This window comes from Urocitellus parryii, chromosome 11 (genome assembly GCF_045843805.1).
Source record: "Urocitellus parryii isolate mUroPar1 chromosome 11, mUroPar1.hap1, whole genome shotgun sequence".
NCBI classification, from domain to species: domain Eukaryota; kingdom Metazoa; phylum Chordata; class Mammalia; order Rodentia; family Sciuridae; genus Urocitellus; species Urocitellus parryii.
This window is the reverse complement of record NC_135541.1, coordinates 15,389,556-15,460,561: the sequence shown is the minus strand read 5'-3', so window position 1 is coordinate 15,460,561 and position 71,006 is coordinate 15,389,556. Positions and strand designations below refer to the sequence as shown.

The 71,006-nt window shown below is 47.2% G+C and overlaps 1 protein-coding gene and 1 non-coding gene across 4 annotated transcripts; one reads left to right on the top strand and one right to left on the bottom strand.

Annotated features, from left to right (window-relative positions):
• Positions 1-30,576: 30,576 nt before the first annotated feature.
• On the top strand, positions 30,577-30,707 carry LOC113184888 (small nucleolar RNA SNORA63). Its single transcript, XR_003301060.1, has one exon. It is a non-coding gene; the product is annotated as a small nucleolar RNA SNORA63 (small nucleolar RNA).
• Positions 30,708-39,353: 8,646 nt separating this feature from the next.
• Positions 39,354-69,273, bottom strand: Rps6ka1 (ribosomal protein S6 kinase A1). Of its 3 annotated transcripts, none has more exons than XM_026391622.2 (21): positions 69,254-69,273; positions 64,628-64,744; positions 64,319-64,400; positions 62,386-62,466; positions 62,134-62,213; positions 60,573-60,679; positions 59,718-59,755; positions 59,254-59,396; positions 58,333-58,403; positions 57,932-58,020; positions 56,875-56,939; positions 56,593-56,695; positions 55,068-55,198; positions 52,833-52,958; positions 52,561-52,650; positions 52,026-52,184; positions 42,138-42,299; positions 41,867-41,943; positions 41,551-41,668; positions 40,638-40,775; positions 39,354-40,274 (listed from the first exon to the last, which is right to left on the bottom strand). In XM_026391622.2, the coding sequence occupies exons 3-21, from the start codon at positions 64,347-64,349 to the stop codon at positions 40,152-40,154; spliced, it is 1,932 nt and encodes a 643-aa protein (XP_026247407.1). In that variant the 5' UTR covers positions 64,350-64,400; positions 64,628-64,744; positions 69,254-69,273; the 3' UTR covers positions 39,354-40,151. The 3 variants fall into 3 exon arrangements, with proteins under 3 accessions (XP_026247407.1, XP_026247406.1, XP_026247404.1); XM_026391621.2 differs by lacking the exon at positions 69,254-69,273 and adding an exon at positions 67,361-67,439; XM_026391619.2 differs by lacking the exon at positions 69,254-69,273 and adding an exon at positions 65,480-65,645.
• Between the last annotated feature and the right edge of the window lie 1,733 nt (positions 69,274-71,006).

Here is a 71,006-nt window from a genome sequence, read left to right as displayed (position 1 = left end):
AAATAAAATAGTAAAAGTTTGTGATAAGTGTTTATTAACACATTAAAATACAATCCAGAAATGATGTGTGCAGAATATATCAATGTGTCTGCAACCAACTGCTATATGAAATTATCTGTAATGGTGACAATCATTAAGTATTAGACTGCTAATACTACTGTGGTTTTATTGCCTACATTCATAATGAAAGGAAATACTAGATGTCAATTACAAATTAGTGAAAATAAATCTGTAATTTTTTTCCCCATCCATATTCATGGACCAAATGAAATTTTTTCCTGGAGGCCAGGTTAAGAGCCAATGATATGGTCTAGGGATATAGCTCAGTTGGTAGAGTGCTTGCCTCACATGCACAAGGCCCTGGGTTTAATTCCTAGCAACCATACACACACACACACACACTCACACAGAGAGAACCAATGATATAGTCTTTTTATGCCTTTATCTCTCTAAAGCCCTTACTGAAAAAAAAACAAGAGTCTTAACAGCACTAAGGAAAAGAAAACATACCTCTGTCCCAGAAACCTTCAAATAGTAAGATCAACCAAAAGGATCTGGTTGTGGGTCCAGCAAGACAAGGGAAATTGAGGGGCAAATGAGAGAAATGACTTATCCTGGATCCTACAAAGAATGGAGTCAGAGGCAATGGCCAGAAGCCTTTAGAAGGATTGGTGATAAAAAGGCTTAATTAATGAGCATCTACTAAAACCGAAGCTTCTGAAAATGACTGGAAATTGAAGCCTTAGGAATTTCAGTTTTGCCAGGTTTGGTGGTACATGCCTATAAACCCAGAGGCTTGGGAGACTGAGGCAGGAAGATCACAAGTTCAAAGCCAGCCTCAGCAATTTAGTGAGGCGCTTTCATAAATTTTTTTTTTAAAGTAAAAAAAGGGCTGGGGATGTAGCTCAGTGGTAGAGCACCCCCTAGGTTCAATTCCCTAGTTACCTACCCCCCAAATTTCAATTTAGGGATGTAGCTCAGTGGTAGAGCTATATCTGGCCTAAGTTCAAGTCCTAGCACCACAAACAAACACAAAATTCCAGGTTGGATGCAAGATCAACTCAAAGGATCTTGGGGATATTGCTCGGTGGTTAAGCACCCCTGGTTCAACTTCTGGTACAAAAAATAAAATTCCAAACTGAAAGAATCTCCTGTATGACTATAAGATACAGGCTGATGATAAAGGAAAGGTCTGGATTCCATTACGATAAAGCTGATGATGTATGTCACTTTTTCTATAGGTTTTTAGTCTGCAATGTGATTTTCCTTCAAGAAATCAGATAGTGTTACTGTTCTCCCAGTTAGTGATAAACCACAGCAGTTTGACTCTAATGTCTCTGGGACATTGTTGTAGGTTATATCAATATAGTAATACATAAGAATTCAGAAAAGTATCCCTAGATTTAATAAGAAGTCATATATTTTCTCTCTTCTTCCCTAGAGAGCAAACCAGGGCCTCCCACATGCTAGGCAGGTACTCTACCACTGAGCTGCACCCTCAGACCCCAAAGTAATACAGTTTCATATGCAATTTTTTCATTTTACTTAAGAAAAACAATGTTCTTGGGGTTCTTCCAATTTAATTTATGGATTTAAATGTTAGACATAAAATAAGATTGAGCTAAAATCCTAGTTACATTATCTTACAGTACCAACCCCAAGAGAAGTATCAGTTTGAAGACCAGGATATACCAGCCAGTTTGAAGTTCAGTAAACCCTGGAGGCAGAGGGTGGAGCCCAGTAGGAACATTGACAGGAACTTAATGAAGCTGAAGCTAAAATGGTCTCATTAGAAGGGAAAATGTGAATAATATTGTTCACACATAATGCTTTCTAAATTGGTTAAAAAATATTTAAATTTAAGTTTAAAAAGTTACATGTATAATTTCTAAACTTTAAAGTAATTTGCATTGTGGGTTGCCTGGATAAGATCTTTGGATCTGAGCCAGGTGCTCACTGGTTATCCCAGCAACTCTGGAGGCTGAGGCAGGAGGATCAGAAGATCCACAACAGACCAGGCAATTTATCAAGCTCATTGTAAGGTTCTGGATCTTTGAATTTAAATCAAAGGGTTCTTCCTATTTCCTACTTCAGGAAGTTTGAATTCCATTGCAAATTAGATTTTATTTCTCTATCATTTTTCTTCCTTTAAATTATTCACTATATCCAAGTACGTAGGCAAAAGCTTAAACACAAATCTGTTCATCCTTCCTAAATAAAAGCAATGTTTATGACTAAACAGAACAGAATTCCGAAGGCTCTACCATTTTTCTTCAGTATTGGAGACCTGGCCATCTTTTACCCTTAAATTTCTCTTTCCTGACATTCCTAGAATCTTATCTTTCAATATCGGACTGTGTCATTACTCTCCATATGCCTATGAAATCCAGTCCCACTCTTACTTCCATGTAAACTTTTTAGCTATCCACTGTTCCCAACTCCAGATCCACATGCTTAGAACCTGTGAACTACACATAAACAACAGAGGGAAACATTCTGGAAAACTTCAGTTACTATAGTATATAACGTAAGTAATATAATAATGAAATTATCCAAAAATAACAACATATTTTTACTGATTTGAGCCTGTGGTAAAGTCTTATCTGTTAGATTGCTTAAAAATAGCCTCATCTTATTCAACTTGACATCCCACAAAATACCTAACATAGCACTGTGCACATAGAAAACATTCATTTACTGAATAAATGTTCAGAAGATGTTAGTATGCAACAACTCAATCTAATCAACAAAAAATTGTCTTGTAACAAATCTAGACTGATTCTTCCACCATCCTTATGCTTAAAAGACATCAGCCCAATAAATAACTAAGAAATATTTACGATAAAGGAAAAAATCATGATAGAGCTGTCATCTAAAACTAACAAAATGGAACCAAAAGATTCATATTTACAATGTTTGAAATGAGACCCTCAAAACATTTAAACATTAAATAATGAATTTCTATACATAAAATGACACAAGCCTCCTGTTTGCTTGAATTCCTGGTTATAGCTTTTAAGTTTGTGGTGCACAAATGGTTTACAGAAGTGAGATTGTCTATGGCATCCATCACTTCTCTTCAAGCTTCTCATGGAGTTGAGATCCAACAACTGAAGCCCAGGTTAGAACTGACAATGGGAATTGGGGGAGGGGGATCTGGATTATAATACCAATTGTATTCACGAAAAAGAAAAGTTGCCCAGGTGATGCACACCTGAAATCCCTGCAATCTGGGAGGCTGAGGCAAGAGGATCGCAAGTTCCAGGCCAGCCTCAACAATTTAGCAAGGTCCTGTCCCCGAATTAAAAATAGAAAGGGCTCAGGATGTGGCTCAGTGGTAGAGCGGCCCTGGGTTCAGTCTCCAGTATCAAAATTTAAAAAATAAGAGTACAGTCAGGGCTGGGGTTGTTGCTCGGCGGTCCAGCGCTTGCCTAGAATTCATGAAACCTGAGGTTCCATCCCCGAACGGGAAAAAATAAGACTTTACGTTCAACAAATAACCTGCCTCGCTTCTAAAAGCCTTTGTGCCGCCTAAAATCTCTAATTGGCCGGTCGCTACAGTGGATTTGGCATCCACTGTTCCCGCGGCTCTGCTGAGGGCTGGTGTGGTACGTCCAGGAGACCGAGGACCCCGACAGGGAAATGGTGCGGCCGGCTTTCTAAGCGGCGTAAACCGTAGAAAGTCGTGACTTCATCCTTCCCGTACCCGCCATCCTGACTCGGTTTTAAGGACAACTCTTAGAGTCTTTATGGGCAGCCCGTCGGGGCTCTGGACCTTAATCGCTCCATCTGTGAAATGGAACCGGCCGCCGCTGCTGCGAAGGAGCAGGCACAGCAGGTTCCCAGCCCGCGGCGACCCAGCGCACAACGGCAGCGGAGCGCACAACAGGGCAGTTTGCAGGAAGTGCTTTAGGGTTGGGAGGGGAGGTTGAGGGCGGAGGCGGGAATGTGAAAGCCGAACCCGAGCAGCGGAGTTTGGACCTAGGCTCAGGAGAGGCGGGGCGAAACTGGGGTGAAGGGGTTAGTCAGTGGACGGGCAAAGCCGGGCCACCTCCCCCGAAGAGGGAGCTGGGTGCGGGGGAGGCTCTGAGGTGGCGGCAGAGGAACGTGGGGGGAGGGGAGAAGCGAACACGCTCAGGAAAGGGGCGGGAAGCGCGCTCCCACTGCACGCATGCGCGCGCCCTGCTCTAGAGGCCCGCAGGCTCGGCTTGCTGACCGCGCGCCGGGCACCGACGGTGCGGACGTTAGAACAGCAGGAGCCGCAGGCCTCTTCCTGCCCCATCGGGACCCGAGAGGCCTGCAGAACCTCTTGAGATGGAGGGCGGACACCTGTTTCTGAAGTGGGAATTTAGGGAACTGGGGAAGGGAACACGTTTCTCTCCTTTGCTCTCTTCGATCCCCTCCCCCACGAAAATCGGGGCGGGAGGTCCTGGGCGTGTCGGAGAGAGTCCGCTCCGGGTTTTCCCGCCCACTTTAACTCTGTGAGCGCTTCGACCGCGCGGCGCTTCACTCCACCGGGCGCGCCCGAGCCCTCCGCCGGAACTCGTTCCGCCTCCCCCACACAGCCTTCTCCTGGAATGGAAAGTCAGTTCTCAGGCCTCTTTCCCTGAGCTCTCACTGGCCGGACCGCCACTCCCTATCTCTTCAGGGTTCCAACTCAGGCCGCCCCTGGCAGCTACAGTTCTCTTCTAATAAGGTCGCTCGGAGGGACTACTTGATGTCTCCGTGCGCCCGGTGGTGCGGCCGCGCTCGGAGCTCTTCCTGGAAACTCCCGCCTCGGGGAGCCAGGAGAGCCGGGCCGGGGGGAGGGGTGTGGAGGGGACGCGCACGCCCCCTGTCCCAGGGGAGGGCTGCGCCCCCGCCCTTCTCCCCGCGGAGGCGAGGGAAGGCGGGGGAGGGGAGGGAGGAGCGGGGCGCGGAAACCGAGGGGGGGCGGCTTCCCGCCCCACCCCCTGCCTCCAGAACAGCGGGTTCCCGCTGCTGCCCCCTGCCGCCCGCTGCGCCCCGCGCCCCTGCCCGCTCTAGGGAGGCGCGTCGGGGGCGCCGCTGCCGCTCCGGCCGTGGGAACCGGAGCCGGGACCTACGAGGACTGACCGGTTTCCTGTTAGAAAACTTCCAGTTACTTTAGAGAAGCCCGAAGGGCCAACTTGGTCGTAGCCAGCCGAAGTTGGCCACATTTCACACGCCTAGTGACCTCCCTTGTACTTCAAAACGACGGGGAATAATCTCGGGGGAAGCAGTCGGTCGGTGTAAGGAAAAGCAACACCACGTTGCAACGCTGTGACTCAAAGGAAATCAAACAAAATACTGATTGTGGGGAATTTTTAAAAGGACTTCCAACCGAAAGAACTCGGGGTTTTCAAGTGATAGCTCCCTCCCCCCCTTGTGTACACAAAGATGTAAGTCATGAGAGTTGATTACAGCAGTGCATTTGCTTGTAAGCTTACTTGAGTTTGTGGTTTAAAAAACCTCGTGAACTTTTTTCAAAAGAGAGGCGTTTGTTTCTGAATCCAACAGGAAGAAAACCAATTCGAAAGAGCCTGAAAAAAAGTTCAATTAGAATAGCAGCCACATTTCAACATTTCCCAGATTTTGCAATATTAAACGGGGAGCGTTTGTGCCAAATTTTAAGACAAGAATTCTTCCTGCCAAATTACAAATTTCTCAAAATGAGGGGTGTTCAACCAAATTGCTGCCAGACCCCATAAACAGGCACTAACAGCGCTGCTATAATTACACCTTATTATCTCCCTCACAGCCTTATTTGAGTCACTGCCGGATAAAATCCTCGTCCCGGGTGTCACTAGCTGGCCTGTTTCTGAGGCTGAACAATCACATACCTCCCCTGCCTCAGTTAGTCCAACGAACTGTATAAACCGCTGCCTTCCATTCCATTCTTTAGTTGAGCTCTTTCTGTAAAGCAACCCAATCAGATAGGTTATTTTCACCCCCAGCTTCCCTAGGGACTGAAAAATGAAGATGAAAACAAACTTATCAGAATTGCAAGGAAATTTTCTTCTTTGAAGAAAAAGATTTAGGCAGAGAAACCAAATTTGTTGTTTAACGGGAGCCCCTTAAGGGGATTTAGCATAGTGGGCTTGAATGCAGTTAAACCAGCTTAATCACTTTCTTTGTTCTGGCTCTTTGCATTTATTTAATGTATTTTAAGGAGATTTGGCACAAACTAAACTAATTTCTTCTATGTTAGTGTAGTCTATATGTGATCCATAATATACGAACCAATGTGAACCAAATAAATTTCTGTGGAACCCTTGACACTTTGAAGAATTCTTTGCTAAACTGTTATATGTCCAAGAATTTAAAAGTGGGAGTTTGGGGGCAATTGGGTAGGGAAGGACAGGAGGTCATATTTTCATAGAGATTTTAAAAACATAAAAGTTTGGCCATCTTTTGGTAAGATCTGCTGGGACCTATGTTTACTCATTTTTGTCTAAAAGGTTTCTTGTTGTTTTCTGATAGGGAGAAAAAAAAATTCTGGATCGAATCTCCAGATAGATTCTAATTCTTCTAGCCTTTACTCTCTTTCTTAAATAACAATTCTACCAGGCCCTTCAACAGCCCCAGATGGAGGGGCATTCATTCACAAGTGACTCCTGAGCTTCCTTCTGAATGTCTGCTTCCTTATAAAGCCAAAACCTCCATCTTAACGCTTAATGAATCAAGGCTTGTAAAGATGCAAGCAGAAAACCCAAGTGCCTGGGAGAAGTAATCTCACTTCTATCCTACCTTTAAGTTTACTCACAACATGCAGGAATAACAATAATAGGTGTTCTTTACTACATGTGAGCCAGAAACTGTTTTGTCATTTACATGAATTAACTCCTCACAACAGGCCTAAGAAGTGGGTACAATTGTTGCCACTGTATAAGGCAATTGGCACACAGATAATTTAGTAACTGACCTGAGATCATTCAGCCTGGAAGCAACAAAGCTAGGATTTGAACCCAGGCTGTTTCTGGATGCTTCTCATCACCCAAGCTGGCTATCGGTTTTAAATGTCTTTAGAGTAAAGAGTTACCATTAATCCACCACCTTTTGCACTCAGGATATCACCTATGTGACCAAGTCCTGGGTCGGGTTTTTTCCCCTGGAATTTCAGTAAGGTGAAATTTGTTGAGATCTGTTTAGGGAAAGCATTCCCAAATCAGATTACTTTCTTGGAAGCCAGCCTTGGACTGTCAGCATATGCGTTATAAGTACTAACCAGGACAGACACATCCAATCTCACTGGATAATAATGTTTTAGAACGTGCCTACTTTATAAAGAAGCAAGATGGTTAGCAATCAGATGAATTCTGTGATGTTGGACAAGTTAGAAACCAGGAGGGGAAAGTGAGAAGAGAGAAGACAATAGAAGCTGAGAGAAAATAAATGTAACATATATGTACATGGAGAGATGAGTACCACACTACAAAAAATGAGGGTCAATGTCATACAAAAGAGAATCATGTGGCATGTTATGACAGAACCAGAAAAGGAGCATAAACTGAGTACTGGTACATAGCAGGGGGAGGGAGTCAGGGTGGTTTTATTTTCCAGATGGAACTGGAACAAGTGCAATTTTAGGCTGGATTAGTAGAAATACAGCATCTGGAACAAGGAAAAAATTTGATTTTATTCTGTGTTAGAACACACAGAAGTGACATGGTCTCCTTTAGAGAAGTACAATAAAGAGGACAACCAACCAAAGAGGTGAGGGGTCTTGAAACCCTGGTTTATAAAGACTTGAATTCACAAATCATCAGAGAGTCATCTTAAAATACCTGATCGGCTATTGTGTGAAAAAGGATCCAGAACCTGAGTGTGGTGGCGCTTTTAAGATGTCAAATTTGAGGTCAATCTCAGCAATTTAGCAAGACCCTGTCAAAAAAAAGTGGGAGAAGGGGGCTGGGTCTGGGAATGTAACCCCATGGTAAAGCACCTCTGGGTCCCAGTATCAAATTTTTTTAAAAATACAAAGGAATTAGATTTGTCCTAGGAGGCTCCAAGTTTCTAGAACTGATATTTAGGAATTTAAGAAATATATATTTTAGCTCAGAATATGAAGAAGTCATGTAAATATGAAATAGGCTACCTTAGAATATAATAAGCTCCACATCATTGGTTTTATTCAAAGTGCACATTGTTACTGGCCTATATGATATTTAAGGTGCCTTTCATCCTTAATTTGTTATCCTTGGACACAGCTGGGTGTGGTGGTACACACCTATAGTCCCCAGCCACTCAGTAGCCTGAGGCAAGGAGGGTCCCAAATTGGAGGCCAGTGTTCAATCCCCAGTACCAAAAAAGAAGCAGGAAAAGGATATAACCTACCTCATTAGGTTGTTGGAAAGCACTTAGCACCATGATAACATTCTCTAAAACTCAGCTGAAAATAACCTTTCTAGGGTAGAGTGTATATCTCAGGGTAGAGCACTTCCCTAGCATGCACAAGGCCATGGGTTCCATTTGAGCACTGAGAAGACAAAACAACAAATCCCTGAAATTCAGTATTTGTAAATTTATCAGTGGGAAATTATTTAGTCTGTGTATATATGTATACATATATAGCAGCTGGTTACCTGCTCACCCTGGGAAATGAGTTAAGACTGCTTTTCATGGAGAATAAGAACGACCTCATACAAAATTGTACTTGTTCAGGTTCCATCTGGAGAATAAAACCACCCTGACTCCCTCCTCCCTCCCCCTGCTATGTACCAGTACTCAGTTTATGCTCCTTTTCTGGTTCTGTCATAACATGCCATATGATTCTCTTTTGTATGACATTGACCCTCATTTTTTGTAGTATGGTACTCATCTCTCCATGTACAGATATGTTACATTTATTTTCTCTCAGCTTCTATTGTCTTCTCTCTTCTCACTTTCCTCTCCTGATTTCTACCTTGTCCAACATTGAGAAATTGAGAGGAAGCAATATATATATATATATATTGGATAAAAGCAAAGAAGTTTGTTTGGGGCTCAAGAATTGCAATTCAGGAAAAAAAGATTGAGATAGTTCTGAGTATCTCTAGATCACTTTTGACATTAGCAATATTATTTGGTGACTTTGGTATCACTTGGCATCCTTAGGATCTCCCTATGTACCTAAAATTCATTTAGCAGCATCCAGGGAACTGTGTTGTGATTTTTATACCACCAGGATTTTTTAAAATTATTTTTCGGATTTTTAAAAAACATTTTTTAGTTGTAGTTGGACACAATACCTTTATTTATTTATTTTTACATGGTGCTGAGGATCAAACCCAGGGCCCTGCACAAGCTAGACAAGCGCTTTATCGCTGAGCCACAACTCCAGCTCTATACCAACGGGATTTTAAAAATTGAACCGTAGGGGCTTGGGTGTAGTTCAGTGATAAAGCACGTCTAGCATGTACAAGGCCCTGGATTTGATCTCCAGCACATATGTGGGTGCACCCCTCCACCCACACACACACATTTTAGCACCCTGCTGCAATTCAAGAGGAAGAGAGGAGGAAATAATAAAATCTGAAAGAGTGAAGGAGAACTCAAGCAATGTAGCTTTGTGTTGACAGTTGAAAAGCAATAGCAACTGAGATCAGCCTTATATTTTGCATTCAAGAATCAGAAGAGATGGCTCATTTGGGGTGAAAAATGTCATAAAGCCCATTAAGTCAACTGGGAAAACTGGGTACTAGGAGATGAAGATGAGCCTCCCAGTTAGCTGGTTACCTGATCACTTTGGGAAAAAATAAGACTGCTTTTTGGAGCTGGAGTTGTGGCTCTAGTGATAGAGTGCTCACTTAGCACCTGTGAGGCACTTGGTTCAATCCTTAGCACCACATAAAAATAAAAAAATAAAGATATTGTATCCACCTAAAACTAAAAAATAAATATAAAAAAAAGACTGCTTTTCATGGAGAATAGAGGCGACCTCAGCAGCATCTTCAAGCAAATAAAAACCATGCATGACTATTAAAAGGGATGATGAAGTTGTCGCAGCCATCAGATTTATTTAAATTCGTGGTTCCTCCAACCCACAAGGGGAAATTGAGAGGAAGCAGTATAGTTCTGCATCAGACAAACCTGGGACTAGACTCCCAGCTCTCCCTCTGCTGGCTGAGTGAGTAGAGCAAGTGATTTTATCTTTCTCAGCCTCAGTTTTCTCATCCATAAACAGGAATAACAACGTTAATTATAGTGAAGATTACTTGATATATTAAATGTAGAGTTCACTCAGCAAAGTACCTGACACATAGAGTTTTATATGTTAACAGAATAAAGTTTTAAGGGAAAAGGGGCAAGAAAATGTGGCCATATTAATGTTTGGAATACAGATTCTATGGTGTATAGTGACATTATATAAAGGTAATGGAGAGCCATGACCACCACCACACAACTCTCCCATCTGGGCTGGTTACTAAAGGATCTAAAGCTTATAACTTCTACAACTTATCCGAGCAAGCCAGCTGGAATGGAATTGCAAGTGTCCTTGCTCCAAATGCAAGGTAAATTATTTCTCTTCTCTCTCCCTTGGTTCTGTTTTTCTCTTCATGCTTTAATCATTTTGACACCAGGCTGTAGAAAAGTAATTTAAAATTAACATGTCTGACACTTGGTAGCTAGCAGAACCTGATTCTGAACCCTGCCCCCTCTCCAGGGCAGCCAAAAGTCATCTTTCATTGGCTACTGGTCTTGCAGCAGCTGATGAAGGACTCAGGAAAATACACCCAACAATTAATTTGCTAATTCAGTTTTCTGTTTAATTTGAAACCAGAAAATCCTTAATCACCCAGAAGCATAACTTTCCTTTTCTTTTTCTTTGGTACTGGGGATCGAACCCAGGGGCACTTTACCACTGAGCTACATCCCCAGCCCCAGCCCTTTTTATTTTTTTTTATTTTGAGACAGGGTCTTGCTAAGTTGCTGAGGCTGAACTTGAACTTGTGATCCTTCTGCTTCAGATTCCTGAGTCACTAGGATTAAGGCATACACCACTGCCCCCAGCTAGGATCTTGGCTTTCTGGCTCACGCATTGGCTGCTGAAATTTCTTGTTCAGTATTGAGCAAAGAAACAGAAGAGAAAGTGAAAACAATTACCTGGTTAAGTACATACCATACCGCCATTTTCTTTTGTTTTCAAAATGGTTTTCTAACTTGGTGTGTTCGTGTATGTTTGTAATCCCAGTGTCTCAAAGGCTAAGGCAGGAGGATCACAAGTTGGAGGCCAGCCTGGGCAAGTTAGCAAGAGCCTGTATCAAAAAATAAAAAGGTCTGGGGATGTAGCTCAGTGGTGGAGCACCCCTGGGATGGCCCCTGGATGGTGGATCCTCAGTTTAGGTCCTTTATAGTTTATTTGGAAGTTACAATTGAGATATGAAATGACCAAGCATGATTTTCATCAGGATGGTCAAAAATTGGGGACATTTTATACATGCTACCCATTTGAAGGCAGAGTCACAGTTCACATTATAGGGTCACATTTTACTAGGAGAATTAGGAGCAGTACCTTCACAAAATACTCAATGTAAACACACTGCTTCCTGAACCAACATGTGTTCAGGATTTAGGAAACTACCTTAGGATATAGACAGACCCAGGTTGGTTTCTGATGTTGGAAGTAAGCATTGCTATAAATTGCAAAGCAGCTTTCAGCTTCCCTGGGAACTTCTCTGCTGATTTCAATAGGAAGAGGCAAGGGGAATTTATATGAAATTGAAGATATTTGCATACGAGTTGGAAGAGAAGCTAGACACAGGTGTCCTTCCATAAATCCCTCTGATGGCTTTTCCTGGCTGGAGAGATTCTTAGGTATTGGGAGGAGGGGGAGGTGAATTCTTTTGTGCCCTTTTTGCCATTCAGTGTCTTTTGTTTCACTGATGGTTTGATTTTACTTCCTCTTTTTCCACCTCACAAAGACAAACTCTTCTGCCCAACTTATGATCTGTCAATCCTACTCATCAATATGTTTTGTTTTTACGCCTTGTACTAGTGATCAAAGCTAGAGGGTCTCTACCACCAAGATATACCCCCAGCCCCTTAATTACTATTTGGATGCTTATCAAATGTTGATTTATTTCCTTCCTTCCTTCCTTCCTTCCTTCCTTCCTTCCTTCCTTCCTTCCTTCTTCCTTCCTTCCTTCCTTCCTTTCCTTCCTTGCAGTACTGGGGATTAAGCCCAGGGTTCTCTGCCAGAAAGCCTTTTTAAAAAATTTTTTTTTTAAAGAGAGAAAGAATTTTAACATTTTTTTTTTTTTTTTTTAGTTTTCGGCGGACAACATCTTTGTTTGTATGTGGTGCTGAGGATTGAACCTGGGCCGCACGCATGCCAGGCAAGCACGCCACTGCTTGAGCCACATCCCCAGCCCAGCCTTTTTAAAATTTTGAGACAGGGTTTCACTAAGTTGCTAAAGCTGGCCTTGAAATTTTGATCCTCATGCCTCAGCTTCCTGAGTAACTGGGATTTCAGGCATATGCCACCATGTTTGGCCATCAATCCCTATTTCTAACTCCTCATCAGAGTGTATATTCTAATTTGGTCAGGCTCAATGTTCTGAGAACATGCCATTATGATCCTGTGTCCAAACCTTTGTTCATTTTCCTACTTAATTTTCTCCACATGTTCTTATCTCCTTTATGCAAATTTCTTCTAAACCTAAAAGCCCACCAAGGTTTTATTTCTTCCATTCAATCTTCCCCACCACTGATTTCCCCTTCTGCCTTCAAATGGGTAGCATTTATGCAGTATACCATATTGTTGACCATTTTGATGAAAATCATGTTTGGTTTATTTGTAACTTTCCAAATAAATTATGAAGGACCTATACTCAAGGTCCATGATATTCTTCCTTGGAATCACTCACAGGGGTTCCCCAACCTGGTCATTGATGATAATCACCAAGTGCTTGTTAAAAAAACCAATTAGCAGTTTGTATGCTCCCTGAGATTCTATTCTGTTAGTTTTAAAATGGGGCCCAGTCAAGTGTGGAGACACACAACTATAATCCCTGTGACTCAGGAAGCTGAGGCAGGAGGATCACAGCTAGTTGGAAGCTAGCCTCAGCAATTTAGGTCCTAAGCAATTTAGCAAGACCCTACATCAAAATAAAAAATGAAAAGTGCTAGGGATCTAGCTCAGTGGTAAAGCATTCCTGGGTTCAATCTCCAGTACCAAAAAAAAATTAAAATGGGGCCCAGGTTGGGTGCAGTGGCACATACTTATAATCCCAACTTGGGAGGCTAAGGCAGGAGGATCACAAATTTTAGGCTAGTCTTAGCAATGTAGCCAGATCCTGTCTCCAAAAAAAAGGTGTGTGTGTGGGGGTGCTGGGGTTGTGGCTCAGTGGGAGAACACTTGCCTAGCATGTGTGAGGCACTGGGTTTGATCCTTAGCACCACATAAAAATAAATAAAGTTTTTGTGTCATCTACAAAAACTTTTTTTTTAATATAAAGGGGCTGAGGATAGAGCTCAGTGGTAAAACACTCCTGGGTTCAATCTCCAGTAACACTTAAAAAAAAAAAAGGAGGAGGAGGAGGAGCAGCAGCAGCCCAGGTATCTGCATATACTCCCAAAACAGCCAGTCCTTTGATAGAAGCTAGGGAAATCACTGCTCATGGACATGGCATAGGAGACACTTGATTTAAGTTTAAACATTTGGGCTGGGTTTGTGGCTCATTTGGTAGAGTGCTTGTCTAGGGTGTGTGAGGCACTGGGTTTGATTCTCAGCACCACATATAAGTAAATAAATAAAGGTCAATCAACAACTAAAAAAAATAATAAAGTTTAAATATTTGAGTTTAAACTATATATACATCCAAACTCATTTATATCACAAGGGCTGGGCGTGTTGTTCAACGGTAGGACACATGTTTAACACACAAGGCCGTGGGTTCTATCCTCAGAATTTTCCCACCCCATAAAAAAAAGAAGCAGCAGCTTATTTATATCACATGGTGACATCATGGATAGGCACTCCACAATCAAATCTATACCTTACAGCAAAAATTGGTAGGCAGATAATCTGGTTTACCCTCTGTGGCACCAATTTGGTATATTTGGAAACAGAATCTCCTCTCAGCCTTCTGATCTCTTGGAAATTACAATTGCAGAGGAGATCAGGTTGATAGAATTGTAGCTAGAACAGAATGGTTTCCCATCCTCCTCCAAAAGCTGCAATCTCTAGAGTTTGTGGAGTGATATTTAGGGAGGGGACTTTGGCACATGAAAAAGCTGGTAAGATGTTGCCCCAGGCACAAAATTAAAAATGAGTCCTCCTGCCTATTACTCACCCCATGTCCTAAATCCAGCTCAAGTGTTAAATGATGAAGGATTAGGCTGTGATCCCTTCCTGGGGTACTTGTGTTTCAGAGGGAATCCTCTGGAAGTGAGAGGAGAGGATTACCTTAATGATCCCAACCTTACTTGATAGGCAGACTGCCCAAAACCCAAGATCTGGGACAGCATTTTCTTGGATGACTTTTTGGACACTGCTCTGCATCTTCCTCTACTTTCCCACCTCCAGTAAACAATGACCAAAAGGCTACCTCTCTTTTCAGAGCTGAAAAAAGTGGGACCCTTTCAGTTTAAATGAGATATGATGGTCTACTACGATTGTTAGAAGCAGCCCCTGGGTCAGAGTCCCATCACTGTTTTGCTGAAATGCCATATTCTGGATTTTCCATATTCTTACACTATTAAATTCAAAGAGAAAATTCATGAGTGTTCTTTAATTCATTCAACAAAGAGTAATTGAATGCCTACTATGTCTAAAGTACTGTCCTGGATGCCAGAGATCTACAAACGAACAAAGGAAATTCATGGAAGTTATGGGAAGATTAAAGGGACAAGATGTCCCTTTAAGTAAAGGAGCAAGATATACCTTGGGTTCAATACTCAGAACTGCAAAAAAAAAAAAAAAAAAAAAAAAAAAAGATTAAAATAAATAAATAATAATACACACAAAATAATTATATAGTATGTTACATGATAAGTGTGTGGAGGAAATATAAGCAGAGAATAGAAATGAAGCATTTGAAGGGAAGATTTCAATTTTAAACTGACTGGACAGAAAATACCAGTGAGAAAGTGATTCTAGAATAAATTTCTGAAGGAGGTGAGGAAACAAGCATGCCATGTACACACTTGGGGAAAAGGAATTCTTGATTAACTCTGACATTATAAATTAAGATCTAGGATCTGTAAATTCTAACCTAACTCTAGAATTGTTGCAAAATACACGATAATTTCCCTTTGACAGTTATTCAGTTCTTGAAACTATACTTCTTCTAAGCTGTAGTTGAAAATTTCACATCAAGGGCTGGGGATGTGGCTCAGCGGTGGCGCGCTCGCCTGGCATGCGTGCGGCCCGGGTTCGATCCTCAGCACCACATACCAACGAGGATGTTGTGTCCGCCGAGAACTAAAAAATAAATATTAAAAATTCTCTCTCTCTCTCTCTCTCTCTCTCTCTCTCTCCTCTCTCACTCTCTAAAAAAAAAAAGAAAATTTCACATCAAAAATAAATCTTGCAGGCTGGGGCTATAGCTCAGTGGTAGAGTACTTGCCTCACAGGTGTGAAACCCTGGGTTCGATCCTCAGCACCACATAAAAATAAATAAATATTTTTTTAAATTTTATTATTTATTTTATTAAACAAAGATATTGTGTCCATCTACAATTAAAATCAATCAATCAATCAATCAATCTTGCTGGGCACAGTGGCACACACCTGTAATCCCAGCAGCTTGGGAAGTTGAGGCAGGAGGATCATGAGTTCAAAGCCAACCTTAGCAACAGGGAGGTGCTAAGCAACTCAGTGAGACCCTGTCTCTAAATAAAGTGTAAAAAGGGCTGGAGATGTGGCTCAGTGGTTAAGTGCCCCTGAGTTCAATCTCAGGTACCAAAAAAAAAAAAAAAAAAAGAATAAATAAATAAATTTTGAGGGCTAGGAATGTAGCTCAGTGGTGGAGCACTTGCCAAGCATACACAAGGCTGTGGTACTACAAAATAAATAAATAAACAAATAAGCCCTGACTGGGTGTGGCAGCACACAGCTGTAATTTCAGCTATGGAAAAATGATCCCCCAAAACAAGTTTAGGCAATTTAGAGAGACCCTGTCTCAAAATAAAACATTAAAAGTACTGGGGATGTAGCTCAGTGATAGAGCGCTCCTGGGTTCAATCTCTAGTACCAAAATAAATAAACAAATAAATAATGATAAATACATAAATATTGGGCAGCAGGATAGCACAGTGGTAAAGTGCTTGCTTAGCAAGTGTGAGGCTCTGGATTCAACTCTCAGCACTGGGGAAAAAAATTTAAAAAGTAAATTTTATTTTATTTTCCTGAAAGCTCAATAGTACTGCCATACTTACATAGAGGTATAGAAGTCTGCCCAAAAACAAACCTTCCAAATTCATTGCAATTTTCAATGAAAGATTTTCATTTATGCTAATTAATTGCTTTAAAAACAGTCACAGGAATAATGAGGCATTGAATTTTAAATGAGCTATTTGTTTTTAAGAAATTAAAAAGTTTCTCTCATTTGGTTCTCAGCACAACATTGTGAAATATGCTAGACTGATATTTATGTTCAATTTACACATGAAGATGCTAAATCTCAGAGAGATTAAGTGTCTTGCCTAAGGTCACACAGCTAAAAAGTAGTTGAGCCAAACTTTAAAACTCAGGTTTTTTTTTTGACTCCAAATCCTCTGTTTCTTCTTTCTATCATAGTTGCCTTTTCAGTTCCCAAATTAGGAAAACAGCTACACCACAGTATTTACTTACAGAAAGCAACCTCTAGATGCCCTGTGAAACCACATCTACCATATAAAAAAGAGAAATATCAACAGTGTATTGGGAAAGCTGGTTGTGAAGTTGAACTTAAAACCAAAAATACAGACAGCTGGCACCAGTTCCTAGGCATAGGTCTTAAAGTCTGGAAGGCTAAATCACAGCAGAAATATTATCCCTTTTCTGCACTGGGCTCTGGTACAAGGAATGCTTTCCACCTGGGGCAGAGTAGATGCTGAGAAGCAGTACATTGTTCCATTAAGTGCTAAAATTTATCAATACCCTAATTCAAGCAAAAGGAGATATAAAGAAGTGGTTATGTTTCTTGAATTTGATTCCCGCCCCCCACCCTTATTCCCCACATTTCTGTAAAAATCTACTGTCTGGCTCTCCCACCTCTGTTTCTCCCTTTTTCCTGACCTCTTTCCCAAACTCTTACTATACGTGCTCCAGATGAACCTCTAATGACTCCAAAGTATAGTTCATTTCAAGAAAATAAGATTCACTCCTGGGCAGAAGAATTCCAAATGATTTAGTGGCTACTCTGCCCTCTAGGAGGGGGAAATATTTCCCCTCAGTCCTAAGAGAAGGCCTGTATATAGTAGCTTTCTTCCAAAGAGGTGGAAGGGGACAAGAGGGGGAAGAAATGTCATAATGGAGGAAACGGACACACAAACATTACCTGAGTTAAATGAGTAAATATCAGCAAATATCAGCAGTCATAAATCACGATGATAGTATGCACCCTTGATATCATGAGATAAAAATGACACTTTAGGGCTGGGGATTTGGCTCAAGTGGTAGCGCGCTCGCCTAGTATGCATGAGGCACTGGGTTCGATTTTCAGCATCACATAAAGATACTGTGTCCACCTAAAACTAAAAAATAAATATTTAAAAAAAAATGGCACTTTACCTCTGCAGTTGTCCTCCCACTACCCATAACCCCAGTCTTATCAGGAGAAAACATAAGTCAAATTCAGATAGAACATCCTACATAACAAAATCAGTACTTCTCAGAAGTATCAAGGTCATCAAAACAAGGAAAGTCTGAGAAAATGCCACAACCAGGAGGATCCTGAAAAGATATGACAAGGAAATGTGTTGATAGAATCCTGGATGAGATCTGAAAATAGATGATCTGAAATAACTTTTGGTTTTTTTCTGTGTTGCTAGAGATCCTACCCAGAGCCTTGCTCTTGTTAGGCAAGCACTCTAACCTGAGCTAGTCCTGAGATCCTAAACTAGAAAAAAAGGACATTAGATAAATACTAAATAAGTCGAAGAAACCAAAAATTTTAACTAATAACAATATACCATCTGGGTATGGTTGCTCACACCTGTAATCCAGTGACTGAGGAGGCTGAGGCAGGAGGATCCCAAGTTCAAAGCCAGCCTCAGCAATTTAGCTAGGCCCTAAGCCACTCAGAGAGATCCTGTCTCTCAAAATAAGAAATAAAAAGGGCCATGGATGTGGCTCAGTGTTTAAGTGCCCTTGGGTTTAATCCCTGGTACCAATAAATAAATAAATAAATAGGGCTGAACATGTAGCTCAGTGGTAAAGTGCCCCTGGGTCAATACCCATTACAAATAACAAGAACAATAATATATCAATACTGGTTCACTAATTATGTCAAATGTATCATACTAATGTAAGATGCTAACAATAGGAGAAACTGAATGTGGGGTGTATGGGAACTCTCAGTACCAGTAGTCTAAAAAATAAGGTCTATTTTTAAAAAAGAAAGAAAGAAAAGCTGGGTACAGTGGTGCATGCCTATAACTCTAGCAACTTTTTTAAAATATTTTATTTTGAGACAGGGTCTCACTAGGTTACTTACAAGCTTGCTAAATTGCTGAGGCTGGCTTTGAACCTGCAATCCTCCTCTCTCAGCAAGACACTGGAATTACAGGTGTGAGCCCTCATGCCCAGCTTAATTTCAGCAATTTGGGAGGCTGAGGCAAAAGGATTCCAAATTTGAGACCAACCCCAGCAATCTATCAAAGCCCTCAGCAGTAACTAAGTAAGATGCCGTCTCGAAATTAAAAAATGGGCTGGGCATGTAGCTCAGTGATAAAAAGTCCTAGAGTTCAATTCCTAGACAAAAAAAGAAAAAAGAAAGATTCAGTCTAGCATTTAAGACCTTCCTTATCTAATACATCTTATTAAAACTGACATAAGATGAAATAGAAATCTGAATTTCCCTATATCTATTATAGAAATTGAATTTGTCACAAAAACAACAACAGGGCTGGGGATGTGGCTCAAGCGGTAGCGCGCTCACCTGGCATGTGTGGCCCGGGTTTGATCCTCAGCACCACATACAAACAAAGATGTTGTGTCCGCCGAAAACTAAAAATAAATAAATAAATATTAAAAATTCTCTCTCTCACTCTCTCTTTAAAAAACAACAACAAAAAAAAAAAACAAAAAAATAAAAAAATAAAAAACAACAACAACAACAACAACTTACTAAAGAAAGCTCTAGGCCCACATAGTTTTTTTGTTTGTTTGTTTGTTTTCCTGTGGTGCTGGGGATTGAACCCAGGGCCTGGTGTATACAAGGGAAGCACTTTACAAACTGAGCCATATCCCAACCCAAGGTCTACATAGTTTCACTGGTCAATTCTATCAAACATTTAAGGGACCAATTTCACACAAATCCTTTAAGAAAATACAGGAAGAGGAGACATTTCCAATTCATTAGACCTTATCTAGCCAGCCTAGTCTTTGCCACCCTACTGCAACACCAAAAAACTATTTGTGTCTAAAAGGTAATGTTGACCAGCTATCTGGCCATCCCTTAGCTCAGTCAAGTTGACCATGGTATTGTGTATCTGTAGGCAGGAGATTTAAGTTCTTGGACTTTACTTTCCACATCTAGGACAGGATTATTGCTGGGAATAAATGAAGCACATCTTGTAAAGTTATTAGAATCGTGGCTGAAAAAAGACTTGATAAATTGTAAAAACTAAAACGAAGGGAGGTAGAAAAAAAAAACAAACTGTGTGTTTCCTTGTTATCCCCATATGACTTACTGCATACCTTCTTGGAATGCCCTTCCCTTTTCTTTTTTTTTTTCCCCCATCGTTTTTGCTGATCGAACCCAGGGCCTCACACATGCTAGGCAAGTGCTCTACCACTGAGCCACAGCACAGCCCCCCTTTTTTCTACAGTTTTTAATTTGTGCATTATAGTTGTACAAAGTGATAGGATTTGTTGTTACACATACATGCACACAATATAACAATATAATTTGACAGGTATCACTCACCAGCACATCCCTCCTCCCTCTCTACCTGTCACCCCTTGGTCCCTTTCCTCTGATGATCTCCCTTGGATTTCCATGATATCTGCCCCCACCTTTCTATCCCTCTTTCCTCTCTAGCTTCCGCCGAAGAGAGAAAACATACGATCCTTGACCTTCTGAGTTTGACTTATTTTTGCTAAACATGAGTGTCTCTAGTTCCATCCATTTTCCTGCAAATTATATCAGCTCATTTTTTCTTTATGACTGAATACCAAATTTCTTTATCCATTCATCCATTGGTGGACACCTAGGCTGGTTCCATAGTTTGGCTATTGTGAATTGTGCTGCTATAAACATGGGTATGCGTGTGTCACTGTAGTAGGATGACTTTAATTCTTTAGGATAAATTCCAGGAGAGTGGTATGACTAGGTTCTACGGTGGTCCATGAGTAGTCTTTTGAGGAACCTCCATACTGGTTTCCATAGTGGTTGTACTAACTTACAATCCCACCAACTGTGTAAAAGTGTTCCTTTTTCTCCATACCCTTTCATTCCATTTCTTTTGCCTATACAAGTCCTTTTGATGGATAATAACGGTGATTCCTTTCTCTTTCTTTCTTGTACTGGAAATTGAACCTAGGGCCTAGCACACGCTAGGCCAAGTGCTCTACCTCTGAGCTACATCCCCAGTTCAAGAACAGGGCTTCTTAGATGACTGAGACGTAAGCCCTAGTCTTTTAACACCTGCCTTTAAAAACAAGTACAACCTTGAGAAGTGAGCACAAAAAAACAGAACAAATCAGTGTTAGTACTGTACACAGGCATTAAGCCCAGTATCGTGTACACAAAAGAAGAGTCAAGGGCTTTTCAGATTCAACACAGATAAGTGTTTCCACTCAGCAGTGAAATATAATATAGAACTGTGCAAAATATAGAAGAAGTGAAATTAGTACATATTTGTAATCCCAGTAACTGAGGCTGGTCTTAAGCTTGCTATCCTCCTGCCTCAACAACTTAGTGAGACCCTGTCTCAAATTAAAAACTAAACAGCACTGGGAATGTGGCTCAGTGGTAGAGTGTCCCTGGGTTCAATCCCAGAGTCAGAGAAGTAATATTTCTTGCAGGATAAGACCCTAGCCTTTGGGGTGAGGACCCTTCCAGACAGAGAGAAGAGTGTGTGGCGGCTCTGAAACTGGACTGTTACCAAGTTCTATGAACTGCCAGACAGAAGGTCAATGTGGCCGGGAGGTTGGAAGCGTAGGTGAAGCCAAGTTCATACAGGGACTTCTTGGACTTTGAACAAGTTTATACTTTATTCTAAATACAGTGGGAAGCCATGACAGAATGATAAATTAATGATGAGAAAATTGAGAAGACCCTAGAGCCATAATATTTCAAAAGGCATTATTTGCTCACAGCTTCAACTGACATTTATTGAATATATCTATGCCAGCTACTCTTTTTTATTTTTATTTTTATTTTTTGAGGAGAGGGGTGGGGAGAGAGAGAGAGAGAGAGAGAGAGAGAGAGAGAGAGAGAGAGCTTATTTATTTATTTATTTAAGTTCTCGGCGCACACAACATCTTTGTTGGTATGTGGTGCTGAGGATCGAACCCGGGCCGCACGCATGCCAGGCGAGCGCTACCTCTTGAGCCACATCCCCAGCCCTGCCAGCTACTCTTCTAAGCCTTTTTACATCCCATTCAATCTTCCCCACAGTATTAGGGGTTGAACCCAGGCTTCACACATGCTATGTAAGCGTTCTACCACTGAGCTACATTCCCAGCCCTATTTATTTATTTATTTATTTATTTGAGACAGGATTTTGCTATGTTGTTGGGGCTGGCCTCAAACTTGTGATCCTCCTGCCTTAGCCTGCCTAATAGCTGGAATTAGAGGTGTACACCACTGCACTCAGCTAGAATAATCCTTTTAAAACACAAGTCATAGTCTGGGGATGTAACTCACTGATAGAGCGCTGCCTAGCATATCTGAGGCCCTTGGTGTAATCCCCAGCACCACACATACAACAACAACAACAACAACAAAATCAATAAAAACCCCCCTATACATCAAAGGAAAGATTGATGCAGAGTAATGAGTGAAGGAGTAATGAAGAAAAAAATCAGTTTCAGAGACTCAAATTTAGGAAAATAAAAAGTTATATAATAAAACAAGTCATATCATAAAACCCTCTGCTTCTCAGATTAAACACCAAAAACCCGTATGGTGATTTTTAAGGCCTTACAAAGCCTGCCCCTCCACTCCCACTCCCCTGTCTCCCTCAACTCTCCTCTGGCTCATTCTATGAGTCTCCACTGGTAACTCCTGCCTCAGAACCTCCTGTTAGCTGTCCCCTCTCCTGGAACGCTCCTCCAGCTTCCATTGTTTGACTTGTTCCTTCTCTTTTCTGTCTCCACTGAAAATCCCCTTACCAGCAAGTCCTTTCTGACCACCTTTCATAAACTACAAACTCTGCCCAAACCATAGTCTTCATTTCCTTTAACACTGTTTCATGAGTCGCCATAGCCATTATCAGCACTGAATACACTAAGTTTCCTTACTTATTTTTCTGCTTCCCATTAGACTATAAGTCCCATGAGAACAGGAACTTTATCTTCTGTTCTTAGAGCACTGTGTTCGGCTCCTACGCCACAGCCTGGCAATAGCAGTTGCTCAGTGAATAGCAGGTGACTAAAGATGGGACTTACTTATTCAATGACCCAATGAACAGAAGGACAATGTCATTCCAATGAGGATGGAGAAATCACTTTGCAAACTAGGAAGTGGTGTAATAAATAATTTGTCTATTTCTTCCAGTTGGTTCTTTGGTTTCTAAGCATTAAGATCTTTTTTTTTTTTTTTTTAACTCGGGATTGAACTCAGGAACACTCGATCACTGAGCCACATCCCCAGCCCTATTTTGTATTTTATTTAGAGACAGGGACTCACTGAGTTGCTTAGCACCTTGCTGTTGCTGAGGCTGGCTTTGAACTCCTGATCCTCCTGCCTCAGGCCCCTGAGCTTCTGGGATCACAGGCGTGCGCTGCCACACCCAGCTTAAGATCCACTTCTGAAAACCCTTAACCAGGGGCTGGGGTTGTGGCTCAGTGGTAGAGTGCCTGCCTAGCGTGTGTGGGGGCCCGGGGTTCAATCCTCAGCACCACATAAAAAAAAAATGATAAGCAAAATAAGGGTATTTGTCCATCTACAACTAAATATATACATATTTAAAAAAAAAAAAGCCTTAACTAAATCAAGTGGACACAATTGTCTATGCATTGCTGATTCTTGGTGGGCCACCAACTATGTAACTGTCAGCAGTTAGTCTTCCTATTTTTTCCTTCTCAGTTTCACTGGCAAAGCCCGTGAGGATCCCTTGCTCTTTTCAAAGGCACCCTTGCATACTTTTTGGGGGATGGAGGTTACCAGGGGATTGAACTCAGGGACACTCTACCACTGAGCCACATCCCCAGCCCTATTTTGTATTTTATTTAGAGACAGGGTCTCACTGAGGTACTTAGCACCTCACCCTTGCTGAGGCTGGCTTTGAACTTGAGATCTGCCTGCCTCAGCCTCCCAAGCCGCTGGGATTACAGGCGTGCACCACGGCACCTGGCTGCCCTTGCATACTTTTTGGGTTTTTTAGAGTTTTTATTCTGAGAGAGAGAATTTTTAAATATTTATATTTTTAGTTTTCTGTGGACACTGTGGTGCTGAGGATCGAACCCGGGCTGCACGCATGCCAGGCGAACGCGCTACTGCTTGAGCCATATCCCCAGCCCCTAGAATTTTTATTCTGAGAAATGGGAGAGATGGTTGTTATCCTGTCTGAGGCTGGGGTTCTATACAGGGAAAGTGATTCAACTAAGTCAAGCAGAAGTGAATTCTTATTGGACACGAATGGATTAAACTGAAGGATAGTGGGAGGAGAGGGGAAGGACAGGGAGCAGGTGCCCTGAATAGTAGAGAAAGAGGAGACGCAGAACAGACATTCAACTGATGATGGAGAAGCTCTTGAGTCTAGATTTGGTGCCACCAGAAAGGTAAGCTTCCCCACAGCTGAGAGAATCCCATGGTGTCTTTCTAGGAATGAGGCAACAGGCTCCAAATAGTTGGCCATTTCAGCTGTCCCCAGTGGCCAAGTCCAAGAGACTCACTCTTGGTAAAGTCCTCATTCTAGGTTTTTTTCAGATAAACTTATGAGATAATGTCTGAAAAAAAGAAATTTCTTTTTTACACTCTATTTCTCAAAACAAGGCATTCTTAACAGCTGAGTTAGGAAGGTGAAGGAAAGGATACTTCTGGATCTTCAAATGCCAGGTAGAGGGGACATTCCTGCCGAGGAGGCAGGTCCCTTGACAACTCTGGAATTTCCTCCAAGAATGTGGGGGGGCATTTTTCCTCTCAGCCCCCTCTAGATCAGAGCTCTGTCTTCCCAGTTCAGACAACTGTTCTCTGTATCCATGGGAATTGCTCCCATAATTAGCAGTGTCTCCTGCCTGGAACACTGACAAGTGCGTCCAAACCTGGCAACCAGTCCTGGGAAGGCGAGCTGATTAAATCTTTCCTGTTGAGAGGCACCTTTTTGATTTGAACGCAACAACACCTCCACCTACCTACGTCCCCCACCTCAGGATTGACCCGAGGAAAGCAGTTTCACCCAAGTCTCCTTACCTGAAGATTCTAATGTTTTAAAGACACATTTAATGATCCACACCTGGAATCCCAGATATCCCCGAGGCTGAGAGAGGAGGAGGATCACAAGTTCGAGGACGCCTGGGCAACTTAGTGAGACCATATCTCAAAATAAAAAATAAATAAAAAAGGGCTGGGCTTGTTGCTCAGTGGTAGCATGGCAGCACACTTGAAGAATAAAAGGGGTCCGAACACCACTAAGTCGACCACATAAATGTCAAGTACACGTGGAAGAGCGAAATCAGGCAAACTATTTCTTTAGAAGTTTTAGGAAGACCGGCTGGAACCACGGAACCCGCAGCAAATACTCTCGGTGATATTCTGTTCCAGGAAAGCTTTCTACAGCGGGGGTGTTCTTATCTGGATGCAGCTAGGATTATGTAGCACCAGTCAAACATGTTACGGGGAGACCATCTCCATGTTTTCCCTACTAAACTTAAAGTCTTTTAAGTTTATCCAGACTTATTTTGGTTTGTGCAATAAAAAAAGAGAGAGGTTGGAGAACTATGTCTAACAAAAACAAAGCCATTGTGTGTTCAAAGTTTCCCACTGAAGCTGCTTTTAAAGCACTCTGCTGCGCCACAGCCCCCGTCACCTCAGCTATCCTTGCATTCAGGCAGGTTGGCTGTGGACAAAGCAAATCTGCTTCACACGCAGCAGCCCTAAACCTCCACTCTCAGGACAAAAGTCTTCCTTAGCACTGTTTTCTACATGGCTCTGGTTAAGGGCCATTCACTTACCTCCAACCTCTTTCTCCTGGGAAACAAAGGAACCTTTGGGCTGAAGTGACACGGGAGAGTTAGAATCAGATTTGTTATCGACATTGCAGCCTTCAATTTCAGCAAGAGGCTCAATCTGTCTATTCCGACTACAGGAAGGCAGCCTTTATAACCCCTGGAGCACTTGGCCAATTATGCACCTGCAAATATACCATACAAGACATTTCAGGCTCCTAAGCACTTTGAAAACCGATACTTAAACAGTCTCAAGGGATCCTATCACCCACCTCGGATAATAGCTGCTTTGGAATCTGTTATTGGCACGAAAAAGAAAGAGTCCTCTGAAGTCATTCTAAAGCCATTTTTATTGTGCATTTTCAAACAAAGAACCTCACCAAAAGAACTTCTGTTACAAAATCAGGGGAGAAAGTCAAACTCATCTCATCTAAGAGTCAATTACCCCTGCAATTTTAGGAAGGGATGGGAAAGAGTGCTGGGGGGAGGGTAGGGGGAGGGGTGGATTGGCTTTTAAAATCCCCTGGGTGAGAGGGGTGTTTCCACCGACTCTAAACGCTAACAATTACAACAGAAGGGCCTCTGTGACTTTCTGGCTATAAACTTTTTATGATTATTAACTGGAGAAATCTAGAATATGTGGGGTTTTAACAATTGGCTCTCAACCTCCATTTGCTTCCTTCTGAGGGCGCTTGGTTTGGCACAGGGTGTAGTAACCTGAGGCTCAGGATCTCTGTTGGCTACCCTAATATTCCTTGCTGAAAAGCTACCTTCTTACATATCTGACTTCCAATAAAAAGGCAGATGCCCTGCGCGCTGTTTATCTTAGGAAGAAATACATGTGGGAAAAGAAGCAATTTTCTTCTCATTGCAATTAAATCGTCATGACCACCTGTTGTGGGATTAGCCTGCCATCTGCTGTTCAAAAGAGAAATAGCAGAGGAAAGGGACGGAAGGAGGCATGCTGCCGGAAAGCTCTCCTTCCCAGATGCCCATTGGTTAAAGAACTATTTTAATATAGTTAAAATCTTCCCCCCTCCCCCCCCTCTTTATTCTGTGGGGCTACAGATTGAGTTCAGGGGCTCAAGTATTCTAGGTAAGTGCTCTACTGCTGAGCTGCACCCCTAGCTTAACACCTTCCCCTTTTAAAGGATCTTGCTCTGTATTTTTATTAAAGTGGGGTACAGCAAAGTAGTAATAGCAACAGTGCTAATTGAAGGGTCCGGCAAATGTGGGTATGATTTTTTTAAAATTTGGTAGTATTGTATCAAGAGCTCTAGAATAATTTCCCCCTTTGACCTATTTATTCTACTCTCAGAAATTAAGAAAAGGCCATGTGTGCAAAAATGTTCATCACAATGTTTTTTGTTTTGTTTTTTGGTGCCGGGGATAGAACCCAGGATGCTTTACCACTGAGCTACATCTCCAGCTGTGTTTCATTTTGAGACAAGGTCTTCCGGAGTTGCATAGGGCCTCACTGAATTGCTGAGGCTGGCCTCAAACTTGCTATCCTTCCTGCCTCAGTCTCCCCAATGCAGGGATCAGAGATGTGTGCCACTGTGTCCAGTTACTGTGATCATTTGATTATGTGATAATGAAAAAATAAACTAAAAGAGGAAGCAATGCGAATGTCTACTGATTTGCAAATGGTATTCAGTTGGTGGAATGTTATGAAACTATTAAAAATAATTACATTAAAATTTGTGATTAATGATAAAGCATTTATATTATAATAAAAAATGAAAATAAAAGGAGTGTAGACTATAAATGGGGGAAAAGCTACATTGAAATATTGCCAGCAGTTCTTTGTTTATAAGGCCATGAGAAACTAAACACTTTTTCCTATTTTTTATGTTTTCCAAAGTGTCCTTTTCGCTGGGTACAGTGTTGCACGTCTGTAATCCCAGCAGCTTAGGAGGCTGAGGCAGGAGGATTTTGAGTTCAAAGCCAGCCTCAGCAATGGCAAGGTGCTAAGCAACTCAGGGAGACCCTGTCTCTAAATAAAATACAAAATAGGGCTGGGGATGTGGCTCAGTGGTCAAGTGCTCCTGAGCTCAATCCCTGATACCCCCCAAAATAAAAATAAATAAAAATATTGGGCTGGGGATATAGCTCGGTTGGTAGAGTGCTTGTCTCACATGCACAAGGCCCTGGGATCAATCCCCAGCACCACACACACACACACACACACACACACACACACACACAAAGTAAAAATAAATAAAAATATTAATTCCTGGTATCCCCCCCAAAAATAAACAGCAACAAAACAAAAAGAAAGTGTCTTTTTTTTTTTTTCCTTTTTTGGTGCTGGGGATCTTTTCTTGGATGCTCTGGGACTGAGGTATACCCTGAGGTATACCCCAGCCCTCCCCGGACCTCTGGATTATCTACCACTCAAATAGTCTCTGATTTCATCTGTCTGGTCTTGCTCCCTCCAGGGCATTGCCAGTCAGTAATCATTCTGTGATGCAAGCTTGGTCAAGCCTTCCCCAGCTCAGAATCCTTCCATGGCTCCCACTGCCTTATAAGATTAAGTTCAAGAGCCTAGTCCTGCCATCCGATGCCTCTGTATGGGATTTTAATCCCTTGATGCATCAGACTATTTCAAACTCCTTTGTTTTGTGTTTTGTTTTGTTTGCTGTCCTAGGGATTGAGCCCAGGGGTGCTCTACCACTGAGTGGCACCCCCAGCCCTTTTTATTCTTTATTTTGAGACAGAGTCTCACTAAGTTGCCCAGGTTGGGCTCCAACCCGTGCTCCTCCTGCCTCAGCCTCCTGAGTAACTGGGATTACAGGAGTGCATCACTGCTCCCGTCTTTATCTCACACCCCACCCCCTTTATTTCACTTGTACTGTTCCCTCTGCCAGGAATGCTTTTCCTGGCAACGACTGCCTGACAAACCCCTACCCATCTTTTGGGACTCAGCTTAGATGCCAGCTCCTCTTGTTACTTCCCCTCTCTGCCTCTTGGTAGAACCGGCCACATCCTCCTTTGTGCCACTTTTCCCAGAGGAGAAAAACTGCAACACTGTAGCGGATCCTGTTGCTCCAGATCCTCTCAGATCTCTTACCAGTCCCTCCTGCCTCCTCCTGGGCTGTGGCTTGTTTTTGCTTCTAAAAATCAGCTCCTGGAGACTCTTCTGAGGAAGAGAGTCCTCAAGTTACTGGAATGGCTTTGATCCTTCCTTTTCCTAGTGTCTGCAAATGGCTGATTAGATGTGGGAGTTTGAAAGCTCAGCATATTTGCTTCTGGATAGAATTTACACTCCTGAGTTCCCTGAGGGATTAAGTTCCTTTATGGATTAAACTACCTTCTCTGGGTCTTTGCCTGAAACTGCATCTTCCCTTGTTTGCTCCCCCTTCCCGGTCCTGCTTCCCCTGGTCTCTTACTGGCTTCTCTTTGGAGAATGTGCTTAATAATAAATCTCACCCGGGACTCCTCCGCCAGGTTTGCTTCTGAGATCCCCCAGGCATCCGGCTGGCATGCCTTTACTCCTTATTGTATGCCAGAAGCGAGGTGCTTTACAAAAGCTAGCTTTCTTACATCTCACAAACTCTGTGAAAAAGGTACATAATTTAATGTTTGTATACCTGAATGTTTTAATTAATTAGTTAATCAATTAATTAATTTTTGGTACCAGAAACTGAACCCAGGGTTCTTAACCACTGAGCCACATCCCCAGCCCTCTTTTTTTATTTTGATACAGGGTTTTGCTAAATAGTTCAGAGCCTCGCTAAGTTGCTGAGACTGTTTTTGAACTCGCAATCCTCCCACCTGAATGAATTGAGACTCAGGAATCTGGGTAATTTATCTTGGGTCACCAGGCATGGAGACTTATGCCTGTCATCCCAGTGACTGGGCAGACTGAGGCAGGAGGACTGCAAGCTCTAAGCCAGCCTCAGCAAATCACTGAGACCTTGTCTCGAAAAAAAAAAAAAAAAACTAAAAAGGACCCTGAATGTAGCTGGGTGATAGAGCACCCCTGGCTTTAATCCCTGGTACCAAAAACAGAAATAAACAAAAAACTCCTCCTGGGTCGCACAGCTATTATAAGGATTAACAGCTTAAACCTAGTCTTTTTTTATTCTAAGATGTGTCTTTTTTTTTTTCATGGACACAATATTTTTATTTTGTTTATTTATTTTTATGTGGTGCTGAGAATGGAACCCAGCGCCTCACATTGCAAAGCAAGCCCTCTGCCACCAAGCCACAACCCCAGCCCTAAGGTATGTCTTTTTTACACATTCTCAATACCTCTTGAACGCTAAGTTCAATGTCTTTCTCTTTGTGAACACAGAGGCAGACAAAGGTAAAATCATTTGGGGGAACTCTGATTTTTGGTGTTTATCTACTTATCTGGGGGATTCATTTGCCAGTTTCTACAACTTTTAGATTGAGTGGCAAAAGCAGGAAAGAGATAAAAATGTCATTAGCCCCTCTCTCTTTTCTCCGGCTAAGAGGTTCCCTTAGATTAACCATAAATCACTCTACAACTGTGTGATCTTTGGCAAGTTTCCTCACCTCTAGACCTCAGTTTTCTTACCTTTAAAGTGGGGAAATAAAAACACAAATAAATAAATAAAAATAATAAAGTGGGGAAATAATACCTATCACGTAGGATAGGTTAGTGAAAAATCACTTAGAATCGTGCCTGACTCAACCTGTGCACTAATAAAGGCTGACTATTATTATTATTTTATTGCTATTGCTACTTATAAATTGGTTTATGCTCCAAAAGGCTAAGTCCTTTTGTTCACATGTTCACTGTAGTGTGCAACCACAAAGACTCAGTGGCATTGAGCCACTCTTAACAATACCTGGATGTGACATGCCAAGAGGGGCTGGTTGCTTCAGTATCAATATTGTTATTAGATCAGAAATGTTATTGAATTGTCCTCACAAGCCACAAGATTCAATTCCCTTTCTCTCTTGTAGTGACTTCTAGAAATACCATTATCATTTTTGCAAGGATATTTACAGAAACAACAGAGAAACCATACTCAGCCCCTTCCAATGCAGGAGGTCTGGGTTGTAGCTCAGTGGTAGAGCATTTGCCTAGCACATGGAACTGGGTTTGATCCTCAGCACCACATAAAAATAAATAAAGGTATAATCAGGATTCAGACTACAATACAGCTGTTAAGTGCTGTGTTGTCATTTCCCCTGCTCAAAATAAAGTTTTTCTTACCTGTACCTGTCTGCTATACCCTTATAGCAGCCAAGGATGCTTGGTCTCATACATGTTCATAAAATTAAATGTTGACCTGACTGGTGTTTCTTGAATTAAGGTTTTTTTCCTTTGCAGCATGGTGACATGGACCAGAAAGAGAGAGATGTTATCATGAGGGCATTCCAATTGGGGTCAAGCGGAGTTCTGATCACTACTGACTTGTTGGCTTGTGGGATTAATGTGCAACATTAATTTTACTTATAAACTATGATCTACCCACCAATCGTGAAAACTATATTCACAGGAGTCGCTGGCAGCAGTTGGTGATGAGATGGTGCTCAGAAATGGCGTTGATGTAACTTAGGAGACAGAATCATAAGCAAAACAGCACACTGTTTGAATAAAGAGCCAAATTGGCAGAGGGGGTCGATTTAGGAGGAAAGGTGTGGCTACAAACTTTGTTACTGAAGAAGACAAGAGGATTCTTTGTGACACGGAGTCTTTCTACAATAGTACAGTGGCTGACCTTATTTAATTCCTGGGATGAGATATATTTTAATTCAGTGCTGCTGTTGCTAAATAGGCGATTACAATGTACATTGTGCTTCTTTGGGAATATTTGAATCTTGTCTCAAAAATGCTCATAACGGATCAGAAATATAGATTTTGATAGCAAAGTGACATTAGTTGTGAGCTCTTGTGAGGAAAGTCACTGGCTTTATCCCCTTTAAGGTTAGACTGTTGGGGTGGGCATAAGAGATAGTCTGTAAAATATTTCTAGATTTCTAGAAATTTATTTCCTAGTTCTGTAGGAATGGTTGTATAGATGTTTTCTATCACTTAATCATATACTTGTGGACTAAAACATATAAGTCCTGTATAAAATCAGCCAATTATGTTAAACTAGCATATCTGCCTTTATTGTGTTTATCATTAGCCTGACTAGAAAGGCTTTAAAACTAATTTTTTTTAGAAAGCATTTGAATGTATTTTGTTTGGTATTGTATTTATTCAACAAAGCATTTAATTAGTAAATAAATAAAGGTATTGCATTCATATACAGCTAAAAATAATAAAACAAGAACAAATGTAGGACTGGGCACAATAGTGCACACTTGTAATCGCAGCAACTCTGGAGGCTGAAACAAAATAATCACAAATTTGAGATGAGCTTCAGCAGGTTAACAAGAACCTGTCTCAAAGCAAAAAAAAAAAAAAATGAAGGGACTGGTCATGTACTTCAGTGGTAAAATGTGTCCCTGGTTTCAATTCTCAGTACCAAAAAAAAAAAAAAAAAAGAATTCATCAATCCAATAATTAGACAACCCAATTTTAAAAAATGGCAAAAGAGTGAAATATGTTGGCACAGGTCTGTATTCCCAGCAACATGGGAGGCTGAGACAGGAAGATTGCAAATTTGAGGCCAGTCTGAACAATTTATTTTATTTTATTTTTTTTTATTGAGAGAATTTCTTAATATTTATTTCTTTAGTTTTTGGCGGACACAACATCTTTGTTGGTATGTGGTGCTGAGGATCGAACCCGGGCAGCACGCATGCCAGGCGAGCGCGCTACCGCTTGAGCCACATCCCCAGCCCAAGTCTGAACAATTTATACCACCCTGTGTCACAGTAAAAATAACAAAAAGGGCTGGGGGGTGTAGTTCAGTGGTAGAATGTCCCTGGGTCCAATCCCCAGTACCACCAGAAAAAGAAGAAATGTGTACAGATTCTTCTCCAAAGATATACGAACAATCGATCAGCATATGGAAGGATGCTCAATTTTATTTGTCATGGGGAATGCAAATTAAAAACCACAACGAGATATCTGCACACATCCACCAGGCTAGCTATGGCTTAAATAGGCTGTAGCACCAAATGTTGGTGAGGATGTGCAGCAGCTGGTACTTTCATATGTCTCTGATTGACAAGTGGCTTTCTTCTAAGTACCAATTCCTCCTTCTTCTACACGGCTCTGCCTACTCCAACATGATTTGTTTTGTTTTGTTTTGTTTTTTTGGTACCTGAGATTGAACCCAGGGGCACTCAACCACTGAGCGACATCCCCAGCCCTATTTTGTCTTTTATTTACAGACAGGGTCTCCCTGAGTCGCTTAGCGCCTCACCATTGCTGAGGCTGGCTTTGAACTCATGATCCTTCTGCTTCAGCTTCCCAAGCCCAGCCACTGGGATTACAGCCATGCGCCACCATGCCTGGTCACTGTGACTTTTAAAGGGATCACATTTGTCAAAGGAGGAAGGGAGAAAGCATTGGAAATTCTGCTTGGGAGGATTTTGTGGACAAATTATAACTGCTCACACCCTGTTGACTATAGCTCACCCACATGGCCACATCTGTCAACAAAGGAACATGGAAGTCCAGGTGAGTGCCCAGGAAGGAGAGGAAGCTGACTCAGAGGGTACACAGTCAGAAGGGCTCACAGCACTTAATAGTGAAATAATTACCATTGTCTGAACATCTGCTTTGTGCCCCAAATGATGCTAGGCACTTTATTAACTCAATCCTCCACACCACCCCTTCAAAGCAGGCATGGATACAGAAAAAGAGTGAGGTTCAGAAAAGTTGGTCAGTCTGCTCAAAGTCACATAGCTAGAGGGTGGTAGAGCCAAGGTTTAGAAATCTGGATCTGAATGATTCCAGAGCCCCATCCAGTTATGAGGTTGGGATTCCTTTCTACCTGTGATCCTTATTTGTATTTATATTTATTTATTTATTTTTTTAAGAGAGAGAGAGAGAGAGAATTTATTTATTTATTTTAGTTCTCGGCGGACACAACATCTTTGTTGGTATGTGGTGCTGAGGATCGAACCCGGGCAGCACGCATGCCAGGCGAGCGCGCTACTGCTTGAGCCACATCCCCAGCCCTGTATTTATATTTAACCTTGCCTCTAAAACCACTTAAGAAATTATTATTCTATGTGACCTCCCAGTACTTACTGCTTTGCACATAATTGGTGATGGTTTTTTTGTTTTGTTTTGTTAAGTAATACATGTGCAAAGTGCTTTAAAGGTATACAGATTCCTTTCATGTCTTTAAAACAATCTGGGGCCTAGGCTTGGTGATGCAGGTCTGTAATCCCAGGCTGAGGCAGGAGGATCACAAGTTCAAGGCCAGACTTAGCAATTTAGTGAGGCCACAAACAATTTAGCTAGACCCTATCTCAAAATAAAAAAAATATAAAGTGCTGGGGATGTGGCTCAGTGGCTGAACACCACTGGGTTCAATCCCAGGTACCAAAAAACAAACAAAACCCAATCTGGAGCTGGGAATCCAGCTCAGTGGTAGAGGACTTGCCTACCACACATAAGGCCTTGGGTTCCATCTCCAACCACAAAACAAACAAACGCCACCACAGGCCAGGCCTGGTGGCCATAACACCAGTGCCTTGTGAGTTTGAGGCAGGAGAATGGCAAATCTGAGGCCAGCCTGGACACCTCAGCAAGACCTGTCACAAAATTAAATACAAAAATAGCTGTGGATGGGGACTGGGTTGTGGCTCAGTGGTCGAGTGCTTGCCTCGCACATGGGAGGCCTTGGGTTCGATCCTCAGCACCACATTTAAATAAAATAAAGGTATTTTGTCTATCTACAAAAAACAACATATTTTTAAAAAGAGGAGGGGCTGTGGATGTAGTTCAAGGATAAAATGCTCTTGGATTCAATCCCCCGTATCAAAAGAAGAAGAAGAAGAAGAAAAGAAAACACCAAAAGAGTATGGTGAAATAATGTGATTATCCTCATCTTGTTAAAAAACTTAATGCTAAAGAACAAACAAAACTAACGCTCACAGCTCTTTAGTGGTTTGCCTCAGATCATACTCTAAAAATAAGATGTAGGGCTGTTGGTGGAGCGATCGCCTAGCATGTGTGAGGCACTGGTTTCGATCCTCAGTACCACATAAATACAAATAAATAAAGGTATTGTGTCTATTTATAGCCAAAAACATATTTTAAAAAATAAAAATAAGATGTAAGCATGAATTTTGATGCCAGGTCCAATGCTGGTTTCAGCTCTCCCATTTTCTAACAGAGTGAACTTGAGTAGATAATTTAACCTCTTAAGGAAAAGGAGTACAATCAAAACTTTCACACCCCTGATACTGGTAAAACATTTATTATGGTGCTTGGCATCCAATAAACTATTGATTTAAGGCTTTAAATTCTTTGACATTCATTTGATTTATGTTGTCTGCTATTCCATTTTCCCATATATGAAAGGAAATAATAATTTCTAGTTAGTTGGCTTGTTCTTTGGCACTATTGACTGAACAAGGGGTACTGTACCATTGTACTACATCCCCAGTCCCTTGCAGACAGGGGTCTTCCTAAGTTGCCTTGGGCTGGTCTTGAACTTGTGATCCTCTTGCTTCAGTTTCCCAAGTAACTGGGATAACAGTCGTGCGTCACCATGTCTGGCTGATTAATTCTTTTTAAGCCCCTCCACAGCCTTCTGAAGATGGTTTGCAGATGAGGGATAATGAGGCTTCGAGAGGTCAGATGACTTGCCCAGAACGCGTAGCCAGTGACGGCTGACATTGGCGTCTGACCTTGTTGTGCCTCCTCACCCAACCCCCTACTCCCTCCTGAGCTGAGACGCTCACCCCGTCAGATGCTCCGTGAAGCCCATGCCAAGGGCCTAGAACTGTAAAGCTCCGTGATGACAACAGGAGTGACGTGGCCCAAGGCCAGCCCTCCTGAGATTCTACAAATGAATGGGTGACTCAGGCTGCCCCAGCTTCAGTCCTGGTGCCCAGGTCAGGCATGTGTCATCCACCCTCCATTTCTCAATCAGCCCACAGCCCTGGAGGGAAGAGAAACAGAAGAAATTACCTAAAAAAGAAGTCTCAGATTGAATCACAAGTATGAGCTATAACTCAGAGAGAGGTTCGGGGGCAGGAGGGGGAAAGAGGTGGGCTTTATGAGAAGCTCCCTCTTCTCCTTGGAGGAGGATGCCCAGATAAGCTGAGTCTCCCCAGGCTGTGAGAGCTGGGAGGCTGGAGTCTGTGCTGAGGGAGGCGGGTGCAGCCAGGGGTGGAGTATGTACCAGGTCCCAAGCCATGAGCCTCTCATGCTCACGTCGTTTCACCTGCAACAAGAAGTAGGCACTATTCCTAAGTCCCAGTTTAAAGGTGGGGAAATTGAGGCAGAGGGGTTAAATGGCTCGCCCAGGTCTGCAGGCAAGTGCCCAAAGCTGCAGTGTAGACCAGGATACTCAGACTTCAAGAAAAAAAGGTACAACTGACCCCCCATCTGCTCTTAGCCACGGCTCTGGGGTCTTCCCACGTCCTGCTGCTGTTTGTTGGCTTGTCACCCAGGCTCTCCATCAGTGCCTGCAGTAGCTCTGTGGGACACTCAGGAAATGTCAGAGCATTCGCAGATGAGCTGGGCGGGGGCAGAGGCAGGAGGACATGGGGTGAGGGGCGCCTCTGCAGATGTCCCCGGGGTGATGGGCCACAGGTTCCTCCACTCACCTCTTGGGGTTTCTCTGCTTGGCACAGGCTCGGTGCCATCTCTTTTGACTGCCACTAGCGGCTACCGTCTCTGGGGGTGGGACACGCAGAGATTTCCCTCTTGCTAATGAGTCATTTCTCCCTTGAGTGCCCAGGAGTTACTGGGAACCCCCACACCCCCCAACAGACGGAAGCTGCTCAGACCTCATTCAAAGTGAGGAACTTTCCAACCATGCGGGGGCTGCCTTGTGATGTGGTGGAGTCTCCGTTGCTGGCACGATTCAAACAGAAACTGGATAACCATTTATGGAGGATTCCTGTAGTGGGTGGAGGTTGGGGCTGGGCCTTTAAGGCCCCTCTGAATGTGAGATTTTTATGAGTCACTGTGAGATGAAATTTATCCTGTGCAGCAGGGTTGGATAGTGGGACATGTATGAGTTCGGAGCCAGATAGACCTGGGCTCAGCCACTTCCTTGGGGACTGTGGCTCGTTCGTCCCTCAGCTTCAGTTTCCTTGTTGTAAAATGGAAATGATAATACCTACCTCATGAGATTGCTTTGAATATTAGGGATGACATCTGTGCTCTGCCCAGCGTAAACAGGAATTCAACCCATTGTGCCTAGGACAGCCATTAAACAAGTCACAGTTTGGTACGTTATTCGGTGGTCTTAAATTACAGGCTGAGTGAGAGAATTAAATCCATGTGTCAACCCTATTGCTAAATGTTAGCTTATATAACCTGCATAGAAAACCAGCCTTTTTTCTGAGGGTACCTGTCTCCAAAATCATCCTGCAAAACATGAAGACAAGAGAGTAAAATGCAAGAAACACCCAGGGACGCTGCTGTCTGTGTGGACGATTGGGATCCGAGTTGCTGGCCCACAGGGAATTACATCAGCCCCTCAAACGTTCCCCCGTGGGAAGAGGAATCCCCTCCAAGCCCTTGACATGCCATTAGTTCCCTGATGTGTAGTCCAGCTGATGGGGAACTCTACTTTATGCGACTGTAGGAAACTCCCCAAATCTCCCAGTTTGTTTTCCACTGTTAGCAGCTTCAGATTCTCCCAAGTAGTCGGGATGACAGGCGTGTACCACTGAACTATATGCAAATATTTTAATTTTGAGACAGGGTCTCCTTAAATTGCTCAGGTTGGCCTCAAACTTTGAGATCCTCCTGCCTCAGGATCCAGAGTCTCTGGTTATAGGTGTGTGCCACCACACTCAACTGGAATTAGAACTTTTTTTTTTTTTGTACTGGGGATTGAACCCAGGGGTGCTTAACCACTGGGCTACATCCCCAGCCCTTTTAAAAATATTTTATTTAGAGACAGAGCCTCACTAAGTTGCTGAGGCTGACTTTGAACTCAGGATCCTCCTGCCTCAGCCTCCCAAGTTGCTAGGATTACAGGCTTGTACCACTGCACCTGGCTGGGACTTTCTTCTTATTTTTGTTCTGGGGATTGAACCCAGGGACACTTAATCGCAGAACCACATCCCAGCCCGTTTTATGTTTTGAGACAGGATCTTGCTAAACTGCTTAGTGCCTTGCTAAGTTTCTGAAGCTGGCTTCAAACTTGAGATCCACCTGCCTCAGCCTCTGGAGCCACTGGGATTCTGTAATTGAGACCAGACCCCAATTGTATAGGAAATTTATGACCACATGGTTGGCTGAGGGTAGGGTGGTAAACAGACAGCTCTGTGGAACACACAAGTAGGTCTTGGGCAGTCTCACAAGCAGAGAGGTGGGGCTGCACCCCTGAACGGTGACTCTCAGATCTCAGACCTCCAGTGTGAGTTCTCTTCTGCCATGTTGCTGTGTCCCAGGGCAAGTTAATCTCCAAGCCTCAAATTTCTTCTTGCGTGTGAAATAGGATTGACCGTATCTTGTTCACATGAGGGTGTCATGAAATACAGCACTTGGAGCTCCACAAGGTGAGCACCTGCTTAGTAGGTGGGTATTTTGTGGGCAGGAGCTGAGGGATTGTTATTTGGGCATTAAAGGGAACAGTGACTCTGGAACTTGGGGCCATCTGGTGCTGTGGTTTCAGTGCCCCCCTTTCATATGCTAATGATATTTGGAGGTGGGCACTTTGAGAGGTAACTAGGATGAGATGAGGTCATGAGGGCAGGAAACCATGATGACATTAGTGGCTTTATAAGAAGTGGAAGAAAGGCCCAAGCTAATGCTCTTGCCCAGTCTTGCCGTGTGATGCCCTCTGCATGTGATACAGCAAGCAGCCCTCACCAGGTGCTAGGGCCAGGCTCTTGGACTTTCTAAGCCTCTAGATCCATGAGCTAAATATATATATATATTTTTTCTCCTCCCCCCCCCCCAGTGCTAGGGATGGAAGCCAGGGCCTCATGCCTACTAAGCAAAGGCTCTACCACTGAACTACACTCCCAGTCCCTAAATTCTTTTAATAGCTTGCATTTCTCCCTGCCTCCACGTCCCAACCTCATCTTGTGCAAACTCCTGGCTCTGAGGTCACAGCTACATCAGCTCCTCTTGAGACACTGAGCATACCCTGCCTGTTTCCCTCTTGGGGCCTCTGTCCTAACTCTGCCTCCTGCTCTTCATTCAGATCTCAGTTTCTGGGTCACTTTCCCAGAGTGGCCTTCCCCGACCCAGTCTCATCCAATTTAACTCTCCACATGTCTTCTGAGTAGCTGACCTAGGTTTGCAAACTGTCCCCGTCCCCTATTTAGATCTAAGACTTATTCTCTCCTGGCTCACCAGCATCTGCAGCAGGGCCATAACAGGTGCTCAGGAAATATTTATTGCACGAGGAAATATCATTCCCCTCTCTGAGCTCATTTCCCCATCTATAAAATACAGATAATAGCATAATAACACCTACTTCATAGGTTTGGTAAGATTAAATGGGATATGGGGGCTGGGGTTGTAGCTCCATGGTAGAGCGCTTGCCTAGCACACATGAGGCACTGGGTTTGATCTTCAGCACCACATAAAAATAAAATTAAAAAAATAAAGGTATTAAAAAAAAAAAAGAGTAAATGGAATGTGCATGTAAGGCCCAAGTACGGAATCTGACACCCGTCACTGGTAGTAAATATTTTTACACTTATGATCATCCTGCCTCAGCCTCGGAGATGCTGGGATTATAGGTGAGGACCATGGTACCAGGCCCTGGCCCATTTCTTGTCCCTGCCAAAGCCCTTGACAACCCATAGCAGAGAGAGGGCAGATTCAGAGATGAGAAGTGGAGAAGAGTGTGCTTCGATTTGATTGTAAGTTTATTAGAAAGGCCATGGACAGATGAACCCTGAGTTACCAGCTGAGGAAGAAATGAAAAAAGCCCCTGCCCCTGTGGCCTGCACCCCTGGCCTCCATGACCTCTGTCCAGTAGCAGACTCAATAGAAATCTGCCGAAAAGTGCTCTCCATGTCCTCTCCCTGGGGCGGCCCAACCTGAATGCAGGGGCCCATGGGTGGGCCGATGCGGATGCTGGTGCCTGGAGCCTGGAGCCAGCAGCTCTAGCCGAAAGTGGTTCTAGACCCCTGGCAGAACAGGCTGGAGGAGCTGCTGGGGAGAGAGGGAGTTCTACTTAACAGTCGGTGGCTCTGCGAGGCGACGCCGGGCTGCCGTGGGGGATCTGCCAATGGCTCCAGATAACCAATTGTGGGGCCCCCAGGGTAGGACCCCGAAGCTGCTCCAGGAGTCTCAGCCACAGAGAGCCCCAGCATGACGCAGTGCCCCTTCTGGGGTTGCACTGGCTATTTCTGCTCCCAGAAAGGCAAATGGATCTTATAAAACTCCACGGGGTTGACGCCATTATTTTCCTTAAAAAGGGTCAGAGTTGGTACAGTGACCCGATTTCCACCAGCAGAGCCTAAGCCGGAAGAGTCCATCCTGGGGAAGGAGAAGGCACTTCTCACACCCTCACGGGGGGTGATCTGGGCTGGCTGCTTCCCGGACCCCTCGAGGCTCCAACTTGCTCTGGCCCCGTGACTTGGGCTGCTCCCTCTGGGAAGGATGCTGCCTCCATCAAGCTAGCACCGCCCTGCGGCCTGGGCGCCAGGCCCCTCACAGAGTGGTGGATGGCAGCTTCCTCACCCGCCGCTGGGCCAGGATAGATGACTCGATCGGCTTTAGCTGGGGGGTGGGCTTGGAGCTGTTGAGCGCGGAGTACGTGGCTGCCATGGCTCCCTGGGAGAGGAGGTAAGTCGGGGGGCCAGTGAGGAGGTGAGCAGGGGAGGGACACTGTCCCAGGTCAGGCCAGCCCCTCCCAGAGCCCCACAGCCCACCCAGCCCACTATTCCCAGCCTTGGTGGTCCTTCATGGTCATGGGTCCTGCCTCCTCCTTCAGAATGGAGGCTTCAGAGGTTGGTAATTGTGTCTGCCAGAAGACTAGAGCCCCTGAAAACAGGACTGTCTCATGTCCTCTGTCCCACCTCCTGGTCCTGGGCACAGACATGGGATCTTCTGGTTCCACTACCCCAAGTCCTTGCACATGACACCCTGGCCTGGGTAACCTGCACCCTGCGGCTGCCAGCGGCTGGGCTGTCATACCTTCACAAGCTGCAGGTCCTGGTGGGACAGCTGGCTCTGGGGAAGCTTGTCTTTCTGGGTGATCCATGGGTGCTGCAGGACCTGCTTGGCTGTGAGACGCTGGTGGGGGTCCACATGCAGCATCTTGGACACCAGGTCCTAGCGGCCCAGGGGCAAGGGGGAGGTGTGAGGGGCAGCAGGGGAGAGATCATCTGTGTCCCGCAGATGGGGAAGGGGAAGACAACTGCACCGACCAGCTCCCACCTGAACCCTTGCCCCTGCCCTGCGATCCATTCTCCACAAGCCATGGCTTCCCAGGCACAGCCAGGGCGTTCCCCTCTGGGGGCTTCTGCTCTCCTCACACTTCCAGGAGCCCGCTTGCCTTCCAGGGTGGAAAGGGGCAAGAGCCTAAGGGTTGAGGCCGGGCAGATTCCGGTGTGAACCCGGCTCTTCCGCTCATCAGCTGAGGGCCCTGGGCAAGTCACTTCAACTCTCCGAGCCTCAATGTCCCTTCTGAGAAATGGGGGCAACAACACTGCCACACAGGCTGGTGGAAGTGGTGCTGCTTATGAAGGGCTCAAATCTGTTCGCACAGAGGCTCCCAGTGATAGGAACTGTCACCAATACTGAAAACTCTTCCCTCTTTGGGAAGGTCCTCTCCATGGGCAGTTGCTCTGCTTCTGCTCTGTGCCTGGATCCCCGGGGAGGCCTGCAGGCCTACAGCTCCCCTTCACTGAGCTTCCAGAAGAGAGGTGCTGGGATTGTGCAGTCCTCTGTCCCCCACATGGGAAAGGACCATGAATGATCAGTCACCAAGTTACCCCCAAAAAAGGGCCAGTCTGCCTAGGAAGCTTCATTTTGGGAGAAAGGCTACAGGACACCTGAACTGCTGAAAAGCCTCGGGATGGACCCTGCCCCTCCTCTTAAGACTCACCTTGGCTGTCTCGGAAACCGTGTTCCAGTTTCCCCCACTGAGGGTAAACTTCCCACTGCCGATCCGGGTCAGGATCTCCTCTGGGGTGTCACTGGGTCCGTTGGCAAATGGAGTGTATCTGGAGAAAAGCCCACACAGCTGGGTACAGCCTCTGCCCTGGAGACGGGAGGCTGCCCCTCCTGCTCAGACTGCATGCTTCAAGGTGCAGCTCCCATAGGCAGGGCCTGTCCCCAGGCAGACCTGATCTCCCCTGAGACAAGCCCCCGCCCAGGCTGATCCCAGGACAGGAGTGGGGAGGGCCCGGCCGGGCACTCACCCCGCCAGCATGGTGTACAGCAGAATGCCCAGGCTCCAGATGTCACAGCCTTCATCGTAGCCCTGGCGCTTCAGCACCTGGCAGGAAGGCAGGGGAGGGTGGTCAGTCCGAGGGCAGTAGGAAGTGGCCACACAGTCCCCAAAAGGTAGAACAAGAGTCCCTGCTGTGGCTAGATCTGCCCTTAGTCCCTGAGTCAAGGCTATAGACACTGTAGGCCTGGACAGCATGGGCCTCTAGGTGCGGCACAAAGCCTCCTGCCGTCCTCACTCACCTCGGGCGCCACGAAGTTGGCTGTGTAGCAAGGCGTCATGAGGAGCCCATTCTCAGCCCGCAGCTGCTTGGCGAAGCCAAAGTCACAGATGCGCAGGCACTCGGGGTTCCCAGACTCGTCCACGTACAGGATGTTGCTGGGCTTGAGGTCTCTGTGCACCACCTAGGGGCAGAGGACTGGGGTCAGCCTCCATATGGGAAGGCTGCTAGGGAAAAATCTAGAATCCGGGAAGAAGGAAAAGGGCTACCCCACAGGAGCCCTTCTCCTGGTGCTACCACTGCCTGCTTGAAATCTCAATGGAGCACGATCTAAGGTGGCAGGAATTCAACCTGCCCAACACTGAACTCCGTAGCTCTCCTCTCAAATCTGCTCCTCACATAATCACATCCTTCCTGTTGTGTGGGTCCTTTTTCTTTTTCCTCTCATTTTCCTTAATAAACCCACAGGTCAACTCTGTTGACTCTGCCATTAGAATGTTTCCAGAGCCCAGTCATTTCTCAGCTCCTCGACTGGCGGGGCTCTGGTTCCCCACCATCATCCCCTACCCCTTGGATTAGGGCAGCCACCTCCTAACTGGTCTCCCTGCTTCTGCCTTTCCCCCCCTACAATGCGTCTCACCATCACGCTGCAGCAATCCTGTTAAACACACGTCAGATCGTGTCATCACAGCTCGAAACCCTCCACGCCTTTCCCTTTTAAGTCCTTGCTAGGTGTGGTGGCATGCTATAGTCCTGACTGCTTGGAGGATCCCTTGTGCCCAGGAGTTCAAGGCCAACCTGGGGGGTTGTTTTGAAAGGAAAAATGACTAGCTAGGCCCGGTAGTGCAGGCCTGTAATCCCAGAGACTTGGGAGGCTGAGGCAAAAGGATTGCAAGTTCAAGGTCAGCCTGGGCCACTTAATGAGACCCTGTCTCATAAAATAAAAAGGGCTGGGGTTGTAGCTCAGTGGTAGAGCACCCCTAGGGTCAACCCTCAGTAACACACACACAGGTATGTCGCAATTAAAAAAAAAAAAAAAGAAAGAGAGAGAGAAAGAAAGAAAACTCCTTATTATGGCCCACGTGGCCCCACCTGATCTCTCCCCGCCCTCCCCCATGTCTCTTGCGCTCTTTGCCGTCTCCCCCTTGCTGTATCTGCTTCAGCCACATCAGTCTCTCTGCTCTTCTTCAACAGGCCAAGCACACACCTGCCTCAGGACCTTTGTACCTGCAATTCCCTCTTTCTAGAACACTCTTCCCTCATCCATCTACCTGGCTAATTTTCTTTTTCCCTTTAGGTCTCTGTTCTTATCAGTAAGGTTTCCCCTGAACATCCCCAAAGAACAGCCCCCGGCCACCCAGTATTCCTGAGCCTTCTTACTCTGCTCTGCTTTTGTCACACAGTAGCATTTAACACCATGGGACGTAATATTTCATTTGTTTTCTGAGTCTGCTCACTGGAATGTAGCTTCCTGAGCATTTAGCTCTCACTACTGAGCCCAGCACTCACACTAGCTCCTGGTACAGGGCAGGTACTCCGTGCGTCTCTGTTGAAGGAACGACGGGACAGCACTTACCCTGAGGCCATAAGCAAATGACTTTCCCCTGGATCCCAGTGCTCCTCTGTAACCCAAGGGCACCCGAACACCCGACTCTGCATGCTTCTCCCCCTCTGCATGGTTGTATTCATAGCCAAACCTCTACCACTTAATTACAATCCTCAGATCTCTAGCCCTGGCCCAGAACTTTCCTGAGTCCAGGCTCATAGATCCAGTTTCCTACCAGAAGGCAACTGCTGGGTGTTCCATAGTCTCAAACTCAACCTATTCCAAATGCTAGACATCATGTTCTCACCCTCCTGCTCCTCCTCCCTCGAGCTAATGGAACTCCCTGGGGAATGTCAAAAACCTTCAATGGGCCTGGTGTGGTGGCGAACGCCTGTAATCCCTGTGACTCAGGAGGCTGAGGCAGGAGGAAGGCAAGTTCAAAGCCAGCCTCAGCAATTTAGAGAGGCCCCAAGCAAGTTAGCAAGACCCTGTCTCAAAATTTAAAAATAAATAAATAAAAATAAATAAATAAATAAACGAACTGGGGATCTGGCTCCATGGTTAAGTGCCTCTGGGTTCAATTCCCAATACCAAAAAACAAAACCATTCAATGGCTCCCTAGTACCGGCAAGATAAAGCACACGTCCCTAGCCTGCCCTGGGAGGCTCAGCCTGCCCTAGCCTCATCACACACCGCATTCTCTCAGGCACTCTGAGCTCAGGTCACGCAGGCTCCGTCCACAGTAGTCCTAACCATGCCTGCCTGTGGAGTGCCTAGTCACCTTGCAGCACCTAGCCAGGGACCAGCACAGAGCAAGTGCTAAGTGAGCTCTGTGCAATGAATGAAGGAATCACACCTCTGAAACATGCAGTCACCTTGCAGGTGACATTAGTTGAGTCCTGCAGACTGGTTGGCTTCACTGTTCCAATTGAACCCCAAGCACTCTGGCAGGTGTCCATGGGAAGGGCAGATGGAGAACAGGTGTGGCCCAGCACAGCCGGCCTCCAGAGGAAAAGGGCCACACAGACACTGGCCCCAGTGATACTCTGTGAGCTGCATCCAAGAACTGGAGGAAGCCCTTGGACTTTCTCCTTCCAACACGGTCACATGACACCACAGTGCAGGCCCCCAGAGAATGCAGGCTGTCTTCCCCAAAGTGCCCAGCCATGCTTGAGAGGCCAGGGATGCTGGGGACACCTGTACAGGTGATATTCCTGGTTTAAGAGGGTTCCTCATCATGATCTCACTGGGGCTATCCACCACACCTTGGTAATGACTGGCTCCATTTTACAGAGGAGGGAACTGAGGCTCTGTGATGAGAATGGCCTTGCTTGTACAGTAAGAGGCAAACCCAGGTCTGACTGTAATTCCACGGTCTATTGAGCACAGCACAGATAACACTTTTGGGAAACAGGAACATGGGTGTTTGTGATCTTATCCTGCCCCAACAACACAGAGAAACGACAAACTCCACCAGGCCTCATCATGGCGGTAAGAGAAGAACACGGAGGCAGGGGGGGCAGCTTGGAAAAGCCCTGCAGGTGGTTCTTCGACCTGACCCTCAGGTGGGGAGTGGGGAGATGATGCGGTCTCCCATCTCACGGCACAGGAAGTCACAGCAGGCTGGGTGACTGTGAGGGAGGCCAGGCTGAGTGGGAACCACACCAACCAGTCTAAAGGGGCAACTGCTCTTGGTGCCAGTCGACAGTCACCGCAGAACAACTCGGGCCTGGTTTTTTAAAAGCAGCCAAATCACTACACCTTACCAAACCAACCCCAAACAAAAGTCATCCCATATCGTGCAGGCCAAACAAAATATTTTTATAGGTTAAATGCAACCATAGGTCAACAGGCCATGACCTCTGGCAGTCACAAGGAGTCGGGCAGGCTGGAGTGTGAGTCTTGGATTTGCCCTCCATAGCTGTGTGGTCCGCCTCTCTAGCCCTCACTTTTCTCAACTGTAAAATGGTGATGATAACAGTAATCAAATCCCTGGGTAAGGGCTAGAGATGTGGCTCAGTAGTAGAGCATCTGCCTAGCATGTATGAGGCCCTGGGTTTGATCCTTAGCACGGAAAACAAAACAAAACAAAATCAGAAGATATGCTGTCTAGAGCATCCAATCTTGTACGAGTTCAGAGCCCAGACTTCAGATTAGCTGTAAGGCTTCAGGCAAGTTACTTAAACCTCAATCCTCTCACTTGTAAAATAAAGATCACGATGACACATTCTTCACCAGTTCCTTTTTTGTAACAATTAAGTGAGTTTAATATGCAAAGTGCTCAGAACCTTGCCTGGCCTATAGAACGTGGCAAGTGGCGTGAACTGCCAAGAGCAGCCCCAGGGACAGTCCACCGCTGAGCTACCTTCCCAGCCCTTTTAAAGTTTAATTTTGGGATAGGGTCTTACTAAGTTGCCAAGGCTAGCCTCAAACTTGGAATCCTCCTGCCTCAGCCTCCTGAGTCAAAAAGATTACAGGTGTGTGCCACTGTGCCCGAAAGCCACAGCACCTTTATCGCCATCAGCATCCCCAGCAGATGTGCATTTGGGCACCCGTGACAAATTGTTCTGTGTGAATCATCTGGTTAAAGACAGAGCCAGGGGGCTGAGGTTGTGGCTCAGTGGCAGAGTGCCTACCTTGCACAGGTAAGGCACTGGGTTCAATCCTCAGCACCACATAAAAATAAATAAACAAAATAAAGATATTATGTCCATCTATAACTAAAAAAAAAAAAAAAAACCAAAACAACAACAACAACAAGACACAGCCAAAGCCTGGTGTTGGCTCTATTGAATCTGCATCTCAAAGGCTGTTCCTGGCATGATGGGGACCTTATGGAAACAGACAAGATGGAGTCTGGGGACATTTTTTTTTTCCTTTCTCTCTCTCTCTCTCTCTTTTGTACTGGGGATTAAGCCTTGGGGTGCTTAACCACTGAGCCACAACCCCAGCAATTTTTATTTTTTATTGTGAGGCAGGGTCCCACTAAGTTGCTTTAGGGGCTCTCTGAATTGCTGAAGCTGGCTTTGCACTTGCCATCCTCCTGCCTCAGCCTCATGAGCTCCTAGGATTACACGCATGTGCCACCATGCCTAGTAGTCTGAACTTTAATAGGCTTTACACATTAAACAAAGAATGGCTATAAAATAACACGAAGGGAGCAGACAACCCAATTTAAAAACATGGACAGAAGATGGGACCAGCCATTTCAGGAAAGAAGGCATTCAAATGGCAATATGCATGTGAAGGAGCGTCAACTTCACCAGCCATCAGGGAAATGTCAGTTAGAGCCCTAATGAGATACCATCCACACCTGTCAGAATGACTACTTAAAAGATGGAAAACATTGCTGGGCACAGTAGCACACGCCTGCAATCCCAGCAACTCCGGAGGCTGAGGCAGGAGGATTGCAAGTTCAAGGTCAGCCTGGGCAACTTAGCACAACCCTGTCCCATAAACAAAAAGGACTGGGGATGTGGCTTACTGGTCAAGCACCCCTGAGTTCAATCTCCAGCGACCCCCACACACACACATAAGGATCCCAGAGGATCTGGAGCCCCAGTCACCTTTTCCCATCCCTCAGTTTCTGTTGGATTCCCATCTTATAGACCACAGCTACTCCAGATGCCAAGTCAACCCAGAGAATGCCCTCCAAATACTTCAATAAGAACAGCTGCCCAGGGGCTGGGGCTGTAGCTCAGTGGCAGAGCACTTGCCTAGCATGGGTGAGACACTGGTTTCGATGCTCAGCACCACATAAAAATAAACAAATAAAATAAAGAACAGCTGCCCATTTCCTCGTCAGTTGTCTCTGGTATTTGGAGAGGGCCAGACACATCGCAGTTTCCCAAAGTCAACTCCTGGTTTTGGGAAAGATACAATTTCCTTCAGGTGGTTCCTCAAACTTGGAACCTGCCTTGTGGAAGGGACTCCCTTTGGAGGCATCTCCTGCTCTAGAAAGCTCTTCCTTGCTCTGAGCTTCGGGCAACCCACTGGTAACTCACTGCAGTGGCTTTGTCTCCTAAACCCTCTTGGAGGTGACTTTAACTAGTACTCACTTGACAACAAAACAGGAAAAGGAAACACACTCACTCTTTGATCTCACACGTTTGATCATTAGTCTGTTTGCATTGGCCATTTCAGAAACCAAAGCCACTTCAAACAGGACCATTAAAAGCACATGTGGTCACCAAACTGAAGCTTTGAGTATGAGGTAAAGTTCCTTTTTATAAAAGAGTTCCTGCTAATCAATCACACTTAGTCAGACAGCGCCATTTTTGTACACCCTAGTGAAATAATTGATTCAAAAACCCAGAAAGGAGGAAGCCATTACGTGAGGCTCTCTACAATGAGGAGATAGGTCTGTTATCACCTGGCGTGAATAATGGGGGGCAACACGAGGTCATGTGCTCAAAGCACTTGCACCTCATGGAGTGGCCTCCTGTTGATTTTGTTTTGCCCTATCCTGTTATTATTGTTTTGTAGCAGAATGGCCAACGTATTATTAGGTAACTGCAGATATTTGGTTGTGCACAAGAGAAGCTAGTGTACAACTGCCAATGGGACATATGATTCTTTTGTTTTGAATAAACACTTGAACACAACTCAGGTCCTATGGCATCTGGACTCTAGGCCTGAATGGAGGAACAGCCTTCCCTGTGCACCTGCAATGATGTCACGATTCCCACCCCCCCACCCCTTCAATGTATGGAAATAGGTGCCAATGATTGAACATGGTCACAATAGGTCCCTTTTCTAGACTTTTCCTTAGTCCTCTACAGACATGATCTGGCCAAGATAAACACAGTTGGAATTCCTTGAAGGTCAATGATTCATAATAGTTAAGTATTCTACATGATTCTCTGGGATCCCAGATCCCGGCTTTCTGAACTTCTCCCATCCCACCAAAATTTGAAGCTACATCTAAATAAGATTCTGGAGCAAGCTGGGTATGGTGGTGCACGGCTATTAATTCCAGAAACTCAGGAGACCGAGGCATGAAGATCCCAAGTTTGAGGTCAACCTGGGGAACTTAGCAAGACTCTGTCTCAAAATAAAATTCAAAAGGGCTGGGGGTGTGGTGGCTCAGTGGTAGAGCACTGGACCAGCATGTGTGACACAGTCCTGGGTTCAATCCCCAGCAATTAAAAAAAAAAAAAAAAAAAGGCTTTAGAGGAACTTGCAGTTTACAGGAAACATGAGCAATAGAGAAATAACATAAATAATGCCACCAGGAAGTAAAAGACTTATTCAGAATGTGGGACATTCTACAGAACAAACTGATCTCTTCAGCAAGTAAGTGGCTTACAAAAGGGAGTTTTTACTATGCAGGTGACATGGATGTACACATTTAACAAAACTCATCAAATTGTTCACAGAACATCTACCTCATGCAGATTTTACTTCAGTTTAAAAAGAAGACTTGCATGCACAAGGCCCTGGGTTCAATCCCCAGCACCACACACAAAAAAAAAAAAAAAAAAAAAAATCCCTGTGCTTTAATTTTGGGATGGGGTTGTGGCTCAGCGGTGGAATGCTCGCCTAGCACGCATGAAGCACTGGGTTCGATCTTCAGCACCACATAAATGTGAAATAAGATACTATGTCCACCTAAAATTAAAATATAAATATTTAAAAAAATAAGAAGATTTGGATAGAACAACTAAATGAAATAAATGTGTCGACTTTGCAGGGATTATGATTTCAATGATATCCAATCATGAAAAGAGATCAGGATTTCAATTATAATACCCAATCATGAAAAGACATTTTTGAAAGGACAGGAGGGAAAATGTTTTTGTGAATTTATATGAAAACAACTCACTGCTAATTTTGTTAGTTGGTTGAAAAATAATGTCCAGTTTTGTTTTTTTTTTAATGTTTATTTTTTAGTATTTGGCAGACACAACATCTTTGTCTGTATGTGGTGCTGAGGATGGAACCCGGGCCGCACGCATGCCGGCCGAGTGCGCTACCGCTTGAGCCACGTCCCCAGCCCCAATGTCCACTGTTTTTAAAATTACAGATATATGGGCTGGGGTTGTGGCTCAGTGGTAGAGCACTTGCCTAACTGAGTTTAATTCTCAGCACCACATAAAAATAAATTAATTAAATAAAGGTATAAAAAATTACAGATATATAACTAAGATGATGTGAAGTCTAAAACATGCTTTTAAAAGACTTTAGTTATAGGGCTGGAGGTTTAACTCAGTGGTATAGTATCCCTGGGTTCAATGTCCAGTACCAAGCAAAAGCAAGACTTTATAAGCCTTTGTAGGTCAAGTGTCAAAATGCCTGTAACTTCCTTTCAAATGCATTTTCCAATATATATATATTAAGGGAAGCTGAGGTAGGAGGATTGCAAGTTCAAAGCCAGCTTTAGCAACTTAGTGAGACCCTGTCTCTAAATAAAATATAAAAAAGGGGCTGGGGGAGCCGGGGCTGTGGCTCAGTGCTGGAGTGCTTGCTTAGCAGATGTGAGGCCCTGGGTTTGATCCTCAGCACCACATAGAAATAAATAAATTAAATAAAGGCATTGTGTCCACCTACAACTTAAAAAAAAAATTAAAGAAAAAGGCGGGCTGAGGACGTGGCTCAGTGGTTAAGCGCCCTTGGGTTTAACCCCAGGTACAAAAACATAAATAAAAATAAATTAAAGGTTGTGGCTCAGTGGTAGAGCGCTGGCTGCTCAGTGGTAGAGGCAATGGGTTCGACCCTCAGCACCATGTAAAAAGAAAAAACAGAAACCTAAACAAATAAAGGCATTTTGTCCATTTACAACTATAAAAAAAATATTTAAAAAAAAAGATATATTAAGTCTAGAGAAAAATGAATTTCATTATATTATTCTTTGACCTTTTCTATAAATTTGATCTTTCTTCTCAAAAAAGTTGAGAAAAATACTTCAGCAGCAACAACAAAGAAACAAAGGAGGGCTGGGAGGTGGCTCAGTGGTAGAAATTTGCCTAAAATGTACAAGGCCCTGCACTGAGAAAGAGAAAGGGAGGGAGGGAGAGATGAAAAGAAAGAAGTGGCAAATGTCAGTACTAGGGCTAGTTGCCCAGGCTGGTCTTGAACTCCTGGACTCCAGCGATCCCCCAGCCTCAGCCTCCCGAGTGCTGGGAGGTGTGCTCCACTGGGTTGGTTTTGACAATTCTTGAATTTGGGTGTCGAGCACTCGGGTGGTTACATTATTCTTCTTAGTCCTGCGCGTGTGTTGGGGTCCTGCCTCCCTGCTTACATGTGGCAGTTACTGCTAGACAGCCCTGAGAGCGGGAAGCCGCACTCTCAAGAAAAGTACTTCGCTTCATCCCACAACCACCCCATGATAAGGCAGCTACCACAAGTCTGCAGAAGACCGAAGGCTCGGAGAGGCCGGATGGCTCTCCCAACTGCATGCGCAGGTAAGATGAGAAGCCATGACCACAGCACAGTCAATTGGATTTCAGAGGTTACATTCTTTTTTTTCCCTGCTTGGTGCCAGGGATTGAACCCAGGGGCACTTTACCTCTGGGCTACATCCCTAGCCCTTTATATAGACATTTTTTTGAGACTAAGTCACTGAGGCTGGCCTCTAACTTGCAATCCTTCTGCCTCAGTCTCCCGAGTCACTTGGATTCCAGGTGTGCACCATCTCAGCTCAGAGCCTACATTCCTAATCCTCACAGACTGATTAGAAGTACCTCAGAACATCACCTCATCCAAAGAGAAACTCGGTTAACTCACAGTCATACAGAGCCTCTCTACCTTCCGCTCTGCGCCTTGGCCCAGAGCCACGTAGTGTTTACTTGCTTTGTGCAGCAATAAAGGCCACGTTCTGCTCTCTGGCCCTACACCTCTTCCGCCCACTGCTTCCAGCAGCATTTCCTCCTGCATCCATTTCCTGTCTTAGCAACTGGTCCGCAGCCAAATTCACCCCTTGGAAAGCTTGCACCTCCCTATAGGGACCCTGCAGCTTCCCAACTCAAAGTCCACTCTTCCCCGCGGCTTCCACCCCCACTCCTCAGCCTGACATCCTGGCTCCACTCTTCTTTGGCTGTGGGGTCTTGGGCAAATGACCTCACACTTGTCATCTTACCTGTAAAGTCAGGCCAATAACTACAACTAACTCAGGGGTGTGAATTGAGATAATATAGGGAGACCTCACCCTACGTTAAGCCTTGGCATAGCAACTGGCACTGAACAAACTGTTCCTTTCTGCAGTTCGGCTTCTGTCTCCATCCACACACCTACACACCTGTCCCTCGTCCCCTCTGTCTGTCTGGCTGGGTGGAGACTGGCACTCCTGGGCCAGATCATGGTTCTTCCACTGGATGGATGGCATGACCTTTGGCACTCTCTGCCCCTCCCCAAGTTCACACTCACCCCCTGTGAGTGCAGATACTCCACAGTCTTGCTGATGGTGTGCAGGACGAAGCTGGCCTCCCGCTCTGAGAAGAACTTCTGCCTCAGTATCTTGTCCAGCAGCTCCCCACCCCGCATCAGCTCGGTCACCAGGTACACATGTTTGCCATCATCATACACCTGCCGAAGACCTCGCCATCAGGCCCTTGTCCCCAGTGCCAGGCCTGAGGGCTCAGTCACCAGCACCCAGCAGGGAAGCATGACACGAGCCTCCGGCAGTGTTCTGCCCTGGCTGGACCCTCACCCATCTGGACCCTGTCCTCCTGGACAAGGTGGTGCTGGCCCTGGTCCCTGATGAGCAGGGAAGCTCTCAAGAGAATGTCCGAATCTCAAGGAGAGGACACTTGGGATGTGTCCAGACCAGAGGGACCCAGAGTGCCCCTGCCCCTCTCTGTGCCCTGGGAGGAGGGTGAGAAACCAAGGCATGACCTCCCACAGACAAATCCTAGCGTCAAGGATGCCGGGCCCCGGCCCAGCCTCGAGGCCCTCCACTCACGTCTTTCAGGGTGATGATGTTGGGGTGCTGCCCGTACCGCAGGAGAATCTCAATCTCTTCTGAGGGGTCCCGCTTGCTCTTATCGATGACCTGAAGAAAGTGGGAACAAATGGCATCTTAGGGGGACAGACTCCAAGGTATCTCCCTGCCCTGGGGGCTCTCCTTCAACATCCAGAGCTTCAGGCACTAACCTTCCCCGCCAAAGGACCACACCTACATTGGCCTCACCCCCAGCCCAGCAGCCTTGGCCAGGAAGTGGTCAGGAGGCCCACCTTGACAGCATACTCCATGTTGGTGGCCTTGTGAACACAGCGCTTACACACGGAGTAGGAGCCCACACCAATCGTCTCCTTTACCACATAGCCATCACTGAAAACCAGGTTCTTCCCATGGAGTTGCTGCAAGAGACCAAGAGATGAGGCTAATCCCTGGCTCCACAGTGCCAGGGTCACCCCAGTACCAAGGCCTTCCTGCATGGAGATGGAGTAGGGGAAGAGCCAGGAGCCTGGGGCAATGCTGGCTGTGTGACCTTGGAAGGACCTGCCCCTCCTTGGGCCTCAGTTTTCTACTCTATACAGTGGACACACTCACTGCCTCCTTGCTGGCCCACGGTGGTCTACAGTCAGAGGGTGGTGGAAGGGTGGGCAAGAGAGTCAGAACACATACTGAGCGGTGCGTGGTTCTGAGAAGCCTGGGAAAGCCCACGGGGGTGCAGAAGTGCTGAGCTGGATTCCAGCTCTGCCACTTTCTGCAGCTTTGGGTAGGTAGCCTCCTGTTTCAGGGTGTCACAGCCCTCGGCATGGGGTGTCTCAGGTTCTGAGACATTAACAATAGTAAATGCTCACATAGTGTCCCGCATGTGCTGTGTGCCGGGCACTATTCCAAGCATGATCATCAGGTGGCCATGTGTCACCTGTTGCTCTCATATCCAGTCTGGTTTAATATTTGTCTTGGACAAAGATGTCCCAGTTTGGATCATAAATTACAGTCATCTTGACTTTACTCATATTAGCTCAGGTAATCCTCACAGCAACTCTATCATTACCTCCATTTACAGATGGGAAACTGAGGTCTGGAAAGACAAGTGTCTCAGCCAAAGTCCCTTTACCTTGGAGGCTCTGGACCCAGGCAATGAGATCTGGACTTGGCATTGCCTTTTTTTTTTTGGTACTGGGGACTGAACTGGGTGCTCTACAACTGAGCTATATCCCCAGCCCTTTTAATTTATTTTTTAAATATTTATTTATAATTATATTTTTTTATTTGTAAATAGATATTTTGTTTTATTTATTTATTTATATGCAACGCTGAAGATCGAACCCAAGGCCTCACACGTGTGAGGCAAGTGCCACAACTCCAGCCCCACATTTATTTATTTATTTATTTTTAAATATTTTTAATATTTATTTTTCAGTTTTCGGTGGACACAACATCTTTATTTTATGTGGTGCTGAGGATGGAACCCAGCACCCCACGCATGCCAGGCGAGCGCATTACCGCTTGAGCCACATCCCCAGCCCTATTTATTTTTAATATTTATTTTTTTAGTTGTAGTTGGACATAATACCTTTATTTATTTTTACGTGGTGCTGACGATAGAACCCAGGGCCTCACAGATGCTAGGCGAACATTTTACTGCTGAGCCACAACCTCAGCCCCTTATTTATTTTTATGTGGTGCTGAGGAGTGAACCCATTGCCTCACATGTGCTAGGCAAGCACTCTACCACTGATCCACAACCCCAGTCCTGCCCTTTTAATTTTGAGAGGGTCTTGCTAAATTGTCAGGCTGACCTTAAACTTGTGATCCTCCTGCCTCTGCCTACCCAGTAGCTGGGATTACAGGTGTATGCCACCGTGCCCCCAACCAGAGTCTATATTCTTTTTTTTGGAGAGGGTACTGGGATTGAACTCAGGGGCACTCGACCACTGAGCCACATCCCCGGCCCTATTTTGTATTTTATTTAGAGACAAGGTGTCACTGAGTTGCTTAGCACCTCACCATTGCTGAGGCTGGCTTTGAACTTGAGATCCTCCTGCCTCAGCCCCCTGAGCCACTGGGATTACAGGCGTGCACCTACGGCTCCTGGCCAGAGTCTACATTCTTGTCTCTCAAATCTAAAATTCCCATGAAGCAGCGTAACATACAAACAAGGGATAAATGTGGACACTCAAGTTCCCTGCCACCCAATCAACTAGGGCCTCAACAACCACTCCCCAACTCTACCCTGGGCATCCCCTGGCATTGGCCCTGACCCTGGTCTGTGCCAGGAAATTTATATATTCATGTTTCCATCCAGTGATGAGAGCCACTGTGTGAGGCGGCTTTATCAGCCCTGCTTTACGAAGGGGGAAGAAGATCAAGGCGCTTGCAGGCCTCTGGCTCACCCAGGGGCACTGGGACTTGACCCAGGGTTGTGCAGCTCCACAGCTGTGCCCTTAGTTGTTCTGCCCTGTGTCTTCTGGGTGGAAAAGGACAACTGAGCAGCAGTCCCCAGCCTCCCTCACCTGTACCACCGAGTGCAGGGGGGCCTGTGTGGCCCGAGGTTTGCCATCGTCCTCCATGAGGCCAGTGGCCACGAAGCTGAAGCCACGGAACAGCTGATGGGCACCGGCACTCGGGGGGATGCCTGGGGAATCTGTAGGGGTGGAAGGAGCATATGAGCCTAAGGAGGTACCCACGACCCTGGAGCAGCCAAGCACAGGGAGACCATGGAGGTCCTGCCGGTCACAGCAGCTAGCCATGGTGGGCCTTAGGGGCCCACCCACTCCAGGCCTCAGCCCATCTGTTCACACGTGTGTAGAGCAGCCAGTTCTGTCGCATGGGAGACATAAGACTCTCTCATTCAGCCTCCAGTCCACGCCAAGCCCAGGCCAAGGATCCTGAGTGCCTCTTCCCCGGCCTCCTGGCCTCAAGTCCGCCCCTTTGGGTCTATCTTCTGGACGGCAGCCAGAGGGAAGGCTCCAACACAAGCTGGCCTGCACCCTGCACATGTCCCTGCTGCCCCCAACTCCTCAGTGTGGCAGTTGAGACCCTGGTGGTCTTGGCCTCCTGTCTCCCCATTCTGCTGACTGCCATGCTGGGTCTCCAGACCCAGATGCTCTTTGTCAGGGAGCATCCGCCCTCTAAGGCTCAGTTCCCACGGCCTCCCTCTAAAAAGCCTGGCTGTCGCTGCTCCTCCGGTCCCTTCTCCTATGAACCTCCCTTCTAAAAATGGCCAGAGCTCCATGAGGCAGGCGGGGTGGGTCTCGTTCACCACCATTCCCCACGGCTGGCACATGGCAGGCACCTGGTATGGATTTGTCAAACAAGTGAATAAAGATGAAGTGGATCACCCGGAGACGCGCTGAGCTCCCTGTCACCAGCAGTGTGCAGGCCAGAGTAGAAAAGCACCCCCTTTGCTCAAACATGCCCCTCCAGGTGGCATCTCAGAACTCATACCCTCCCCTCTGTCCACTGCTGAAATCTGGCCAAGAATTTACCAGGCCCCCTCCCAAAGTCTCCCCTCTGGCTTCCTGCAGTGACTCTTGGGAATGAGTAGGGCTGGGGCTGAGCCCATGTTCCTGATGAGTACACTGAGGTCCGGCAGTCAGGACAGCCAAAGCTGATGCCCAGGCTTGGCCCTGGCCTGTGGGCGCTGTCACCTCTGCTCTGCCAGACTGTTTCCACCATGGCTTTGCTGGGTCAGATTCCTTATCCCTGACGTGCGCGCAGGCCTGATGTGTTGAGTCCTCCCAGTGGGCGGGAAGGCACCTGGGGCAGGGGTCCTGCTTTTTCTATTGTGCCTTGGCCACCCACACAACTTGCTCTCTCACCCAAACACAAAGAGGCCCACAGAGCCCCAGAGTGGGAGAGACAGGGGGCGTGAGACAGGGACAGAGTCACAGTCCCACAGAGGCAGACACTCATGGCCTGTCTACCCACACAGCCAGGCCTCCCAGAGATCCTAACCACCCCCATGCCCCAGGGCGCCCCATTCCCTGCTTCCCTCCTGTACCAGCCCCAGGCTGACAAACCAGTCAAGGGACGCACCCTTGGGTGTGCGGGATGTGAACTCAGTGTCAAAGTAGAAGGTGTCGTCAGGTTGCGCCACAGCTGGCTTGAAGGGTGGCTTGATCTCACGACGGTATAGCTTCTGCAAGGTGCGGTGGGTGCTCTGGTCACCACGGTGCCTCCACGTGGGCCCAGCAGACAGTGGCATAACGGCTTGCCCTGGGGAGGCCAGCCCTCAACCCAGGAGCATGCCTTCACCCTTTCCTCCATTCCTGAGGCCCTCATTGGCAGAGCCCCCACCTCCCACCCCGACACACTCACATTCCAGTCGATGGTGGAGTAGAAGACATGCCGCTTGATTTCCTCTGCCCCATCCGGGCCGGAGCCTGAAAGAGCCCAAATAAAGGGTCTACCCCTGGATGGCGCAAACCCAGACAGCCCCTGCCTGCCAAGCAGCTGCACAGGGCTCTGGGACCAGCAGCTGCTGAAGCAGAGAGGAGGAGGCGCTCACCCTGCCAGATGCACCCAGCCACTGCCCCAAGGCCTGAGGCCCATTTAGCATCTCGATCTTTCTGGAGCTTCTGATGATCAAGCTCCCGAGTACTTATTGAAGAGGAAGGTCCAGAGAGATTAGGCAACTCTTTCCAGACCACCCAGTCAGGACAGAAGCTGGATTTATCCTGAGACCTCCTGAGGGCCCTTGACCCCTCCTGACACAGGTTCTATCTCTGCTCTTCTTAACCTCTTGTCACTTTCAACCATGAGACCCCAGGGACCTGGCCTGGACTGGACCTCACAAACTAGGTCATGGTCCAAGTGATCCCAGGAGTGAGGAACCCTAAGTACACTGAACACTCACTCCCCACCAGGCACAGATGTCTTTCATCCACAGGGCCCTGCTAGCTGGCCTGGGACCACCATCTCCACTAAGACAAGGAATCTGGGGCTCAGAGAGGTGAAGTCACCTGTCCAGGTCACATAACTCATAAATGGCACTCATTCACTCAACAAATATTTACGGAGGCCCCACTGTGTGTCAGCAGCGGGGACAGATGCAGCTGGGATGAGGACCGAGCGTCTTGCTCCTGAACTCACGTGCCTTCTTTTGGGCCAGCAGCCTTGGCGGAGAATCTGTGTGGGGGCCCTGTCCTTGTCCTCAGAGGGAGTGGGAATGACTCAGTTCCTGCCTCCCCCTACACACAGGTCACCCCCTCCAACACCACACATGGAGCCAGAAGGCAGGGTGGCCAGGGGCATTGTCTGCCCACACAAAGGACAAGGGGCCCCTTTCAGCCCCAGATGTGTCCCTGTGGCCTAGGCCGCAGCTGCTCCCTGCTCCCTACCACCCCATGCCCTCCCCTGAGCTGGGGTTGCTTACCGAGCCGGTTGGCAGGATTCCGCTTGAATAGGGCCCGCAGCAGGCTCTGGGCTTCCGTGCTCAGAAACTGGGGCATGCCTAGCTTTGCCCTGAAACAGCCCCCAGGTCTCATCAGGGCTGAGCCTCGCCCCAGAAGCCCCAGCTCCCCTCCCCCTATCTGTCCAGGTCTCATTCCCAACTTAGTCTAGACAAGCCAACCACTAACTCACCTGCCAAAGACTTCAAGGATCCCCCCCACGGGCCCTGGTGCACGGAAAGGGGGCTGTGGAAAGTGTAATGTTTAACCCAGGAGTGTCCCATAAACGAGGGCCTCAGAGGTAGGGACAGGGTAATCCTCTGGCCCCCCAAATGGGGTGGAACTTGGGGAGCCCTTCCAGTACCAGGGCAGGGCTGGAGCTTACTTCAAAATCAGGGTCATGGTTTCCTTTCGGTCCTTTCCCTGGAAGGGCAGGGAGCCCGTCAGCATCTCAAACTGCAGAGGATAAAGGTCCATTTAGGCTCCACCCATCTCATACACCAGCTGGCCTCCTCCTGCCCAGACCACCATACTCTAGCCTAGGATGCTTTTTACTGAACCCAGAGCCTTGCATATGCCAGACAAGCCTTCTACCACTGAGCTATATCTCCAGCCCTTTTCATTTATGTATTTAAAATTTTGAGACCGGGTCTCACTCAGTTTCCCAGGCTGGCCTTTAACTTGTGAGTCTCTTGCCTCAGCTAGGAGTAGCTGGGATTACAGGTGTGTACTGCACCTGGCTCCGTCCCAGGATTCTTGCTGGTCTGTTGGACCTCTGAGCCCAGCTGCAGCAAAGACTGCCCCTTCCCTTTCCCCTCTGCCAACCTAGACCACTGGGAACCACAACGCTAGGGGCCTGAGACCAAGAGACCCAGAGCCAGGTCAGGGGTGCCCCATGGGGGGTCCAGCCTGGCATCCATTCATCCAAGAAAGGAAACCGTGGCAGCATGTCAGATGAGGCCAGCTTGGCTGTGAGAGGATAAGGGAGAACCTTGGAGGTGACCAAGCCCCTCACTGTATAGGGGGAAACTGGAAACTGAACCCATCCTAGACTGGTTTTTTTTTTTTTTTTGCACTGGGGATTGAACTCAGGGGCACTCAACTACTGAGCTGTATCCCCAGCCTTATTTTGTATTTTTCATTTTAGAGACAGGGTCTCACTGAGTTGCTAAGTGCCTCGCCATTGCAGAGGCTGGCTTTGAACTCGTGATCCTCCTGCCTCAGCCTCCCGAGCCACTGAGATTATAGGTGTGTGCTACCACACGTGGCTCTGGGCTGGATCTTTTACCCCTGCCTAGGTACTCACCATCAACACTCCGTAAGACCACCAATCTGCACTGTGAGTGTGGCCCTGGCGGTTGACGACCTCGGGGGCCATGTACTCTACCGTCCCACAGAAGGAGTAGGCCTTCTTCTCGTGGTCAATAGCCTCCTTGCTCAGGCCGAAGTCTGCAGCAAGGAGGGCATAGGACAACCCTTTAGGACCTTTGCCTTCCTCCTGCCACACTCTGCACACTCAACTCCCCTGCCCAGAAGCATGAGGGCATCGCCCCGTCACACTCAGGAGAAATCGAAGGCCCAGAGAGGTTAGGTGACCTCTCTAATCCCATGACGAGCCAGGATTTCATCTTGAGGTGTTCCAAGTTTGGGGCCTGGGGTTTGACCCCTTCCAAATAGTTGGCACTCCCTCCCTGGCCCTCAGCTGGGACCTATCAGGAATTCTTTCTACCCAAGTCCAGAGGCCTGAGAGGGCCAGGGCCCACCACTCACCAGTGAGTTTGATGTGGCCCTCCTCATCCAGAAGAATGCTGCAATAGAGACCTGGGAGTCAGGGTCTACCAGAGGCCAGTAACTGTGTGGGTTCTGGTGACACCACAAGGCAGTGGAACTTTGGCTTGCCCAGAGGAGATGCCTTGCCCAGATCCATCTGATGAATGAGTGTTGGACTGGGTTGTGGCAGTGCCAGGCAGGTGTGCTGCTGACCTCCTCCATCAATCCCTGCAAGAACTGGGTGCAGCAGGTTCTATTACGGTCCCCTTTTGCTAATGGGGAAACTAAGGCTCAGGAAAGTTAAGTGACTCTCCACAGTCACAGAGCTGGTAGGTGATGGAGATAGGATTTGAATTCAGGTGTGCCTAGCTGTTTTTGAGATGGACTCTCACTATGTTGTCTAGGCTGGCCTCAAACTCCCGGGCTCAAGTGAACCTCCTTCCTGCCTGCCGAGTGGCGAGTACTAGAGTTGTGTACCACCATGCCCAACTTGAGGTGTGCCTAATGCTAGAGCCAGATCCCAGTCTACCCCATCACTTGCCTCTGGATCCCAAGTTATCGTTGGAAGGTACTGTATTTAGGTATTAAGGGAAATTTCTAAAAATGGCCCCAATAAGGAATGCTCTTAATTACACTGGATTAACAAAAAAGTGGGGTGGGGGTGTGTGTACCTGCCTCGGTCACAGCAGCACTGGTGATTAGACAGCCCCTAACATGAGCCTGCTGCTGTCCCTTCCCCCTTCAGAGAGGGGGAAGTTGCTGGGAGAACCACACCCACCCCGTAGGCGAGGCCCTGTTCTAGAAGAGGCCTGGAGACTGTTTCTGCAGGGCAGGGCAGGGGGGGACTTCACTCACTTCTCAGGCTTGAGGTCTCTGTAAATGATGCCCAGGCTGTGCAGGTGGTCCAGGCCCAGAGCCAGCTCGGCCAGGTAAAACTTCACATCCTCCTCTGTGAACATGACCTGCAACAGGCAGGCAGGAGCTGCAGCTGGAACCGCTTCTTCCTCAGGAATGGGTATGCTGAGTGGTCAGCAGCTTCCTGGTCCCAAGGGTCCACCCTGGGGGGACAGCCCAGCACCACAGACCTTTCTCTCTCTAAAGGGGTTTGAAGTATGAAATGACTAATATACAAGTCACTCATTGTAGCATTGTTTGGAATCAGCCAAAGGCTGGAAACAGCCCACATGTCCAGGAGCCTGGAACAAACTGCCTGTGCCCTGCATAATGGAGCCTGTGCAGCCACCACCTAGAGCAGGAGTTTCTCTGTGATCCGATGGGGAGCAATTGCCGAGGTAGACTGTCTTGAAAAAGGACAGGTACAGAACTGTGTACTCAGAATGGCGCTTTTTACATAAGAAGGTGGGAGGTGAGGGTTCAGATCGTGTATCTGGTTTGTTTGTAAAAGGAACATGGGAAGGTTAAACAGGAAACCAACAGAAGTGTTCATCTACGGAGGGGTGGAAGGGACTGGGTTAGGAGGAGGACTTCTCCATGAATAGCTTTCTTTTGAATCATGTATTACCTACTCAAACATTAAAATTATATTTTAAAAATGAAGTTTAACTAGGCGTGGTGGCACACGCCTGTAATCCCAGCCACTTGGGAGGCTAAAGCAGGAGGGATCACACGTTGGAAGCCAGCCTCAGCAACTTGGCGAGGCCCTGTCTCAGAATAAAAAGCAGGGATGTAGCTCAGGTGGGTTCAATCTCAAGTACAAAAAATAAAATAAAATTTAAATAAAAAATTGATTAATTAGGGCTGGGGATGTGGCTCAAGCGGTAGCGCGCTCGCCTGGCATGCGTGCGGCCCGGGTTCGATCCTCAGCACCACATACCAACAAAGATGTTGTGTCCGCCGAGAACTAGAAAATAAATATTAAAAATTCTCTCTCTCTCTCCTCTCTCACTCTCTCTTTAAAAAAAAAAAAAATTGATTAATTAATTAAAAGTTCAGTTTTCTTTAAAGGCTGAATTGCATTAATGGTCCCATTTTTTTATTTGGCTCAGATTCTTCTGTATCCATTCCAAATCCCCTTGGATAACATGTGGGACAAGAATGCTAACGTCTCTAGCTTTTCAGGTGGAGCTGAGCTTCTCCCATGCTCATGGCCTTGGCCAGCGCAGCCCTGAAAGAATGGAGTTGGAGAGGTGAGAGGTACACTCACCCCCCAAAACAGGGTGGCATCAAATCCAGGGCCTATTCATCCCCAGCCCATCTTGGGAGAAACTCTCAGCAGCTTTGCGGAGTATGACCTCTATGCCAGGACAGGTGACATCTCCTGCTAGGGGCCGCTGGGTAGGCCTGCGAAGTTCCAGGCCCAGGGCCACGTTGGACGTGTTTTTCACAAGGCCCTGAGACGGGAGGCCTGGTCATGCGCCCAGATCTATCCTGGGGCCGTCAGCGGGACTCAGCTCACCTCTTTTGAGAGCCGTGTGAAGAGGTCCCCACCACGCAGGAAGTCCAGAATGAGATAGAGCTTGCCCTCGGTCTGGAAGGCTGGGAAGAGGGGAAAGGCCATGGTGGTCAGCTGGGCCTTGTGACCTGCCCCTTGGGCCCTGGCTCCCGTGGTCTGCCAGGAGGGAGGTGGGACAAGGTACAGGAGAATGCAGCAGACCACAGGCACGGGCCAGTGCTGGGGTGGGAGATCAGGCAGGGTGTGCGGTCTCACCATAGTGCAGTTTCACCACAAATGGGTGGTTTACATCAGCCAGGATGTCTCTCTCCATCTTGGTCCGAACACGGTCACGCACTGGCCAGAGGAGAAAGGAGTCACTAAGAGTCTACACACCGAGCCACTCTCTCGGTTCCAACTAAGGGCTCTTTTCCACTTGTTCCTCCAGGCCTGAGTTCCCACGGTCCCTCACCTAGGGCCCTGGGGACACTTGATCTTGATTTCCTTCTTCCTTCCCAGGCTGCTCTGCTCCTCGGCTGCTTTCTGCCCCCGTTCCTCATGGCAATGCCAGGGCTAGGCCACGGCACCCCACCAGTTCTCTGGCCTCCCACCATGCTCCGTTGAGGGCCACCGAGCAACTTGTGCCCCTGTCTGTCCTATTTTCTGAGGTCTCTGTACCTCCCCGCAACACTCCTTTACCAGGCCCCTCTCCATCTGCCATCAAAATTCCCAAATTCTAGTCTGGGGTGTTGAGATTTGGTAACCTAGGGAGCTAGCTAGAGGGGTAGATTTTCTGAGTCTAAAATCCTGAAAAATCCTGATTGGTTGCTCTGAGTGGGGCTTCTCCACATTTTTTTCCTTTTTCTTTCTTTCTTTTCTTTTCTTTATTTTTATTTATTATTATTATTATTTTTTTGGTCCTAGAAGTCACATCTCCAGACCTTTTTATTTATTTTTTACATTTTCGAGACAGGGTGTCCTTAAGTTGCTGAGGGCCTTGTTAAATTTGCTGAGGTTGGCCTTGAACCTGAGTTGCTGGGATTACGACACGTGCCACTGCCCCTAGCCACATGCTTTTCTTTTCCTTTTTTTTCAGGACCAGGGATTGTATCAAGGAGCACTTAACCACTGAACCATCTCCCTAACCCTTTTTAAAATATTTTGAGACAGAGCCTCAAAATATTTTGCTGAGGCTGGCTTTGAACTTGCGATCCTCTTGCCTCAGCCTCCTGAGCTGCTGGGATTACGGGCATAAGCCACGCACAGGCCTTTATTCGCTTTGACACAGCAGGGTCCGTGCCTCTGAGGTTAACTATTGCAGCCACAGTTTCCCAAACACACCTTACATTTCCAAACCATCTCAGGTAAACGGTCCCTCCTTCCTGGAGTGCCCATCCTCTGTCACTGGGGTCTGGAAAACCCCTAACTCATCCCTCCAGGCACATCTCACATGGCTACTCCTTAGGTGTCCCCCCAGCACTCAACCTGCCCTCTGTGAGGCTGCACCCCGACCCCACCTTCAGCCTCCAGCTTTGACCATTGCCACATACAGGTCACAGCCCTGTACTGTGGGAAAATGAGGAGTCTCCCCCAAAACTGCCTTCACCCCACAGGCAGCCCTTCATGAGCCACACGGCCGATAACAACCTTAGCTGTCACTCCTATTCTACCCGCCACACCCCCAGCCAGGGCTAGGCTTGGACTCCACCCTGCAGTTGCCACACTGGCTGCCACACTAGTCAGTGAAAGCCACCCCGCATCCTCTTCCAGCTGTCCTCAAACCACTTGAAACCTCGGAATTCTAGACTTTGGCTTGAGGCTCCCTTCCACACCTTTCTGCCACCTACCTCCATGGCTTCTTTGATTCACCCTCTTATGGGCCCAGTTGTCCCCGGTCCCCACCCTGAGCTGAGAGCCAGAGACTCTTCCAACATCACGAAGCACCTCTGCTACCCAAGCACCTGTGCCTGAGCAACTTGATATTGATGAATTCTGGGGGATACGCCCCCCACCCTGCCACAAGCAGGCTGCATTCAACCAAATACCACTCTAGACATGAGCCTTCAGCCAGCCGCCTTCACTTGGCTTGGGAGGGGGGCCTGAGGGCAGGGGCGGCTGAGAGTAGGCCTGTTTCTCCACCTTCGCGCTGGGTGCTCCTGAAGACGGAGCTGCCTCCCTCTCCCACCCAAGCCCCATGAGACCCTCTCACCTTTCAATGTTGCCTTCTTTAGCACCTTCATGGCATACAGGTGCCCACTGTCCGGCCGGGTGACCTTGCGCACTAGGAAGACCTGAGAGGGCAGAGGAGGAAAAGCCAGGGAGAAGCTGGAAGGGGGCTGAAGCTACCAGCTCTGTCCTATGCTGTCCTCTTGCTTGTCTGGGTCCCACACTGACCTTTTTCTGGGTACCCAGGTGACCTTTCACACTTGCCCTCAGAGCCTCTGGACCCCAAGGTGACCCTGACCCCCACCTCTGATGTAACCAATGCTGCCCTCCCAGACATGGGCTCATGACTCACTTTGCCAAAAGATCCCTGGCCCAGAACCTTGAGGAGCTCAAAATGGGATGGATCGGCCTTCTCGGAGCCAGCCTTAACGTGGTGAGTGATGGAGATCTCCTTGAGGATGCCCTCATCCTGATGGAGGGAGAGAGTGGGTAGACCAGCAGTAGCACAGGGTATATCCCCAGCCAAGTCATTTCCCCCAGAATTCATCAGATCCCATAGGCCACCCCTGGTCAGGGAGCCTCAGGATCATCAATATCAACAGGGTTCAAGGTTGGGCAGGTCAAACCACCAGGTGGTGCAAGCCCAGGAGAGTCACTGCTCCTATCACTCCTGATGTTCTGGCCTGCTTAGGCTCAAAAAGGTGCCCAGGCCAAGCCAGGCCAGACCAAGCCAACCTGACTCAGGCTGAGGTGAAGGGACCTGCCCCAGGTCCGCCCTGTGGGGCTCCCCTCCCCCTGCTGTTTTGGTTTTGCCACAATAGGAAGTGGGGCTTGTTCTCATAATGGGGAGGCAGAGCTGGGCCTCTGTTCCTGAGATGAGGAGATCCTCTGGTTGAATGGATAGGGCTAAGACACACAGAGACCCAGAGTCATCCAGATATCCCCCTCAACCCAGTAAATGCCTGTGTGGGGCAGGTGGGAGTTAGGCCAGAGAATCTATGCCTTGCTTGCCGGAACATCCCCCTCATCAGGTCCTCTGTTCTATCATCTGGTCTTGCCCTGAAGCTCCAAAGAGCCTCAACAATTCCCCAAGAAGCAAGTCTAGGCGGGCTGGAGCCCAAAGCAGCCTAAGCCAAACCAGCTGCCTGGGCACCTGTTCCAAGGGCCACAACCAGGCCAGGACTAGATATCCGGACACACTTACCAAGTCCCGCTGGGGACCAGAGCCAGGGCCATGGGCAGGCAGAGAGGTCTGGCCGATCCTGGGCCGCTGCTTCTTGGGCAGCCAGGGGAGCAGGGCCCAGAGCCGCAATCGGGGCGGCTTGGGATCCTGCTCCATCTGCCCAGCAGGGCCACAGCACCATGGCAGGGACAAGCAGCCTCCGGGGCTGCTGTAGAGGTGGTCGGCCCCAAGGCGGATGTGCAGGATGAGGGCGCAGGGGCTGGGCCGGCCCAAGGCAGCCAATCATTTGGGGCCTGTGGTTTCCCAGCCCTGGGCCTCCACCCTCCCCAAGTTCCCTCTCTTCCCCTCTCCCCAGTGCCTGAGGGCTGCCCTCTGGCCCTCTTTGATATTCCCTGAATGCCCACAAAGGGAAAGCCCCATGCCAACCCAGCTGCTGAAGCAAAAGGTACCCAACAGGCACAGTCAGACACCTAACGTGTACAGGCAGATAAAGAGACACCCAACAGGTGGAGACAGATAAAGACTGGCATCCAACAAGCAGGGGCAGGAAGGCGCACAGGCTCAGCAGGCAGCTATGTGTGAAGATACACACCAACAGGCAGAGACAGGAGGGAGTCATGTACCTATCAGGTAGAGGCAAGAGGAACTCACATCTAACAGACAGAGGTGGAGAGACTAGCATCCAACATGCAGAGGCAAATGGGGACACAGACCCAAAAGACAGAAGGGAACACAAACCCAACAGGCACCCAACATGTGGCATGGACCCAACTGAAGAGGCACTTATCACACAGAGAACAGAGACAGGAACTCACACACACAGACAGGCTGCACAGCAGAGAAGCAGCCATCACGAGGCCCACACAGACCGACAGATACCCAGGGCAGACTCAGGCAAGCAGCAAGGCAGGATCCCCAAAGGATTAAGGGCAGAGCTGTGGGTTCTTGATGCTGTGCCTGGGGGTGGGGAAAGGGATGAGAGGACATAACCTGCAGGGCCCAGCACTCAGGAAAGCAGCCCAGCATCTGTGTCAGACAATCTCTGAGGTATTCCATTTCCCTAGGTTTTTTTTTTTTAGTTGTTGATGGACCTACATTTTATTTATTCATATGTGGTGCCTCACACATGCGAGGCAAGCGCTCTTTCTACCGAGTCCACAAACCAGTCCACCCTAGTTTGTTTCCTCACATTCCAGGGCCTGAGAGAGACCCATGACTAAGGTAGTGGCCTGAGAGAGACCCATGACTAAGGTAGAATCTGATAGCTTTGACTCCCATCCAAAGATCCCAAATACCCCTTTTTTCAGGAACATGAAGTTGAGGCCCAGAGGAGAGTAACTCCCAGGCTCAGAGCAAAGCAGTGGCAGAGCCAGCATGGACCCAGCCCTCCTCTGGCTCCTGCCTGGCCTGGGGTCCACAGCCTCCAGTACCAGCAAAGGGCGGGCAGGTAAGTCGGTCAGAGCTGCTCCCTGCCCACTCTCACCTTCAGACCTAGGGCCAGTCTGAGACTTCCCGCTCCAGGTCTTGACCCTCAGACTCAACCCTATCTTTGGCAGACTGTACCTGATGGACAAAGGAGTTGGTGTAACAACCCCTCCACCCCCCACCCCCACAAAAAGAAGCCGCATGCTAATCAGGCCCCTGAGCATTACCTTCTGCTGGGACAGGCAGAAAGCCTAGCTCAGGGAGGGGCTGAGATGGGCCAAGACCACACAGCAATCCCTGGCCACCCACCCTGAGATCTGCGCCTCTATCTTGCCAGGCTGTCTCTGACAGAGAACACTCCCTGGGGACAGAGGCAGCCACCCGGAAACCCCAAGGGACAGAGCCATCCCCAAACTTACTCCTTGCTCAAAGACATGGTGACAGATACTACTGGAGGCAGGCCACCCTTCTGCTCACCTTCCTGGGACAGGAGACCAGGTCTCTCTCAACCCTGGGGAAATCTGCTGGGGTCTGCATGGTGGGGCTCCAGCAGTGGCCAGAGGGCCCCGCTACTCCTCTTACTTCTGCTTTTTTTAGTGTTCTTGGCCCAGAAGGCAGGGTCCCTGGCCCCCCTCCTTCTCACTTCCCCCTTGGTAAGGAGGAGGGACAGCAGATGGGTCAGGAGCCTCTGCTGAGGAGAGGACACTGCAGACCCCAAGCTTATAACCCAGGGACAGCCCAAGGGTATGTCCCTCCCTGTCTCCTCTGACCCTAATGAGGGCGACAGGGTCACAGATAGAAGTCACAAGGCAATGAGGTGGTGACACAGTGGGCTCCCAGGACCCCCAAACATGCACCTGGAGGACCCCAAGAGCACGTGGGACAGCAGTTGGAAAGGCTGGGGCCTGACTGCCCAGCAGACAGTGTAGGCACTGGCTTGGCCCAGCTGTGGCCACCCAGAACAGCAGCCCACAGAACAGATACCACCAGGCCTGGCCCTGCCCCAGCTCAGGTGCCCTGAAGACGCCTGCCAGTCCTAGGCCCTGGGATGGGCAAGAAGACTCCAGCCAGGACCTCACAGAGGGCTACGAGGAGGAGTGGGCCTCCGAGGCTGGAGGTGGAGTGGGCCCAGCCCCTTCCCATGTGGCTTCACCTCATCCTCACACCAGTACACCCACAGGAACTGACAGATACACTCAGTGATGATCGGAAACCCTCTCCACAGCCATCCCCTGCAGAGAAACACGCTCCCCCGCCCTCGGGCGGACTTCCCCTTCCCCATGCTCGCTGGGCCTTCGATAACAGTCTGCGGTGATGGCCTACAGGCTTGTGAAAGATCTTCCCTCAGAGGCCCTGTTGCTTCCTCAGGCAGGGCAGCCTGGACACCCAGAGTCCCCTGGTCTAATGCCAGTGCCAATTCAGGGCCTCCGACTCCCTTCATCCCTCAGAAGCAGGGAAAGCACTTCTGTGGCTATGGGGTACCAGCAGGGGCCAGAGGAAGGAAGCAGTCTCGGCACTGCCTCTGCTGAAGGGTGTGGGGGGCCTAAGGCCGCTGGTGGCGGAGGAAGGGCCAGCCACCAGCCCATACCCCTGGGTTTCTGCCTTGTCTCCGCTGTGCACACTTCCTCTTTATTTACTTCCTCCCACAGGGCAGCTGGGAGAGAAGGGGAGAGCGCACAGGCGGATCCCCAGTCCGTAAGGTCTTCATGCTTGGCCTCCCCCTACTACGGTCAAGCCCACCTGATAATCCCCGCCCTAACAGACACCTGCAGTTCTTCCTCCGCTGGCAGTGATCTGCAGGGCCTCCCAGGTGCTCCCCTTTCTAGTGGGACAGATGTCTCCAGCTCTGTCTAACAGCATGCCTCTGGGAAGGTGAGGGGGGCCCCCAGTTCCCAGGCACCGGACTTGGGGCCAGTGATAATGAAAACTGAGACTCCTGTCCCTGAGCATTCAGGTCCCCTGCCCATTCTATCTTTCAACTTTTGCTGATGTGAATTCCACCAGGCGTATGCTTGGCACTGGGGTTAAGAGCCCACGTCTCAGTTCCAAAGGGAGATATCATCATCCTCATTTTAGAGATGAGAAAACTAGACTTGAAGAGAAAGTGACTTGCCCGGGGTCACATGGCTAGCGAGGCCGAGAAGTAAGAGTGAAACTTACTGACTGCTTCCAAAGCCTGCGCTCTTAACCTCTCACCACAGCCCTCTTGTAAGGCCAAACTGCCTACCCACCTGTGGAGGTCCCTGATAGTTCCTGGCCCCTGCTCTGTTCAGGCAGGAACCAGACACTAGAAGGCAGCAGATGCTAAGGCAACCCAGGCCTTGACCTCTGGCAGCTCTGAAAAGAAATAAGATAACAAAACACAATTACCCTGCCCCAGAGCTGCAGTCAAGGTGCTGTGGACGCCCAGAGCCAAGGGCGGGGTCCGGGTAGATCTTCTAGAGACAGGACAGTGTAGTTGGGTACAAAGATTGTTGACCAGGCAGAATGCAGGGTGTGGAGGAGAGACAGTCCTGGTAGAGAAGGAACTGGCTCCTCACTAGCTAGGTGCTCCCAGGCAAATCTCTTTCTTTCCCTGTCTGAACCTCGGTTTCCTCCTCTGTAAAATGAAGTTTCAAATTACACATTCCATGCTCAGAAGGTTATTTCTAGAAGGTTGTTTGTAGAAGCAAAATGAGCCGTGGAGACAAAGAGACGTTTGAAACAGAAGTTCTCCCTGGTTTAGTTGATCTGACTGCCGCAGAATCTCCACTGGGCAAGCTAAAGGGACAGAATCCAGGCACTGGCCCCGGGTGCTGAGCGGGTGGGCTGACCTGCTGTGGCTAGTCCAAGGAAAGTTCCTCCCAACACCTGAGGGTGCCCAAGGCTCCCCAAAGTCCACAGTCACATCCTGCCTAAGCTCTGGCCAGGGGCGCATGAGGGATCCGGAGGGATCAGGGTTTCATAAACAGGAAGAGAGGAGGGGAGGGGGGAGACATTCAGTTCTCAAAATAGCAGGGCAGGCACTTCAAAGGGGTCCAGCTCCGGAGATGGCCAGAGGAGAGGGCCTGGGGTGCCCAGTCCATGCCCAGGAAGGGAGGGAAGGAGAGTGGGAACCCCGTGTGCCTGAAGATACCAGGTGCACCCAGGTGCTGAAGAGATCCAGGGCGTACACGCTCTGCACCAGCTGTTTACACCCTCACTGCTAAAACCCAAATTCCCCTCTGCCTGAAATAAACAAAATAAGCAAGCATTAGACACCAATATTATTCTAGAAACATTGTTGGATACCTTAATTTATACATATCACATTTCCTCTTCCAGGAGGGCCCTGAGAGGTAAGCTCCACACTGCTTCTATTGGAAAAGATCCAAGCCTTGCAGGAGCAAGTTACTTGTCCCAGGTCACAAGGCCAATGGAGACAGGGGGCAGGAATCTGAACTCAGAATCTCTGACTTCCAAGTCCCCTCCCCTGCTTCTTCTCCATTTGGAAGGCCCTGCTGCTCAGATCCTGCCGTCCAAAGCCTGGCCAAATGCTAGCTCTGCAGGGAAGTGGCCAGGTGCCCAAGAGTCCACCCAATTCTTCTTCCTCTGCCACACATAGCAGTGACCATCTGTCTGGTCCACTCTCAGCGCTAAGCTCAGAGGCCACCAACTGGGGCTACGATGTGCTCATCACATCTTGCCACCAAAAGAAAAATGGGCACCTGGAAGGTGGTATATGTCTCTAGTGGACATAGAATGGAGGTTGTGTATGCCCACAGCCGTGTTCCTGCCATACCCTAGAACCCACCACACAGTTCTCCTGTTTCCACCCTCCCTCCAAGACCAGGAGCTCCCTGAGGCTGGGGGATGTTGACTTCACTTTGGGGCTCCCAGTGTCATAACAAGGTGCACTAAATTTCTGATGAAGGATAAACTGGCCCATTGCCAGTTCCTTCTACTGCACATTGATGAGGGACTGATCACAGGTTGAGCGCCCCCTGGTGTAGTAAGCCCGGAAGTGGGCAGTGGGGATACTGGTGGCTAGAACAAGAGATGGATATGTAGACACCCAGGGATGCTGGCATTGGGGTCAGATACCCGGTGTTCCTCCTCTTCAGCAGAAATCACAGGATGGGGAGATGGGGAGCCAGTAGAGGTT

Excerpts from the sequence above, each read along its gene's own strand:
- Rps6ka1 (XM_026391619.2), bottom strand. The coding sequence starts at position 65,614 with ATGGAGCAGGATCCCAAGCCGCCCCGATTGCGGCTCTGGGCCCTGCTC. Across the intron at positions 60,680-62,133 it reads TCACACGGCTCTCAAAAGAG|GTCATGTTCACAGAGGAGGA; the intron begins GTGAGCTGAGTC and ends TGCCTGTTGCAG. Across the intron at positions 58,021-58,332 it reads ACCATGACCCTGATTTTGAA|GGCAAAGCTAGGCATGCCCC; the intron begins GTAAGCTCCAGC and ends GGGCTGTTTCAG.